At 42.7% G+C, this 72,089-nt stretch overlaps 2 protein-coding genes and 1 pseudogene across 2 annotated transcripts; 2 read left to right on the top strand and 1 right to left on the bottom strand.

The window, feature by feature from the left end:
* The first annotated feature begins 16,732 nt into the window (after nt 1–16,732).
* LOC103695633 (IMPACT family member in pol 5'region) lies at nt 16,733–39,216 on the top strand. Its single transcript, XM_008777005.3, has 6 exons — nt 16,733–17,020; nt 36,437–36,478; nt 36,565–36,680; nt 37,099–37,204; nt 37,378–37,431; nt 39,036–39,216. The coding sequence occupies exons 1-6, from the start codon at nt 16,772–16,774 to the stop codon at nt 39,177–39,179; spliced, it is 711 nt and encodes a 236-aa protein (XP_008775227.2). The 5' UTR covers nt 16,733–16,771; the 3' UTR covers nt 39,180–39,216.
* A 7,961-nt stretch (nt 39,217–47,177) lies between these two features.
* LOC108511930 (PE-PGRS family protein PE_PGRS61-like) lies at nt 47,178–47,991 on the top strand. The gene is made up of 3 exons (XM_039127734.1): nt 47,178–47,487; nt 47,724–47,791; nt 47,950–47,991. The coding sequence occupies exons 1-3, from the start codon at nt 47,178–47,180 to the stop codon at nt 47,989–47,991; spliced, it is 420 nt and encodes a 139-aa protein (XP_038983662.1).
* Nucleotides 47,992–69,912: 21,921 nt separating this feature from the next.
* LOC120111172 lies at nt 69,913–71,036 on the bottom strand (annotated as a pseudogene).
* Nucleotides 71,037–72,089: the final 1,053 nt, after the last annotated feature.

The raw sequence follows: 72,089 nt of genomic DNA, 5'->3' as shown, positions 1-72,089 counted from the left end.
CAGAGCTGAGTGTCCTTTGCTGAAGAAGGGGAGCAAGTACAAGAAGAAGAAAGTCCTCGTCTCCACCCTATCGGACTCCGACACATCATCATCATCATCGGATGAAGAACAAGAAGAAAAGGCCAATCTGTGTTTTATGGCTAACGACAATGAGGTAACATCCGGAACACATTTAGATTTTACTTTCGATGAATTATATGATGCCTTCAATGAATTAATGGATGAGTACAAGACAATAAACCTTAAAAACAAAGAATTAAAACTAACTAACCAAACTCACCTCCGTAAGTATGATACATTAGTTAAGGAAAAAGATATTATTATTAAAGAAAATTCAGAACTTAAGACAAGCAATCAAATCTTAATTTAAAAGACTAATACCTTCACTAAAGATAACGATAGGCTGAACAAAGAAATATTGGAACTTAAAAACAATAATCATATCATAAAAGAGAGTCTCACAAAAGACCTAAATAATCTAAAAACAGAAAAATAAAAATTGACACTAGATCTTGAAAAGTACAAACCTTTTGTAGAAAAATTTACATATAGCTCAGAAAAATTAGAGATGATACTTAATAGTCAACGAGCTGTATTCAATAGAACTGGTTTAGGGTATAAACCTAAAAATAAGCAAAAACTCCTTAGTAATTTCTTTGTTAAAGCTGGGGAAAGTAAATCTAAGAAAATAACATGTTTTTGCTGTGGAACATTAGGACATAAAGCAAATGTGTGTGATTATAGAAAAGGAAAAACTAAAAGAAGAAATAAAAGAATTTGGGTTCCAAAAGGAACCAACATTACTAACCATGAAGGACCCAAGAAAACTTGGGTACCTAAAGTTGTATGATTTGCTTGTGTAGGAGTGTCTTGCAGCCAAGGTCGACAAAAATTGTTGGTACTTAGATAGTGGCTGCTCAAGACACATGACGGGTGACAAGGATCAATTTTTCACCCTTGAAGCTAAGAAGGGAGGTGCTGTGACTTTTGGAGACAATAACCAAGATCACATCATTGGTATAGGTAAAGTACAAATTACCTCTTCAACCTTTATTGATAATGTTCGATATGTTGATGGTCTTAAGCATAATCTACTTAGCATTAGTCAATTATGTGATAGAGGTTTTGATGTTTTGTTCAAACCAACCTTATGCATCATAACCAACTCAAATGACAATAGTTTAGTTTTTAAAGGAATAAGACGTGGGAATGTGTATGTAGTAGACCTTGAGGATCTTGCCAAACATAACCCATGTTTAGTTGTTAATGAAACTAAGGATAATGATGCAAGTTGGTTATGGCACCGTAAGTTGGGTCATGCAAGCATGGACACAATATCAAAGCTAGTTAAAAGAGATTTCGTGATAGGTTTGCCAAAACTAAAGTTTGAAAAGAATAAAATATGTGAAGCTTGTCAATATGGCAAACAATCAAGGAACTCCTTTAAATCAATAAATTGTGTCTCTACCTCTAGACCTCTAGAACTACTACACATGGATCTATTCGGACCAACTAGAACCACAAGTCTAGGTGAAAATAAATATGGTCTAGTTATTGTAGATGATTATTCTAGATACACATGGGTCATGTTCTTAGCTCATAAAGATCAAGCATTTACAGTTTTTAAGAAATTTCATAAGAAAGTAACAAATGCTAGAGATATTTCAGTCATAGCTATTAGAAGTGACCATGGAACGGAATTTGAAAATCATTTATTTGATGAGTTTTATAGTAAAAAGGGGATAACTCATAATTTTTCTGCACTTAGGACACCACAACAAAATGGAGTTGTGGAAAGAAAAAATAGAACTCTAGAAGAAATTGCTAGAACCATGTTATGTGAAAGTAACCTCCCTAAGTACTTTTGGGGAGAAGCCATCAATACCTCATGTCATATATTAAATAGAGTTTTATTGAGACCCATTATAAAGAAAACACCTTATGAACTTTGGAAAAACAGAAAACCAAAAGTGAACTATTTTTATGTCTTTGGATGTAGGTGTTTTGTTCATAATAATGGAAAAGATAATCTAGGAAAATTTGACTCCAAATCTGATGAGGGTATATTCTTGGGGTACTCTACAACTAGTAAAATCTATAGAGTTTTTAATAAAAGAACCCTAATTATAGAAGAATCTATACATGTTGTTTTTGATGATTCTAGTGATATCTCTTCTAATAAGAGAGCTAATCTTGATGATGATGCTGAAATTCTTGAAGAAAAGATAGATGAGATGACATTACAAGATGATGAACAAAAATTAATTGGAAATGCATCATCAAGCCAAGAGGCTATTGTGGATCATGGGCTGACTAAGGCTTGGAGGTATGCTCACGGGCATCCTAAGAAATTAATTTTAGATGATCCATCTCAGCCTGTTAGGACTAGAGCATCTCTTAGGAACTTAAATAATCATCTAGCTTTTGTCTCACATTTTGAGCCCAAACACATAGAAGAAGCTAAAAAAGATGTAAATTGGATAAATGCAATGCAAGAAGAGTTAAACCAATTTACTAAAAACAAGGTATGGAATTTAGTTGAACGACCGTCTGAATATTCAATTATAGGTACCAAGTGGATATATAAAAACAAACTTGATGAAAATGGAATTGTAATAAGGAATAAGGCTAGACTAGTAGCAAAGGGGTATAATCAAGAAGAAGGTATAGATTTTGATGAAACCTTTGCTCCTGTGGCTAGACTCGAGGCAATTAGATTATTATTAGCATTTGCATGCTCTAAGAATTTCAAATTATTTCAAATGGATGTAAAAAGTGCATTTTTAAATGGGTATATTAATGAGGAGGTGTATGTAGAACAACCTCTTGGTTTTGAAAATCATCAATACCCTAATCATGTGTATAAACTGAACAAAGCACTTTATGGTTTGAAACAAGCACCTAGAGCATGGTATGAAAGACTTAGCAAATTTCTACTAGAACATGAGTTCTCTAGGGAAAATGTAGATACAACACTGTTTCTAAAGAAGAAAAACAAAGATATGTTAGTAGTGCAAATTTATGTTGATGATATTATTTTCGGTGCTACTAACAATCGCCTCTGCGAGGAATTTGCTGATTTGATGCAGAGTGAATTTGAGATGAGCATGATGGGAGAGCTGAACTTTTTCCTCGGGCTTCAAATCAAACAATCTGAAGAAGGGATCTTCATCAATCAAGCTAAATACATCAAGGAGATGCTTAAGAAGTTTGATATGGAGGAAAACAAGTCAATCAGCACATCCATGAGCTCATCATGCAAATTAGACCAAGATGAATCAGGTAAATCTGTAGATCAAAAGATGTATAGAGGTATGATAGGATCTTTATTGTATCTCACTGCAAGTAGACCTGATATCATGTTTAGTGTATGCATGTGTGCTAGATATCAGTCTAATCCTAAGGAATCTCATCTAATTGCAGTCAAGAGAATCTTTAAATACCTAATAGGAACAAAAAATATAGGTTTATGGTATTCTAAAGAATCTAGCCTGAACTTAATAGGATACACAGATTCAGACTTTGCTGGTTGTAAACTTGATAGAAAAAGCACCAGCGGTTCGTGTCAATTCTTAGGAGAAAATCTAATCTCATGGTTTAGCAAGAAACAAAACTCGGTTGCATTATCTACTGCTGAAGCTGAATATGTTGCAGCCGGGAGTTGTTGTGCTCAAATCATGTGGATCAAACAACAATTGGAAGATTATGAAATTAAACAAGATAAAATTCTTATTAATTGTGATAACACTAGTGCTATTAATCTAACTAAAAATCCAATTCAGCATTCAAGAACTAAACATATTGAGATAAGACATCACTTCATAAAAGATCATGTACTGAATGGTGATGTGACACTTCAATTTGTTTGCACTGATGATCAATTAGCTGATATCTTCACAAAACCCTTGTGTGAAGAGAGATTTAGTGTGCTTAGGAGAGGATTAGGAGTGATTGATCCATCCTAGTGATATTCTCTTCTAGTTCATTGATTTTGATGATTATCTTGTGTTAAATATGGAGTTTCTCATCAAATCAGATCATAACTTAGTGATTGTCCCTTGGTTGGTACGAAAATAGCATGATTTTTAGGTGCATGCCAGAGTTCGAGTCAACTCGAGTAAGTTTCAGAGTCGGCTCACACGGGGGAGTCGACTCGCACATAGACGGGAGTCGACTCGAGATCGATGGCAGCATAAGGGGAGTCGACTCGCCCATAGACGGGAGTCGACTCGAGGTCGATGACAGCATTAGGAGAGTCGACTCGCGCATATTTTGGAGTCGACTCGAAGTCGAGTCGGCTCGAGACTTACAGGAGTTGACTCGCGGTCGGGATCCGAGTTTTTAACCCTAATCCAAGCGTTTAATCAAAACTTCTATTCACCACCGCCACTGTTCACAAACCCTAGAGCCGTCTCCTACATCGTCTCCGACCGTCCTTAGGGTTTTTTCCGTCGATCTTCTTCCATCCATTAGGGTTTTACCCCATCTCTAGGTCAACCATGCCCCGTAAGTCGGTTGTCTTAGAGTTGGGCATCGGGCCGTGCCGGGCTAGCCCGGCCCAGGCCCACCGGGCCCAAGGTCTAAACGGGCCGTGCCTGGCCCGGCCCGCTTATGAAGCGGGCCGTGCCGGCACGGCCCGTCTCGGGCGCAAAAGGAAGCCCGGCCCGGCCCCAGGCCCGTCTATTGGCGGGCCGGGCCGGGCACGGCACGAAACGGGCCGTGCCAGGCACGGCCCGTCTGGAGAGGGGGGAGAAAAATAGCCGTTTCCAACGGCTATTTTGGGAAATTTCCAATTTTGCCCCTCCCAACAGTCCAAAAACGGCTAAATTGAGGGGTATTTTGGAAAAAAAAATTTTAGGCTTCTATAAATAGCCCTTTCCTCCCTCATTCTCACCACACCAAACCAACTATTCTCTCCTTCTCTACTGCTATTATTTCTCTCTTCTAAAGTGCTCTTCTAGCAATTTAATTTTTAGTTTGCATTTAGCAAGTGTTCAAGTGCTACACAAGAGGAGGTTCCTGTTGAGAAGAGAAGGTCACTCCTGTTGAGAGCACAAGAGGAAGCTCAGCATCTCGGCTCTGCCTCTGCCCTCCGACCCTCTACTCAATTCCTCCTTGTGGTTAGTTTTTATTTTTTGAATTCATCAATTTAGATATGTCATCTTTTGAGGAAAGTCAGTTTGGCATTCCTCCTGTTTCTGAGGGAGAAGAAACTGATCCCCAACCCCATGTTCCTAGTTCCTCTAGAACTAGTGAACCGAGTGAAGATCAAACCTCTTCTCGTAAGAGGACTAGTGCTGTATGGAATGAATTTGATAGAGTTATGGTTGATGGAGTCTGGAAAGCTAAATGTAAAAAATGTGCCAAACTTTATAGTTGTAGTAGTAGTGGGGGAACAGGGCATTTAAAAAGACATCCAGAGAGTCATAGGATGCATGATTCTCATGCTCAAACTCAAAGTACCCTTAATATACAAGGGGGATTATTTGTAGGTAATTTTGCATATAATCATGAAAATCAAAGAAAAGCACTTGTAAAATGGATAGTTAAGGATGAATTACCTTTTAGTTTATGTGAATCTTTTAATTTTGAAGAATATGTTCAATTAAACCTACAACCTGCTTACAAAAGAACTAGTAGGCGTACATTTAGAAGAGTAGCTATGACTAACTTTTTAGCAATGAAACAAAGTTTAATTGAAACACTTTTTACTTTAAATGTAAAAATTTCATTAACTTCTGATATTTGGTCAGCATCTGTAGGTAGTAATTGTTTTATTGCCATTACTGCTCATTATATTGATAATGATTGGCAATTAAATAAACATATTCTTGCTTTTCGTGCTTTTGATTTTCCACATTCTGGGCAACAAATTTCAAATATCATTTATCAAACTGCATGTTCATATAATATTAATGATAAAATTATGTCTATTACTTTTGATAATGCATCTAATAATAATTCTGCTGTTGCATTATTAAAAAACTCATTGCATCCCATGTTAGATGGAAATTTATTGCATATTAGATGTGCATGTCATATCTTAAATCTTTCTGTTCAAGCTGGCATGGGTATGATTCAAGATGTGATTGGTAAAATTAGAAATGCAGTTTCTTTTATTCATGCTTCAAGATCAAGACTTTAAGAATTTAAGGAACTATGTATAAATCATGGTAAACATTTTAAAAAATTTAAACTTGATGTAATTACTCGTTGGAACTCAACATATAGCATGATACATGATGCATACCCATATAAAAACTTATTAAGTGCATATATTAATGATCGTGGATTAGGCTTTACATTGACTGAAACTGATTGGAATAAAGGAAAAATTTTGGAAGATTTTTTGCTTAGTTTTTATAATGCTACCAATGTTCTTTCTGGTATTTATTATCCAACTTCATGTTCATTTTTACAACAAGCATATATAATTAGTCAAAAATTTGCAGAACATAGATATGATGATGTTTTAATGCTTATTATTGACCTAATGGAATCTAAATGGAATGAGTATTGGGACAAAATATGTCCTATGCATAACTTAGCTGCTGTATTTGATCCTAGAGTTAAATTAAATGGCGTGCTAATTTTACTTGATGCATACTGTGAAAATATGAATCAAGATCCTGAACCTGCTAAAAATGAGGTAAAACAACTTCTTTATGATATTTATGCTATATATGATGAAAAAATTCGTGGATCTAGAACACAAATACAAACCTCTATTTCTTCTTCTAGTAGTTCCCATTCGTCATCTATTTTTTCATTCATTGCGCAGAGAAGACACACACATGCTTCAAGTTTATCTTCATCTTCTTCATCTTTAAGTAGTGAACTAGAATTTTATTTACGAAATGATCTTCAGTCTGCATATGATGAAAATCAAATAGAGAATCTAGATGTATTATCTTGGTGGAAGAGTGTTAGAAATCAATATCCTGTTATGTCTGCAATTGCACGCGATATTTTAGCTGTGCCGATGTCCATGGTAGCATCGGAATCCGCTTTTAGTGCAGGTCGGCGTGTTCTTGACGAAAAGAGAAGTAGGATGACGGGCGAAACGGTGGAGATGCTTCTCTGCTTCAAAGATTGGTTGGATGCTGAGGCAAGACTTCAAGATAAAGGTGGACATAATACAACATCCTCTGATGATGATGATACAAACACTACTGAAGACTGAAGAGTGAATACTGATTCACTGAATCACTGATGATTAGTAAGATTTCTTAATTTTTTATAATTGTACATTTTTATTGTATTCTGGAGGTCAGACCAAGGTCCAAACCTCGGCCCTTTCTTATTGTATTCTGGAGGTCAGACCAAGGTCCAAACCTCCCTTCATGTACCATTTTGATTTAAATTAATAAACTGGTAGGGGTCTATGCCAAACCCCCCACCATTAAGGTGGCTTTATATTCATAAATCCTTAGTTTTCAATATTTATTAATTTATTTAAAAAATTTATGAAGCATTAATTTTTATCGGGCCGGGCCGGGCCCAGGCCCGGACCGTGCCAGGCCCGCGGGCCAGCCCGGCCCAGGCCCTTATGGGCCGTGCCGGGCTGGCCCGCGGGCCGTGCCATGCTTGGCCCGCGGGCCTAGAGCGGGCCGTGCCGGCCCAGGCCCGAAGCGGGCCGTGCCGGGCTCGGCCCGCGGGCCAGTAACCTGTGACCCAGCACGGCCCCCTTAAATGGGCCGTGCCAGGCACGGCCCGGCACTGTAGCTATCGGGCCGTGCTAGGCACGGCCCGCTTCGTGCCGGGCCGTGGGCGGCCCGGCCTAGTGCCCAACTCTAGGTTGTCTCAAGCCGAAAGAGGCCCCAACCCGCGACCGGTGCCGAGCGACGGTCCAAAGCTCGGAACGATCCCGTGAGGCCACAACCTCCGGCTCGTTCCCCGCCGAGGCCGGTTCCCTCGCGTCCGTGCGCCGGGAAGGCGGTCTGCACCGGGAGATACGTCAACTTCGACTATCTCTCCCGGGAGGGCTTCACCGTAGGAGATAGGTTGAGGGCCCAGGGACTCGAGTTCTTGTGTTCCCTAGATCTCCCCGCATACCCAGGTCTAGTTAGGGAGTTCTATGGAACAGTACATAGGGAAAATGGTGGGATAGAGGGGACCGTAGCGGGTGTCCCATTATTTATTTCGGAGGATATCATTGCTCAAATCCTCCATCTTCCCCAAGTAGGGGTATCTCCTACTCATCCTGAGGATAGGACTGAGGCCCTTACGGCTATTTTAGGGAGTCCACCCCAGTCCCCACTCGATGAGGTGTCCGCTAGTTCACTGTCAGTTGAAATGCGGTTCCTCTTGAGTATCATCTCTAGGACCCTTTTCTCTAAGACCGGCCGCTTTGATTTTGTATCTGAGAGGGACCTAGCCCTTATGTTCTACATCCTTCAGGATACTCCAATTAACTTCCCCAAACTCATTTACAGATACTTATGTGAGCCACTAGACAGACCTAGGCTCACCCTTCCTTATGGGATGCTATACACTCTTATCTTTAGGGAGTCTGAGATCCCCATTCCTGAGGGGGAACCCTCTCGCGCACTGCGATGGACAGATCGCATGGGTGAGGGAACCCTACACAGGATGAGATTTCATAAGGTAGAGGGAACCTGGGTCAGGAAACCATCCTCCTCCACACCTACCACTAGACGCTCCCCCAGTCCTGATCCAGATTCAGACTTTCCTACCTTTCCCTCCACCTCAGCACCCTCCACCTCAGCCGGACCCTCCTCCTCAGCTCCACCCACTCAGCCGATGGAGGTCCGGATTTCTCCTGAGCAGCTCCGGGAGTTGCGGCAGGAGATTGTACGGGATCTTCGGGACGACCTGCTGAGGGAGCTCCGAGGTCCAGCCACTGCCCCTTTTTCTGCGTTGGTTCCCTCACTTTCAGCCGTGACCGAGATGACAGCTCATCTGAGGGAGGAGATCTTCAATGTCAGAAGCCTGATACAAGCCCAATTCTCCAACATGAGCGATGTCACAAGCAACACACGGAAGATGCGAGATGACATCCGACATGACTTTGGCACTCAGAGTCGGGGGGCCGAGCGCTTGGCGAATGTGGTGATCGCCAAGTTGGATACACTTCAGGAGACTCTGACTGAGCTATCCACGACGCACAGTAGGGCCACCTCGGCCATCATCACCCAGCTAGGGAATGTCATTGACGGGGTCAGTCTCCTAATGGAACAATCCAGACTGAGGGGAGGAGCCACATCCTCGAGGAAGCCCTAGCTTATTTTGTTTACTTTGACATGTATTTACTGCTTTACTTATTGTATTCACAAATGTACTTACATATACATCAATACAATGAGTAGACAATTTTCTTCAATATTGTGCACATTGATCTCTACTTGCTTGTGTGTTCTGCTTTCTTCCTTTTTGATACGATGACAAAAAGGGGGAGAAATATTTAATAGATATGTAAAAAGAATCAAAATGAAAATCACTTAAAAAAAAACTCTTAAAACACACAATAATTTGTTCTTAGTGGATTCGATACCTCGAGGCTCATTATCTCTCTGTTGGGGCTCCTAATGGAGTAATCTCCAGAATTTATTCAAGGAATATTCGGAGATTAGTTGAATCCTACTCAAGAACAAATTGGCAGATTTTCCCTCTAAAAACCAAAAATTTAAGTTCAAAAGCTTCAATGCATTAAAAGAAAATTCAGAGAATCAAAACAAAGTTGAATGCATATGTTGAGGGGGAGAATCTGAATTTTTAAGAAAGCCAAATCATTAAATATATATAAGCCAAACAATTGATTGCATCACATGAAGGCTTATATAATTCCAAATGAAAGGGGGAGCTTTAACTTCGAAATTTATTGTTTCACACCTTTCAAGTTTGGATAAATTAAATAACCAGACATTTGAATTCATTTTAAAATTTTATTATAAATTTTCTTGTTTGTTGAGCAATTCACTTTACATATACTCAATGTTTTGTCATCATTAAAAAGGGGGAGATTGTGGAGTGATTGATTATAACCCTATTTGATTTTGATGAGCTCAAAGCATTTGAGTATATCTTTTGCTTACTAATGAATTCAATCTAGTGTTTCAGTGAAAATCTTGTAAATTTATAGTTAACTGTCTCTAGATTTGGTTCAAGACATTTTGGATAAGTTAAGAAGTCAACTTGAACCAAAGTCTGAGACTCGAGTCGACTCCGGGATATGACGAGTCGACTCCAAGTGTATCAGAAGCATTGGCACAGGCTCGAGTCGACTCCGGAACATTACGAGTCGACTCCGACTGAGGACAGACAGATGAACAGAAAGACTCAACTCAAAACCTGTCAGCTAGTCGACTCCTGAAGAGCGCGAGTCAACTCCGATGCTTGCCGAGTCGACTCCAGAGTAGTATGAGACGATTCCAGGGAGTTACAGACAGAAAGACAGAGAAGTCATTTTGGACCCTGAGAGCCGAGTCGACTCCTGAGGAACGCGAGTCGACTCCGATGGTTGGCAGGTCGACTCCAAAGGAAACGAGAGTCGACTCTCAGTGTTATACAAGGCAAAAGTCAGAGAGCAACTTTCGGGCACTGAGAGCCGAGTCGACTCCCGCAAAGCCCGAGTCAACTCCGAGACAGCGCGACCCCAAAAAGACAGAAGACAGTATTGTTGTCTCTGAGACGCGAGTCGACTCCAAGACAGTTCGAGTCGACTCCAAGGCAGCGCTACTCCAAAAAGACAGAAGACTGTTTTTCGGATACTGAGAGCCGAGCCGACTCCGAAACAGTCCGAGTCGACTCCAAGACTGCACGAGCCAAAAGACAGAAGATCGGGAGTTTGGGCTCTGAGCGCCGAGTCGACTCGAGTGAGTGAAGTTGAAGAATATCTCTATGAATTCTTTGGAATGAGCCGACTCCAAAAGTGCAAGGTCAGCTCTAGATTTTGGCGAGTCGACTCCGGATTAAGTCGAGTCGACTCCCAGTCGAGAAGACCACTTTAATTCAAATCCGGAACAGTTGCCGAGCCGACTCCAGAAAAGCATGAGTCGACTCCTGCTACAGCCGAGTCGACTCCAGATCGCGCGAGTCGACTCCGATCCCAACGGACACATTGTCAGGATGTGCAGAATGTGCAGAACGGCTAGTAAAGTGTGTCTAACGGCTAGTTTCCGTGGGGAATGGCTTAAATAGCCACAGAGAACTGTAGCAAGGTAGAGAAGTAACATTCCTTTCAAAGAAAACACAATAACTTCATCTGCCAAAGGGATTTCAACGGAAAAGAAGGAAGAGAGCCATTAACTCCATTCAACCAACTCTTCCCAGCATTAAAGAAGTCTCCTTCTGCTTTCAAGTCTTCAAGACGTTCAAGAGGAGACCCAAAGTTCGAGAAGCCCTCCTCTACATCGTCATAAAATAGTTTGAGGGCTCTTAACTTCTCTATTGTTTATATTGCTGAATATCTGCTTTCTTAGAAGCTGTATTTTTCTCTTTGTTCCTTCTTTCCATTTGGTCCTTACTTGATTCAATCAGGGGATTGAATCAAGGGTGTATAGGTTTGTTGGTGAGCCTAGGTTGAAACCAACGTGTAAGGGTTCGATTGTGATCCCGGAAAAACAATCGGGTGGTTCTAGTCGGTGAGCCTGGGAAAACCGACCGAGTTCGTTGTGACCTCGTAAAACAACAAGTTGGGTTGTGAGCTTGTAAAACAACCGGCTGTAATCCGAGGGGTTATAGTGAATTCCCAAGTGAGGCTTGGGGAGTGGACGTAGGAGCAAGGGTTAGCTCCGAACCACTATAAAATCATTGTGTTTGTGATTGCAGTTGTCTCTCTTACTTTCATTTCATTCACTGCACATAGCATCTAATTAATCAACTTGCAAAAAGTATTAATTAGTATCTCACAAACCATTTAATTGTAATAATTATTTTAAAACCCAATTCACCCCCCCTCTTGGGTTGTCTATCTGGGCAACATCTATGTCTCTCTGAAGTCTCTACAAGAAATTTGGAAAGCATTAGAGAAGTATACAACTGAATAGCAAGGTATGGATAAATTTCTGGTTATGAAATATTTTGAATTTTAGATGATTGATAACATACTAATCATGGATCAAGTGCATGAATTGCAAGTTTTGGTTAGTAGACTCCATGATCTTAAAATTATTATTCCTGAGTCACTTCAAGTGGGGGCAAATATTGCAAACTTTCTCCCACTGGAATGATTATAGGAAGAAACTTCTGCATGTGACAGAAGATTTCAACATAGAACGGATACAAAGGTATCTACGGATTGCAGAAAAAACTAGAAAATATGATGTCATGTATCTAAATTCTAACGTGAATTACGTTAGTGAAAACGGGTCTAACAAAAACCAAAAAAGTCAAATTTTTCTAAGTGCAAAAGAAAGGTTCTGGCTTCAAGAAGAATAGCAAATCCAATAAAAGAAATAAAATTTGTTATCATTACGGAAAAAAAGGCCACTATATTTGTGAGTGCAAGCATCATCACAATGAAAAGAAAGTCGGTCCAAGTTCAGCCAACAATGAAAACAATGCAAACATGGTGGAAGAAGAGATCAAAGATCCTATTGCTATGGTTTTTGTAATACAAATTAGTATGATTACAGAAATACATATGGAAATGACCATTAAGTCATCTGAGTGGTGGCTTGACTCTAGTGCTACAGTTCATGTTTACAACAATAGAGATCAATTCAAGAGTTATGAAGGTGCTGCTATTGGTCAAGAAGTACCAATAGAAAATTACAACCCTTCAAAAGTCCTTGAAAAAGGAGCCATTGAACTTCAATTTACATCTGCAAAGAAACTAACTTTGTTAAATGTCCCGCATGTCCCAGAAATTAGGAAAAATCTTGTATCTGCTAGTCTGTTATGTAAGAAAGGCTTTAAAGCTATTCTAGAATTTGATAAGGTGGTCCTTTCTAAGAATGGGATTTTTGTTGGGAAGGGTTATTCTTGTAATGGTATGTTTAAACTCAGTCCCGATAATATTAATAAAGTATCTTCACATTCTGCTTATATTGTTGATTCTCGCTTTTTATGGCATGCTAGACTAGCACATTTAAATTTTAAGTCATTACATTTTATGTATAAGCATGGATACATTTCTTATATGCATAAAGACAATAATAAGTGTGAAATATACATTCAAACAAAAATCACTAAGAAGCCTTTTCCCAAGGTGGAAAGAAACACTCAAATATTGGAATTGGTACATTCTGATATTTGTGAATCGAATGGAATTCTATCAAGAGGTGACAAACGGTACTTTATAACATATATAGATGATTGCTCAAGATACATATATGTGTATTTAATGAGAAGCAAAGATGAAGCATTTGACTTCTTATATGTTATATAGCGGAAGTAGAAAATCAAAAGAAAAAGAAAATTAAAATTCTTCTCAATGATAGAGGTAGAGAATATTTTCCTAATGAATGTTCTGCTTATTGTGAAGGGCATGGTGTTATCCACCAAAAATCAGCACTGTATACACCTCAACAAAATGGTTTGGCTGAAAGAAAGAATATGACTTTAATTGACATAGTTAATGCAATAATTTTAAATACTAAGTTATCTTTAAATTTGTAGGGTGAAGCATTGCTCACTACATGTCATGTTCACAGTAGAATTCCATCTAGAACAATGCAAATTTCACCATATGCATTGTGGAAGGGAAGAAAACCAAATCTAGACTATTTTAAAGTGTGGGGGTGTTTGGCCTTTTATAGAGTTCCTGATCTAAGAGAACCAAATTAAGGCCAAGAGCAATTAAAAGTGTGTTTGTGGGATATGCTCAAAATTCTTGGGATCGCTTCAAAATTGTTATTTGCAGATTTTCCTAAGAGGCCCTGTCAATTGACATAGTTAATGCAATAATTTTAAATACTAAGTTATCTTTAAATTTGTAGGGTGAAGCATTGCTCACTACATGTCATGTTCACAATAGAATTCCATCTAGAACAATGCAAATTTCACCATATGCATTGTGGAAGGGAAGAGAACCAAATCTAGACTATTTTAAAGTGTGGGGGTGTTTGGCCTTTTATAGAGTTCCTGATCTAAAGAGAACCAAATTAAGGCCAAGAGCAATTAAAAGTGTGTTTGTGGGATATGCTCAAAATTCTTGGGATCGCTTCAAAATTGTTATTTGCAGATTTTCCTAAGAGGCCCTGTTATGTCCTGGGAGTGATTTGCTAGGAACCTGGTAGCAAACTCTTTTGAGTGGGAGCAAATATCACTCTAAAGAAAGCGATTTTAGGCGCCTCATAGCCTTGAATTGTTCTACATTTGTTTTTTTTGTTTTTTTTGTTAGAACCCACTTTCCTCAACAGAATCAGCATGTTTAGGAATTAGGAGTAGTCCCACATGAGATAGAAACTCTAGTTAGTCTCATACATCTGTTAGTTTGAGTTTCTGGATTGAACTTTGGCATAGAAACATAGCCTAAGTCCTGTCTGATAAAGTAGGAACATGCTTGAACCAGAGCTGACAAGGCCAATTCGGCCTTAAAATAGGAGTTAAAATATAACATAAATATAAAATAATAATAACAGTTTCACCACATCCGTGCTATAATACTCAAGAGCCATGAGCGATCGATTACAGATTTTGTGACATCAACAGAGATTGGCCGAGAAGCGGTGACTTCTGGGAATGATGAGAACTGCCAAGTACTTGGAGACCTTGTCCATATTGTGGAAAATGGAACGAGTGTTAAGATGCAGTCCAAAGGACAGGCCAAGCATGGTAGGCATATACCTAGCATAGACCAACTACTAGATGACAGACTGAGCGTAGATTAGGAGTTAGATACCATACATGAGACCGAATACTAAATAGAAAACTGTGAGGATTCGTGCGGGGCGTGTGTTTAGTCCCATATCGGCTATTCACTTAGTAGACTTTGAATATTTATACATGATCAAGAAATTCAAATAATACTTTTTGGCTAATCCAAATAATACTCGTGTGGGGCGTGTGTTTAGTCCCATATCGAGGGTAGATTTTAGGTACTTATACAGAATTAAATAACCCAAATAATATCTTCCGGCTAGCCTTTTTATGTGAGATCCTGGGTTGTGACAGAGACCGAGCTTAAATAAAGCACCATGCATCAGTATGTGAGGCAATCTTCAAAAGGACTTCAGTTACAAATTAAGAGGATGAGCCTTTGGCCTGGAACGAAGTATTTTGGTAGAATGGAGTAATTGATAAAGGGTTACCAAGATCTAGATCGTGAGGAATGAGGAGTAATGTCTAGAAAATGGAAGGGATGATAACTGTCCTAAGCAACCTAGCTATGAAATGGCGAGGACATATATCAGAATAGAAATGGACCATCTATCATAACAATTATAGAAAATTATATATGAATATAAGGTTGTAATTGTGAAGAGGATCATTTTCCAACCATTAAAATTAACGAAATTTTTATATTTATTTTTTGAGTAAATTTTATGCTTATCTTAAATTGCCTGTCGCCTAGTTTACAGTCTAATCTACCATCCTTGTTGCTCGGTTGGATAATATTTTAATAGTAAAAATCCTTGAAGATTCAAAGTGGTAGATTCCACGATTTCTCTATACTTTCTGATGAGAACCAACAGCACACCTGCATCCAGCCACCTAATTTGTTGCTTTCTCTCTTATATCAAAAAAGAGGCCAACGATAACATAATATAAAGTCATAAACTAAGAAATTTAAATTATATATTGGACTAGGTTAAAATTTTGTCAGCTTAGGAATACCTGGTTTTCAATCAGGCTTGAAAGTTTAGGCCTAATGCTCAGTCCATCGAGCTGAATCTGCCCAAAGTCATTCACTTCGGCCGGACCAGGACAAGGCGAAGGAGCCCGTTTTGCACAAGTCTAGCTTATATATATGTTGACTATAATTATCTATAAATTGCCAAAGATTATGCATCTCTCATGCTAGAAATGAAATAGATCAAAATCAAATAACTATCTGACCTGATATATTTCTATACCTGCTTCTAAGGAAAAGTATAAACATATAAATACACACATATACAAACATATATACACATATTTGAACTTATTTATATTAATATTTATAAATAATATATTTATTTTTAATAGAAAGGGTTCTAGACAATAAGCTACACAATGGGAGTAGATTCTCTCAAATACACATAACTCTCAGAGCATCGTTGAAGGTAGGATTCAATCTTATAGCATTTTGTAACATTTTAACGATTTGATAAGCTAGCACCTTCATAGATGATATATTTATTTTTAAAAATAAAAAAATATTAAAAATAATGCAAACTTAATGGAAAAATATTATAAAAATAATATATTATTTTTATAAATAACATTTATCTCTATATATCTATCTATCTATCCCAATATATATATATATATATATATATATATATATATATATATATATATATATTCCCTCTCTCTCTCTCTACACTTCTACTCATAATGTCAATGTTGGTTGACAAAAAATAAAAGATATAACATTTTGAACATTTGATGAATATCAATATATATTCATATTTTATCAAATAAAAATTGAGAAAATATAAGTCTATCAATTTGATCAGTATTGCTTTCTGTATATATACCAGTGCAATACGAGTACAGCGTGGTTTTGGGTACGTTCTAGTCTCGTTTTGCAAACACCAGTCTGATCCATCCCGAGCACCGGCATGCGTCGTGGACATGATCGCAGCCTTCGGTGCATTAGATATCGTGAACGGATGGACAAAAACGGACGGACCCAAGGCGGCTTTAAACGGCCCGATCCCAAATGGCGCTGAGAATATCGCCTTGGCTCTGCTCCCCTGCGCTCCTCCTCACCGCCTCGAGAGCGGACGCTGCTGCGACGCTGCTCGCCGGCGCCGGAAATCTTCGCCCGATGTCGTCGTCGTCGCCGCTGTCTCCGTACACCACGCTGAAGGAACGGGCGACCTGCAAGCGCGAGATAAAGAAGAGCAAGTTTATCGCCATCGCCGCCCCCATCTCCGACGAGCGCTCCGCCCACTCCTTCCTCTCCGAGGTTCCCTTCTTGCTCTTTTCTTTTGTTTTTCTAGTCTTGTCACGATATAATTCGAATATTATCATTTCCTTTCGATACTAGGGGTGGATTTTTCCTAAATGTCAAAGGTACCAAAAGGACAATTGTTTTACTCTTTAATTCAAATTTTTATCATTTTGTTTTGATATTTAGGTTGGATTTGTGTGGATTATATGTTCTCGTCTGGTAAATATCTCTTTGTTGTAATTGTATCGACCATCTAATGGTTATTTGAAATGATCATTCTTCTGATAGTTAATTATCCCGGTTGATTATAATTTTTTGTTAGATGTGTTGGAACCAAGTTGGCTATATTACATCTTGGTATTTATTATATATTGTAAATTCAATATTTGATGCTGCTTGACTGGTAGACTTAGGAACCATCACTTCTAAAAAATTTCTGTTGCTACAGAGAAATTGCATGATATGTTATCAAATAAATAATGGGCATCAGGTTAGATTATGAGTTGTTGCTTTCAGATAGTTTTGCAGCTAAAATGAACTCATGAAAGATTTGCTTGGATGGTTCAAGATATTAGTGAAGTTGTGACATTTAAAATAGATTCACCAACAGAAAAAAAATGCTCTAATTTATAGCATCCGAGATTGCAGAAGGAAGAATGCTGATTGCTGATAAAAAGTTCCAACATCTGACATTATAGTATTTGGCAAAGTCTGTCATGAAGACTAAGGCGAAATTTCACCATGCGTAACCATATACACAGAAACAAAGAAGAGAAAAGCTAAATTTAAAAGTTATTAGAAAATATGTAATTACTTAAAAATACTTAAAAGAATTTGATAAGTAACTTAAAAGGCATGCTGATTGTGAAAAGAATTGTCAAAACCTCTTCGTTCCACTAAATCATATATCAACTTAGTTTGTAAATATTATCTTTGGTCCATATCGATATGCTAGATCCTAAATTTATACTTATTTTAAATGTCTTATGTACTAGAGTAGTAGTCATAGTGCCCACTCACAACATCTATATACTCAAGGGATCAGTATTAACATCAGAGACCGTTGGTGTTGCTGCACCTATAAGTTCAGGCCATGTCTATATGTTGACATACAGTTGGCATTTAGTGGCTGAGGAATAGCTGTAGGTGTGATAACTTCAGGTAGTAGGCTCCTTGTTGACTTTTTAGAAGGTGAGGCATCTTCAGAGTAAATATAGGATGTCCGAGGCAATGTTTTGCCATTATTATGATAGATTTACGGAACTCTTTGCCTCATGTGAAGTCCATATGTCTTTCAATTTGAATTGTATTAAGCTCCACCAGCATAGCTTTCATGCATGATGGTGTCTTTCATAGGATCTAGTTCTGTGATCATCATGCTGAAACTTCTTGTTTCCTTTATCTTACCTCCCATTTAGTATCTGAATTATAAGTATAAATATTGTGTTAGCCATTTCCTTTGTCTTATCTCTCATTTAGCATCTGAATTATAAGCATAAATGTTGTGCTAGCCATATTACAGGTAAAACATCTCCTGCATTGGGAAACTTGAGATGAGTCACAGTATGAGGATAAGGCACTGAGAGATTCCTGATAGCTTAGTTTGATTAGGTTATGCCTAAGCATCATGACCAATATCCTCAGTGTGGATAGTCAAAGTTGGTCTATTAAGGAAATGTTCTACATGTCTTGTTGGACCTATGCATAAGCAACATCATCATCATTGTCATGTCTAGTGGCCCTATCGTTATCAATGTGAGGATGTGAGATTATCATTCTTATCATCACCTATTAGCATTCCACTCTTAGCAATTAGAATAGAAAGGCTTGGCCCTAGAACTACAGCAGCTCCATTCCGCCCATCTTAATAACAAAACATCATTCTATTGAAATTGATATAATTTTATTATCTTTGACATAAATGGAAGATTGGGACCATAAGTCCATGACCCTCAGACATTATTTCGTGGTTTTGAGGATTCCGTTTTTGATTGCATTATGTCTTGACCAATTGAATTCTCGTTTAGTTTATGTTGTGTTGCTGGAAATTGGACCCGGGGGCCGCCGCGAAGCTGGGGAAGGAGGAGCTCCGCCGCGGGGAGGGCGGACGGCGGTGCGCCGGCCGGCTGCGTCCTCCTGTGCCCTCCTGGGGTGTGTGAGAGAGCGGAGAGGAGAGTGCGTCCTGTCCTGTCCCGTCCTGCAAAAAAGAAGCCGGTGGCCGGGCTCCCCGGCGCCGGCCCTCCGATGCTTAAGTCAGAGGGGGCAAATATGTGGAGAGAGCAAGCCAGAGGGTGAAGAAGAATAAGAGGATATTGGTGCTTAATTATCTGTGCTGTTGTGTTTCGGTCCCTCCCCCTCTCTTTCCTCCCAGGCTCCCTTTTATAGAGGGATTTTATGTTGCCCAGGAGGTGACAGGGAGTTTGTCCTCTTTTGTAATAATTGGGCACGATTTGGCCCATTAATGGCATAGTGAAAAATAAGGCCGACTCAGACCGGAACTAGGGAGTTGTCACGGTCGATCGGTCCTGTTGGAGTGGTTGAACCGCCGGCCGTGGTAGGCCCGGGGTCCATGGATGGTAAGCGCATTTATTACCGAATTAACCGGCGGTCAGGGAGAGCCATACGCTTTGATGGTTCAGTGATCCGGAGATCGTCTTGAGCCGTATTCATTAAATGACTGAGCGCATCGAAGACTTGAGGAGGTCTCATGCATTAATGGCAGGTCGTGCCAAATACCTGCGGAGATCTTATGCCTTGACGGCTTGGAGATAGCGGCAGATTGTAGTGGAGTTGTCAAGTCTCTCAGGGGGTTAGGTAGGAGTTGAACATCTGGTCAAGGCAATCGGCTCGGCAGGGGTGCCGAGCCGAGCTGGTCGCCCAATGGGGCGCCCTGTGGCGGGGTCGCTTCTAATGCTCCTGGTCGGCGCCCTTTGGTCGGCTCTTTCTAGCCGAGCGCCCCTACTTCGTTGGTTGGTCCGAGCGCCTCTTGGCGCTCCGGTCGGCACTCTTGGGCCGAGCATCTTTTCAGATCGGCGCTCTCTAGCCGAGCACCCCTCTGGTTGGTGCTCTTTGGTCGGCACTCTTCGGCCGAGCGCCTTTCCGGTCGGCGCTTTTTGGCCGAGCGCCTCCGTGGCGGTATGACTTGGGGTTTTTCCCCCAACACTACCCCCCGACTTCCGAGTTCCAGTTGGCTACCAGCTGGAACGCGGGAAGTAGCTTTAGTTGGGGCGTTACGAATTCCGAAAATTTTAATTTATTGCGCATTTTGAATTATCGGACGCTTCGAAATGCCTTTAATAGGCGGCGTCTCTTCTTTCCCGAAAATCCTCATTATTGGGACACCTTTTGCGAGGCGTCCTCGCGCCGTGGGCTCATGATGGGGCCGCACGATCCGATGGGGCGCTTCGGCGTTCGAAGCGTTAGCCCTAATTAAATGCGTCGTTCTGTCTTTTGGACCGACACGTGTGGTCATCTCAACGGGGTGCGGCTTTTCTTTTGCCGATCGGGGCCGTTGGGGAGGTTTATATAAACTCCCCCCTGGCCCTCCGTCCCCTTCCTATTGCCTTCTGCTTCTAGCTTTTCTTCTCCCAGCTTTTCACAGTCCGAAGTTCTTTTCTCCGGCGTCTTCCCCAGGTCCCCCTTTTTCTTTTTAATCTCTCTTTCTCAATGGGTTCTCTTCCCAGTGAGGTTGCATCTACCATGAGCGTCCTGGAGGTCGAAATGACCGAAGAGTGGTTTTTTCCTCTTCAGGGGTTCCGTTTGGAGCCCGCCAGGCGAAGGGATCGGATAACCGATCCTCCGGTAGGCCGGATTGGAGTGCACCTGGAATCACTCTAGGCCGGCCTCCGATTTCCTCTTCACGGCTTTGTGAATGAGTTGCTGACGGTATGCCAGTTGGTTCCGGCGCAACTCACTCCGAATGCCTGGAGGACAGTGATGGGCTTTCTGTCACTGTGTTTACTGCAGGGGATTCCGACCTCTGTCAACGTTTTCCGGCGACTTTTTATCTTTAAGTCGAATCCGGGAGACGGGGAGTGGCTTTACATCGCCCTTCGGGCGGGTCGGCCACTCTTTCATGGTGCCCCCTCGTCCATTCATGGCTGGAAGGAGAAATTCTTCTTCCTTGGCTCTGAACGGTCCTGGGGGTTTGACCCCAGGTGGGGGCCGGCCCAGCTTAAGTCTATCAACAGGCCCCCCCAGCTTTCTCCGCGTGAGCAGGGGATCCTCGACGCCATCCGCATTCTCGGGGACGGCATCTTACTGAACGGCCTCATATGTGAGGACGCTTTGGTGAACGTGGGCTTGAGCTCGGCGCGTCTCCACGGTAAGTAATTACAAGATGTCTTTTTATTTCCTTACTGTTCTAATGTTCTAATCCTTTTTGCCTTTGCAGATATCGCAAAGATGGTGACGAAAAACGAAGTCCTCTACGCCCGCTTCCAGAAGAGGGCAGCCGAGCTCTCGGGCGAGCCCACCGAGCCGAGGAAGAAACAGAAGGTCTCGGCGACCCCAGCGCCCCCGGCGGCAGCGGTGGCCGAGGCGGGTCCTTCTCGCCCCGCGGCGGGCCCTTCTCAGCCCGTGCGCCCCGAAGCTGGTCGGAGGGAGGGCGCGGATTCCGGGGGCTCGGGCTCCAGAGAAGCCTCGGTGGCGCCCCCATGCCCAGCGCCTTTAGCGCAGATTCCTGGTCGGCAGGACGCTTCAGTTGCCGACCAGGGGAGGAGTTCCGCGGGTCCCGTGCTTGCACGCGCCGCTATAGTTGTGCGGCGGTCAAATCAGCCGCTCGTTCGACCCCAACCCCCTAGCTCCGAGCTGGGGAGCAATCAGGGATTCTTGGGGTCGGCTCCGCCTAGGCCAGCCGATGCTGGCCTTCCGGGCCCATCGGGCTTGGAAGAACGGGTGCCCCTCGCACTCACCTGGTCGGTATTCGAGGGTGATTCAGCCCTCGAAAACCCTCGAGTAGCGCGTGAGATATTCCGGGTCGCGCTGCTCCCAACCGACCGGGCCGCGATGCAGTCCATGAGTTACAATGCTTTCATGGACATTACCCGCTGTAACGCCATCCGGGTAAGTAAAATTTTCCACCTGTGTAATCTGTATAGGTTTTTTACTAGTGGCGCCTTATGTTTTTCTTTTCGTCTCTTTTACAGCATTTGCACGAGACGGAGATGCTGATGCACCTAGTCCAAGAATACCGGGAGAAGGCCCGGAGGTGCCAGCGCGGTTATGACGAGGCCCAGGCGAGGTACCTAGCCGCCGAGGCGAAGTACCAAGCCGCCGAGGCCGAACGTCAGGTGCTCCAGGAAAAAGTTGGAGCATCCGAGGAGGGGGTTCGAGCTCTTACCGCAGAGCTCGATGAGGAGAAGGGCGCGCATGCACTGGCGAGGTCCGAGCTGCGCGCCGCAGAGGCTCGGTTGGCCAAAACCGAGGAAGCGCTGGCCTCCCGTGAGCAGGAGGTGGGGAATGCCCGCGTTCGCCACTTAGAGCTCGAGCGGGAGCTAAGGGACCTCGAGCGGAAGGCCACCTATCATGAGGCTCGGGAGCTCGAGGCTCGGGAGCAAGCCCAGAGCGCGGTGGCGCTCTTTCGCGAGTCGGAGGAGTTCCGCGACCTCTTAGCAGAAGAGGGCGTGAATGGGCTAATCCAGGGCTTTCGGGACTTCCGCAACCAGCTGCGGCGGCTCCTCCCGGATTTTGATGTAAACCTGCTCCGACCGGGAGCAGGAGTCGAAAGGCCGGAGGCGGAGGCAGAAACTCCGGGGGCCGACCAGGGAGGTCTGGCCGAGGCGGCCGGAGCCGTCCCCGAAGTTGCCGAGGTCGCCTCCGAGGCTATTCCTATCGCTGTTGAGGCCGAGGAGGTCCCGGCTGTTGAGCCCGCCGCCCCCGACACTGCCGAAGCCGAAGTGGTCGAGCTCGAGCCTTAGAGTGTAATTTTGTTATTTTTGTAAAGTCGGGATGGTCCCCCATACTTGTAAGGGCCGAACCCGAATTTTGTACTCAGCCTACGGGCTTTTTGAAATGAATATACTTTTCTGGAAACTCGTCTGTTGTAGTCCAAGTTTCTCTGCTCGGATCCATTTTAGGTTCCGAGGACATGGGCCCTAGGGCCTCAGCTTTACCCGCCACAGGGTTTGGTTTTAGGTTTGGCTAGCCGAGCTCCATTGCTCGGCCCTTCGACCAGTGGTATAGCAATGCTTGTGCTTAAGGGATTTGGGCTCGGAGAGTCTTTCCGAGCCTAGCCCAGATTTCGACCAAGCCCTAAAGCGGTCACTGGGACAACTTTTTAGCAAAGTTAGTAAACTTTGGGTCCGAGCCCCACATTGCCGGGGCGGGTCGGATTCTTTTCCAGCGAATGGGTCGAATGCTCGTCAGCTCGTGACGGGGATTCAACACTGTTTATGCTAAGTTTGTTGGTATCGTGAGTGTTTCACGCCGAGGCGATTGAAAATGCTCCTCTGCTCGGTGTCCGTTCTTTGAGGACGTCGGCAGAGAGAAATCCAAAAGCAGAAATGTAAAAACATTAAATAAATGGGTACCTTGTACCGTGTGCGTCCTTGCGCCGAGGCGACTGGAGACGCTTCTCTGCTCGTACTCCGTTCTTTGGGGACGTCGGCAGAGAAATCCGGCGATGGAGAACGAGCCGAGCTCGTCGGCTGAAGCCGGCGGACAGCGAGCCGAGCTCGTCTTGGTCAATGAAGACCGCATCCCAACGCATCGGGGCATCCCGATAAACCGGGGCATCTCGACGTCTCGAGGCATCCCGGCCGAGGTCGGGGTAGGAGCACGAGCCGAGCTCGTCCGGTCAGAGGACCGCTACTCAATAGTCGATGGAGCACGAGCCGAGCTCGTCCGGTCAGAGAGGACCGCTACTCATAGTCGACGGAGCACGAGCCGAGCTCGTTCGGTCAGAGAGGACCGCTACTCAATAGTCGATGGAGCACGAGCCGAGCTCGTCCGGTCAGAGGACCGCTACTCAATGGTCGATGGAGCACGAGCCGAGCTCGTCCGGTCAGAGGACCGCTACTCAATAGTCGATGGAGCACGAGCCGAGCTCGTCCGGTCAGAGAGGACCGCTACTCATAGTCGACGGAGCACGAGCCGAGCTCGTCCGGTCAGAGAGGACCGCTACTCAATAGTCGATGGAGCACGAGCCGAGCTCGTCCGGTCAGAGAGGACCGCTACTCATAGTCGACGGAGCACGAGCCGAGCTCGTCCGGTCAGAGAGGACCGCTACTCAATAGTCGATGGAGCACGAGCCGAGCTCGTCCGGTCAGAGGACCGCTACTCAATGGTCGATGGAGCACGAGCCGAGCTCGTCCGGTCAGAGGACCGCTACTCAATAGTCGATGGAGCACGAGCCGAGCTCGTCCGGTCAGAGAGGACCGCTACTCATAGTCGACGGAGCACGAGCCGAGCTCGTCCGGTCAGAGAGGACCGCTACTCAATAGTCGATGGAGCATGAGCCGAGCTCGTCCGGTCAGAGAGGACTGCTACTCAATAGTCGATGGAGCACGAGCCGAGCTCGTCCGGTCAGAGAGGACCGCTACTCATAGTCGACGGAGCACGAGCCGAGCTCGTCCGGTCAGAGCTCGTCCGGTCAGAGGACCGCTACTCAATGGTCGATGGAGCTCGAGCCGAGCTCGTCCGGTCAGAGAGGACCGCTACTCAATAGTCGATGGAGCACGAGCCGAGCTCGTCCGGTCACTTAAGACCGCACCCCGACGTCTCGGGCCATCCCGACGAATCGGGGCATCTCGTTGTGGCGGGGCATCCTGACCGTGGTCAGGGTAGGAGAACGAGCCGAGCTCGTTGCCGGTGGAGAGCGCGCCACGAACTCACGAACATCTTCAGGGAGCCCGCGTAGGTACTCCATCATCCCGAGGCACCGGGGCATCCCAACCGTGGTCAGGGAAGAAGAATAAACCTGATGGCATGAGATAATCGGGAGAATTGGTGAGCTCGGAATAAGCACGCAAACCATCAGTTTATTGTGAAATGAAATTCATAGAATGAAATTCAATGGTTGAATAATGGGGAACCCCTTAGGGTTCTACTGGTGGTACATGCGGAGATTTTCAGAGTTCCAACTCCGCGGAATGGGAGTCCCATCTAGAGACTCCAATTTGTAAGTTCCGGGTCGGCGGATGCGCGTGACTCGGTATGGTCCTTCCCAGTTTGGGGCCAGCTTTCCTTGCTCAGTTGGTCGGGAGGCCTCAGCTCTTCTGAGGACAAGGTCCCCTGGTCTGAAAGATTTGACTTTGACCCTGGCGTTGTAGTACTGAGCTGTCTTTTGCTGGTACCTCGCCATACGAACTCGGGCGGCCTCCCTTGTTTCCTCGACTAGGTCAAGGTTGCTTCTGAGCTGCAAAGAGTTGGAGCTGGCGTCGTGATGCTCGACTCTTGGAGAAGGAATCCCAATCTCCAGTGGGATGACAGCCTCCGTCCCGTATGTCAGGTTGAAGGGAGTCTCGCCGGTGGGGACGTGGAACGTGGTCCGGTAAGCCCACAGGACATTGTATAGGTCTTCGACCCATTGTCCTTTGGATTTGTCGAGCCTGGCTTTGAGACCCTGCAAAATAGTACGGTTAGTTACCTCGGTTTCTCCGTTCGTCTGAGAGTGCGCGACCGAGGTGAAGCGATGGTCAATGCCAAGCTCGGAGCAGAACTCTCTGAAGTGAATGTTGTCGAACTGGCGACCGTTGTCAGAGATAAGGATGCGGGGAAGCCCGAATCTGCAGATAATGGACTTCCAGACGAAATCCCGCATCTTCTACTCGGTGATCCGGGCGAGGGGCTCAGCTTCCACCCACTTTGTGAAATAGTCGATGGAGACGACCAGGAACTTCCTTTGCCCGGTGGCCAGTGGAAATGGCCCTAGAATGTCAATTCCCCACTGGGCAAAGGGCCAAGGGGAGCTGATAGAAGTCAAAGGAGCCGAGGGCCGGCGCTGAACATTGGCGTTCCTTTGGCACCAGTCACATCTTTTGACGAAGCCCATAGCATCCTTCTGGAGTGTCGGCCAATAGTATCCTTGGCGTAGAATTTTGTGGGCCAATGCTCGCCCTCCCAGATGATTTCCACAGATTCCTTCATGGACTTCGCGCATGGCGTAATCAGCCTCCGTTAGGCGGAGGCATCTGAGGAGGGGAGACGTGAAAGATCTCCGATAGAGCCTTCCCTCATATAGTATGTATCGGGTGGCGGAGCGCTTGATTCGGCGAGCCTCTCGTTCATCGGTGGGGAGGACTTCGTCTTGCAGGTAGCTGGTGAGCTCATCCATCCAGCTTGGCTCGAACTCAGTGCAGAGGGTCTGCTCGGGCTCGTCTGTGCTGGGCTTTTGGAGATATTCCAGTACTGCCTCTTTGGGAAGCTCGCTCATGCGAGAGGACGCCAGCTTTGATAGCTGGTCGGCCCTTAGGTTCTCCGACCTGGCAACATGTTGAATATGAAAGGATTCCAAGGTCGAGACGAGATCCCGTACCTTCTGAAGATACTTCTGCATGGTCGGGTCTCTGGCTTCGAAGCCGCCCACAATTTGGTTGACGACGAGCTGAGAATCACTGAAGGCCTTCAAGTCCTTCACTCCTAGCTCTTTGGCTAGCTTAAGCCCGGCGACAAGTGCCTCATACTCCGCCATGTTATTTGAAGCAGGAAATTCGAGGCGCAAGGCTTGCTCGGCAACCACCCCCTCTGGGCTGGTGAGGATAAGTCCCGCTCCGCTACCCCCCGAGTTTGAAGAGCCATCGACATGCAAAGTCCATGTCAAACTCGGGGTCTGCTCCACCGGTGGCTCAGGTTCAGGCTCGACCTCATCCGGTATGGTGCACTCGACTATAAAGTCTGCGAGTGCTTGTGCTTTGATCGCCGGTCTGGGCCGGTACTCGATGTCGAATTCCCCGAGCTCAATGGCCCATTTAGTGATCCGACCCGCACGATCTGATCTCTGCAGGATCTGCTTGACCGGCTGGTCAGTCAGCACAGCCACTGTATGAGCTTGGAAGTAGGGTCGGAGCCTCCGAGCCGAGATGACCAAAGCATAGGCGGTCTTCTCAAGCTTGGAGTATCGGGTCTCGGCGTCCCTCAAGACCCGACTGGTATAATATACTGGCTTCTGGAGTTTGCACTGCTCTCGGACCAGGACCGAGCTTACTGCTACAGGGGAGACAGCTAGATACAAGTAGAGGAGCTCACCCTGTTGAGGCTTCATGAGCAGGGGAGGGGAAGCCAGTAGGTGCTTGAGCTCTTCAAAAGATTGCTGGCACTCGTCCGACCACAAAAAGTTCTTCGGCTTCTTGAGGGCTGCAAAGAATGGAAGGCAGCGCTCGGCCGAGCGGGAGATGAATCTCCCGAGGGCTGCCACTCGGCCCGTGAGCCGCTGTACCTCTTTGACCGTCCTGGGAGGCGTCATCTCTTGGAGAGCTCGGATCTTCTCTGGATTGGCCTCAATTCCTCGTTGTGTAATGATGAAGCCGAGGAATTTGCCGGAGGTGACCCCGAATGCACATTTAGCTGGGTTGAGCTTCATCTGGTACTTTCGGAGTGTGGAGAATGCTTCATTGAGGTCGGCTATGTGGTCTTGCGCCACCTTGCTTTTCACCAGCATGTCATCCACGTAGACCTCCATGTTTCGGCCTATTTGGTCTTTGAAGATCCGGCTGACCAGCCTTTGATAAGTTGCCCCGGCGTTTTTCAAGCCGAATGGCATCACTTTGTAGCAGTAGGTTCCCCCGTCGGTGATGAAGGCTGTCTTTTCCTCATCTTCTGGCGCCATGCGGATCTGGTTGTATCCGGAAAAGGCGTCCATGAATGCCAGCAGCTCGTGACCCGAGGTGGAGTCCACGAGCTGGTCGATGCTGGGAAGTGGAAAGCTGTCCTTCGGGCAGGCTTTATTCAGGTCGGTGTAGTCCACGCACATACGCCACTTCCTGTTGGCTTTCTTGACGAGGACCACATTAGCAAGCCATTCCGGGTAGGATATCTCCCGGATGAAGCCGGCTTCAAGGAGCTTGCCGACCTCCTCGGCTGCTGCTCGTTGTCGTTCCGGGGCGGCGCCTCATTTCTTTTGTCGCACGGGCTTGCAGGTCGGCTTCACCTGAAGCCGGTGGACCATGACCTCCGGATCTATCCCTGGCATGTCTGCAGGCGACCATGCGAAGACATTCATATTGTTCCGTAGGAAGTTGACGAGGCGACTCCTTTCGTGTTCGCCAAGGCCAGAGCCGACCTGCACGGTTAGCTCGGAAAAGTTCTCTCGTAAGGGAACTTGAATTAACAACTCACCAGGCTCTACCCGCTCTTTCTGGGGGTTGACCCGTGCCTCCATAACTTCGGTTGAGGGCTGGTCAGTCGTTGGGGCAGGCACCTCGGCTGGTTGTCTTGCTTCGTGGGTCGCTAGGTAGCATCGTCTTGCCACCATTTGGTCCCCTCGAACTTCACCGACTCCCTGGCTGGTAGGGAATCGCATCAGCAGGTGGTGAGTTGAGACTACTGCTCGGAGGGCGTTGAGTCCTGGCCTTCCGAGGATGGCGTTGTAAACCGAGGGCAGGCGTATTACAAGGAAGCTCATACCCACGGTACTTTCACGAGGGGCGAGCCCGGCTGTGACCAGAAGGTCGATCTCGCCCTCTACTGGGACTGAATCCCCAGTGAATCCAACTAGCGGAGCATTCATCCTCCGTAGCTGTTCTTTTGTCATCCCCATTTTACAATAAGCACCAAAATACAAAACATTCGCCGAGCTTCCATTATCAACCAGGATGCGTTTTACATCAAATTTATTTATGATCATGGAGATGACCACGGCATCATCATGGGGAGTTTCGACTCCCTCTAGATCATCATCTGAAAAGGAGATGGCTTCAGAGGTGCGCGGGCGCTTCGAGGAGGCTTCTTCCCCTGAGGCTTCCCCAGCCGAGGTCCCGCCTCGGATAGTGTTGATGACGCCGGCGATGGGCCTGTTGGCATTTGAACCTTCAGGCTGTGCTGCTCCTTCGGCTGGCTTCTTCCCTTCACGCCGGCCTTGCACAAACCGATCGAGCACCCCTCGGCGAATGAGTGCTTCGATCTCATTTCGGAGCTGATAACAATCCTCGGTATCATGGCCGTGATCCCGGTGGAAACGGCAATACTTCCGGAGATCACGCCGGATTCTGGTGTCTGGCTTCGGAGGTGGGAGCCGGATGCAATCCCGACTCTCAATCTCCATGAGGATTTCAGCCCGAGGAGCATTGAGGGGAGTATACTTTTCATACCTCCCTTCGGGTGCACGGGCCTGCAGTGGGAACCTCGGGCGGAGTGGTGACTTCTGCTGTGGCGGTCCTCTCAACCGGGGTGGACTCTTCGGGCGGGGCGGATTTTTAGCTCGTCGCGGAGACGGGCTTCTGGGCTGGCCGCGCTCCTCGCGACGTCTCTTCTTGGGGTTCTGCTCGGTCCCGCCCCGCCTAACCGCCACGGCTTCTTCTGCCTTGGCATACTTTCGCGCCCGAGCGAACATTTCGGTGAGGTCCGTGGGGAAATTCTTCTCGATCGAGAAGAGGAATCTGTAGGACCGCGCTCCAGTCTTCAACGCCGACATGGCGATTGACTTGTCAAGCTCCCGGACCTCCCATGTTGCGGCGGTGAACCGGTCCAAGTACTTCTTGAAGAATTCTCCCTCCTTTTGTTTGATATCAAGGAGGGAGTCGGATGTCCGCCGCTGGGGCTGGCTGGCGGCAAAGTTGCCAACAAATTGTCTGCCGAGCTGCTTAAAGAAAGAGACAGTACTCGGCTTCAGCCCGGTGAACCAAAGCCGGGCTGGCCCTCGGAGTGTCGCCGGAAAAGCTTTGCACATCATGGCCTCCGAGGCTCCTTGTAGGGCCATTAAGACCCGGTAACTCTCCAGGTGGTCAAGGGGATCAGCCTTGCCGTTGTAGGGCTCCACCTGGGGCATCTTGAACCGTAGTGGGACCGGTTCATCTTCGATCTCCGGGGAGAAGGGTGACTTCGTAGTGAACTCGAAGTCGTTATCACGTCCTGATTTTCTCCCGTGGAGTGCCTGGATTTGGCGCTCCAGCTTCTCGACCTTCTTGTCGAGTTCATCATTCTGGAGGATTGCTGCAGCGGTTCGTTCGAGCGCAGGTTGCCCTGGAACCGACTCAGCTTCTGAAGGCTGTGGCCAGCCTCCGTAGCCTCTGGCTGGGCGCTCTCTCCAGAGGGAGGCCTGGACTTGAGAGTCCTGACCTCGAAGGGGAAGTCCGCTTGTAGGAGGCTCCGGTTGAGCTGGAGCCGGAGGAGGCGGTGCCGTTGGGACGCCCCTGGGTTGCAAGCTTTGGACAGCGGTAGCCAAGGCTTGCACTTGTTGCACCAGGGCATCAAACTGCTCCGGCCGAACTTGAGGGGTTGACTCGGCCGGAGGTGGTGAGTTCCGGACGGAATGCTCAGGACTGGATGGAGGACGTCGAGAGGCATTGGAAGCCCCTTTGCTTCTTAGCTTCATGGCAGCGAACTCGGGCCCTTCCTCTAGCGCCAACTGTTGCTGGAAATTGGACCCGGGGGCCGCCGCGAAGCTGGGGAAGGAGGAGCTCCGCCGCGGGGAGGGCGGACGGCGGTGCGCCGGCCGGCTGCGTCCTCCTGTGCCCTCCTGGGGTGTGTGAGAGAGCGGAGAGGAGAGTGCGTCCTGTCCTGTCCCGTCCTGCAAAAAAGAAGCCGGTGGCCGGGCTCCCCGGCGCCGGCCCTCCGATGCTTAAGTCAGAGGGGGCAAATATGTGGAGAGAGCAAGCCAGAGGGTGAAGAAGAATAAGAGGATATTGGTGCTTAATTATCTGTGCTGTTGTGTTTCGGTCCCTCCCCCTCTCTTTCCTCCCAGGCTCCCTTTTATAGAGGGATTTTATGTTGCCCAGGAGGTGACAGGGAGTTTGTCCTCTTTTGTAATAATTGGGCACGATTTGGCCCATTAATGGCATAGTGAAAAATAAGGCCGACTCAGACCGGAACCAGAGAGTTGTCACGGTCGATCAGTCCTGTTGGAGTGGTTGAACCGCCGACCGTGGTAGGCCCGGGGTCCATGGATGGTAAGCGCATTTATTACCGAATTAACCGGCGGTCAGGGAGAGCCATACGCTTTGATGGTTCAGTAATCCGGAGATCGTCTTGAGCCGTGTTCATTAAATGACTGAGCGCATCGGAGACTTGAGGAGGTCTCATGCATTAATGGCAGGTCGTGCCAAATACCTGCGGAGATCTTATGCCTTGACGGCTTGGAGATAGCGGCAGGTTGTAGTGGAGTTGTCAAGTCCCTCAGGGGGTTAGGTAGGAGTTGAACATCTGGTCAAGGCAATCGGCTCGGCAGGGGTGCCGAGCCGAGCTGGTCGCCCAATGGGGCGCCCTGTGGCGGGGTCGCTTCTAATGCTCCTGGTCGGCGCCCTTTGGTCGGCTCTTTCTAGCCGAGCGCCCCTACTTCGTTGGTTGGTCCGAGCGCCTCTTGGCGCTCCGGTCGGCACTCTTGGGCCGAGCATCTTTTCAGATCGGCGCTCTCTAGCCGAGCACCCCTCTGGTTGGTGCTCTTTGGTCGGCACTCTTCGGCCGAGCGCCTTTCCGGTCGACGCTTTTTGGCCGAGCGCCTCCGTGGCGGTATGACTTGGGGTTTTTCCCCCAACATGTTGCATTAATGTTTTATTAGTAGCTGTCCATGGATTTTGGTGATGAGCAAATGATAAATTTTATGGATGTTGGTTCTATTGTATAAAGTATAAATTATGCTATTTTAAAATTTGTCATATTATGGTATGTGTATCAAGTTGTATTTGTATCTTGTAACCATGCACATGTTTCATAAGTAGGCTGCTTTCATTGATTTTAAAAGAATTTTCTAATTAAGCTTCCTCAAGTCTTTTTGTAAAAGTTCCACATGTATGTAGTGTAATGTGACTTAAGACATGTAGTCACACTAGACTGTGACGAACCTTCATTATTTGCTTCAGAATTAGTACAAGCATCCAGCAACTGTTATGTATAAACATCGAGGTTCTTAAGTTTTGTAATTTGGTTTCATTCCAATCCAAAGACAAAAATGGAACAATCAGGTTACTCTTATCCTAATAGTAAATAAAAGTGCTTATATTTTCCAACTTTGAGCTCTCATAATAACCCTAATTAGATTTCTCTTTTAGAGGTTTAAACAATTCTGAACTTCTTTATGAAAGGATCCTAACATGCTGGACCTTGAGGAATCCATGGGTGAAATTCTGCTTGAGTTGGGATTTCCATGATTTTATGCATACTAAGAGCTCCACATCCTTCAAAATCTAAGTTCACATTGATTTGTTGGTCATAGTAAAACTTAAGCTTATCTAGATTGAGAATGTAAATACCAAAAAGATTTCATGAGGAAGGCATACAAGCACCTAATCGGTGCTAAAACTTTTTAAAATTTAGGATTTTTTGCGTACATACTCTCCTAAATATTGAAATTTGCGTGAATACCCTCCTAAAATAAATATTTGTATGTGTACTATCATAAGACACTCGTTTTGCATGTATATCATTCCTTTTTTTTTCTTTTGCATATACACCCATGCCATCTAATGCTGTTAAGTTAGCGGTTTAAATTTAAAATGACTGAAAACTTCTTAATGGGTAAGCATGCAAAAAAAAATAAAATATTTATACGGGTATACATGCAAATAGTAATTTTGCGAGGGTATTCATGTAATTTTTTATATTTAGGAGGATATACACACAAAAAAATTCCTGAATTTTTGCATAAATATCTCTCTAAATTTTGAAATTTGCATGAATACCCTCCTATATTAATATTTGCGTGCATGCTTTCACAAAACACTATGTTTATATGGATATCTTTGACATAGCGATTCAACTAACGTGATCGGCCAAAATCATATTTATTTAAATTAAAAATTAATGAAAATTATGAAATTATCTTTTTATTTGTAAAGCAGGTAACAGATTAACTGTTCTTGCTGGAAAGTAATATTTTTACCTTCTTTGAGAATTTTTTGATCTCTTTAAATCTTTCTCTTTCGCTCCTCCGTCTGAAATCAAAATTATTCCGTCGACTCTCTTTTTCACTATAGGCAGCTTTTCTCCCTCTCTTCCATCCGTCGGAGTTTTGCCATCGGAATCTAAGATCCTCTTGTTGCCGCCGAAGTTCTCCCTTCATTGTATCCTTTTAACATGAAAATAGTTAGATCCTGCTTTTAGTTTTATGGATTGTTTAAAGAGAAGTTTTGTGCGAGATTTGCAACATCTATATTTTAGTGTATGAGATTTGTTATGTTTATCTTTTAGAGCTAGAAAATTTCTCATGTGCAGGTTGATGGCTGATTTAAAATTGCTGTGACAAAATGGACCCCGTACACTAAATCTTTTTTTCTTCCAGAAATCGAAGCTCCAAAAAAAGTGGCTTAAGGTACACAACATAAGGGATGATTTTCTATCATATGGCCACAAAGATTGTTAGTAAGTCTAAAGGATTTTGAAGCCCTCAATGATTTTGCTTGGGGATGTCTGATGTTGTTCTTCCACTCATGAGCACAGTAGTAGCAAAGAAGCTTGCAATCTATTGTGCGCCTTTAAGATATTCTAATCTCGTTCTATATTTTGATATATACCCTCATATATGCATTTATAACAATAAACATTACAAGCTAGTTTTTGATGGAATAAGATATAATGGTTGTCATAAATGAAGAAGAATAAAATAGAATAATCTCATGATTAGTGAAAGAATTTTCATAACTCCTTTTGTTATCTAATTGTTGAATCTATCTTGTTCTTGAGTAATATTTTGTAGAAAATATTAAGGAGCAGGCACGACTAATCCAGGTACTAATACAAGTTGAAATAGACAAAAATAAAATTAGAACTTTTTGCATGTGAACTAATTTCTAACGATGTTACATGATGTGGGTACGTATGCAAGAAAAAAAAGGGTATATATGCAAAACAAGTGTTTTTGAGGATATATATGCAAATATCAATTTTAGGAGGGTATTCATATCAATTTCAATATTTAGGAGGGTATATATGCAAAAAACCCTAAAATTTATCCTATATATGAAATACTTTAGTAACCACATACATTTGCACATTCTTTTAAACTAGTTGTTGTAGAAGCATGAATTACTTAAGCACAAACTATCAGGTATTAGTAATATTGATTATGAAATGTACTTCCATTGCTGTTAGATCAGTTTGCTTATTTTCCAAATGTGTATATCATATTGGAAGGTGCTAATTTTGATTTCTCATACCCATTAACCATAAAAAGAAAGAAAATTTCCTTGTTAAAATAAAATGTTTTTGAAGCATAGGAATGTCATCCAACATCATGTTTCTTGCTCACATGTTGTAAGGGAAGAATTCCATATTTATCAGTACCTATCCTTGAAAAACAATAGGAAACCAGCATTCAGTCTTCTTAACCTTTTTTAAAAAATATTCTAAATCTTTCAGTTGAATAAAAAATAAAAAATAAGATCGCGATATGATTATTTTTGTTTTTTCTTTCTTATTAGTTAGTTAAGCCACGTGATGCAAATACAGAAATGTAAAAATTGATTTAAAGAGGTTTGGTGGTAGTATAATTTAGGATACTTATGTTCCTATTTTTGTGGAACAGGAAATATGAGGTTGTAGTGTTGGGATGAGCCCCAAGTCTGATCGTGTTGTGACTTACTCTGGAAACTGTTGTATATGATAAATTTGGATGTGAGATACTTTACAAAAGTGGTATATTGAAACAAATCAACACACAAAAACAGGAAATTATAAAATATTGAAATGATAAATAGAGTGTACAATTTATTTATAAATTGATTAGCAAATACATATATACTAATATGACTCTTCTTAGGCTCTTAATTCTTCTCCTTAAACCTTTGGCCCTATCCAAGTAGTCCTTCTCAAAGAAACTTTTTGCTCTCTATCATGTCACCTCACCAAGATTTTCTTTACCAAGGGATAAAACAAATACTATAGGCAAGGTTTTAAATCCCATGGGATGTGGTCATCTTGGTTTTTCTTGATACTTGGGATAGGAATGTTTTACATTGCACCGACCAGGATGTTGCGACAATGGTGGGACAGTTCCATCGTGACACATGGGATGGCCCCCCATCCCAATATCCTGCTGGTCATGCCATAGGGATTGGGAACTATGATTATAGGTACATTTTGTAGTTTCTGTTTCCTTGTAATTACGATCATGCCATTGAAGGAATGCTTTTATGGCGTCTACTCCTTGATGTGTGTTACATGAAGCTTCTAAACTATATGGTTTCAAACATCAGATATACTTGAAACTACTCCATCATGGTTGAAATATAGAAGTTTTGTGCAATTTCAAAACACCTCCCCCTCTTCTTTCTTTTTTTTTTGGTTCATGTATCAATGTGTTTATCTTCTTCTACGGCATAACTCATCAATTTCTTGCAAGAAATTATATATGTAAAATCTAAACCTGGATTGTCTCCATACCCATGCTTATTTTTATGCATTGTAAATCGATGTTCAACTTGAGAGTTTGATGTTTCCTCTCTGCTTTCATGTGCAAGATGTGAGCTTAGATTTGATTGGAAATAGGGTATAGAGTTGAAATAGTTTTTGGGTTCTTACATGACCATGTACATGATAGATAGGCCTTAGGATGTCTAGCAGATCCTTGCCTTGACCATGATGCTTGCAAATGTGCATATGCGTGTGTGTGGTGTGCATGCACACATATGTTTGTGTATGAGAGAGAGAGAGAGAGAGAGAGAGTTGGACTACATGATTTTCACTTTTCTCTAGACTTTTAAGTCAATGATTGGACATTCAAATTTAAAGATCTTTACCATTGATTGTGTTCTGCAGCACAAAATGTCTGTAGAAAAATAAGATTATATGCTTCCTTTGCATGCTTTGATTAGGCACAAAAATGGATATTGGTAGTAGTTCTTGTGTGCTATAATGCATGATAGGACGTGTAAATTAAGGATCCATACTATTAGTCGTGATTTATATGCCTTAAAACTTGTAAGAACCAAACTTCAATATGTCTGGACTCTGGATGCTTCATATGGAATCAAGCCACAAATTGGTGAAAATTAGCTACTAGTATACTTTTCCAGAAGTGGAGAAATACTTATCTTCCCCTTGGGATATCTGAGCCTCTACGCTTGTCCTCTCCTCAAGAGCCTATTGCATTCTTCTTCTTTCTTGATGTAACATCTACAATTATTTATCCAATAAGTAAATATTTATTCCTAGAATCTTAAAAAAATTGGGTGGTAGACATCTATCCCTTTGTTTGACTTGATGAAATATCAGAAATTATTGGAGCTTAGTTATGGTGGTTGCGTTTTATGAGTGCATTGTTGTCTCTTATGAATTCTACAGATATCAAGGGAATAGTTATTGTATAATTTTTTGATTGGCTTTGTTTTAATTTTATGAACTTAGGTCCAAGATCCTCGAGCTACTCATAATTGCTGGGCCTACAAGGTGACCGTTCCCCCTTCTCTAATGGTCCACAGAAGTTTATGTGCTTCAACAATTTCTTATGATAATTAACATGCTTATTCATATAGCTTGGAGAGCAATACCGGTATAATGATGATGGAGAACCATCAGGTACAGCTGGAAAACCAATATATTCAGCCATTGTCTCTTCTGGAATTGATAAGGTGATGGTTGTTGTGATCAGGTGATCATTTTTCTCTAATGTATATTGCTCTGTAGATAATGTTTTCTTTTCTCTTGAAACCTAACAATCTATCAACGATTTTGTTTAATCCAATAGGAATGCTTAAGCTGTTACTTGTTGATGCTACAATCTAGAAATATATGTTTTTAGAGTTCAAATATGGATACATTGTGATGATTATCAATATTAAATTAGATCTATACTTTTTGCATCTGGTAGGTTCTTTCAGTGTAATGACTTCTTATATGGTAAATTGTGCATGGTATCCTTATACCTTCAAGTATTATCAAACTAATTGTCTTGCACTCTTGTGATGATATTTAGAAATCATGTGTTATTTTCTTCCATGCCTACTATTATATGTACCCATGAACTGAAATCTTGCTTTTAGTTGGTAACCTCTAACACTTACTTGTAGGTATTTCGGGGGTATAGAGCTGGGAACTGGAGGATTGGTCAGGGCCTATGCTGGTGTTGCTTCAGAATGCCTAAAAGGTGCTGCAACTTGTGTTGTGAAACCCAAAGTAAGGTGCTATGCCCTCAAAGTTTAGCTTCTTATCTCTGTTTTGTTTATTTGGTTTTATAAGCAAAAAAGGAAACTAGAAGAGACTAGTTTGACTGATCAACTTATCATTTTTCTTGTTACAACTCCTTATAATATCCGGACATATATCTAAACCCTAAACCCTAATTTCAGGCTCCAATTGGTATGGAGATTCCATTTGATTTGTTGGGTGTAGTGTATCATCAGGTATGTATTTAACCACTGAAGCATGTTAATTTGTCATCGTATTTCGTGAAACTGACCTAATTGAGATTCCTGAATGTATCTAATTTAACATATTAAGACATCAAATAGCTTTTCTATTCGATCAGATACTGTGCTCCCTTAAATGCACTGTTTTATCACTGCATTATTTATTTTTTCACATGCAACATGGCAAAGGTTTAATACTATCTATATCTTTAGTCATACGTAGACCTTTGTCATAAAGTCTGTCATTCCTGAGTATGTTGATTTTGGGATGAACATACTACTCTAATCTCCATAGCAGTTTCCATGCTCCATAAATTGAGAATTTTTCACTGTTCTTAGAACAACCTATTATTCTGAACATACCCGCCAAGAAAGCCATGAATTGAAGAGCTTCTGTGCTATCCCAGGTCATGTTTTGGAGACATCAGGCAGCAGCGGGCATTGGAAATTTTTTGAAAAATTAATTATTTTACTGAAAATGTTATCTCAGACCTTTTTTTTTTTTTTATGATTTTGCTGTTTTGATGTGTAATAATAGAAAAGAAAACAATATGTGTCAGTTAACTAGTAATTAGCTAGTAATATTAGCTAAAGATAGTTTGGAAGCTTAAAAGTAGGTATGAGGTAGGACAAAGGGATTTTGAACCTGAAGTTGGTGCAATACCCAATATAGAAGGTTCTCAGTTCTCACAACAAATCATTAGCTTGTGTTTTTGGTTTCAATTTTGCAAGATAGTCTGGCTCTTAAAACCAAGTATTCTATTTTGGGCTTATCAAGATACAGCAAGTTAATGAATCGGCTAATTAATAGGCCTTGCATATGCACTGTCTCTATATTGTTGTCTCTCTGTTTGTTGTTTCATTATTACAAAACAATTAAAACTTTAATATGAGGTAGCTTATATTGGACTCACTAAAATAAGGTAAGTTCTATATGGAGGCTTCCTTGATCAATGGAATGTTGCATATTACCCCTATCTTTATAACATTATGTGATGAGAATTTTATCAACTTATGATTGACATTATTTTTAAGGGTATGTGATCTTTATAATCAAATAGTGCATGCCAATTGTAAAATGTTGACCATCATTGGACTTTGTAATAATTACTTTAGGGGCAAAAATCTAGTACTGTGTGCTAAGAAAATAATGATAACTGTCTTGTATACATTAGTGGCTAAGTGCACTTTGCCATACAGACTAGACATGAAGTGGTTAGATTAAATGGGGCAGAAATAGAAGACTGAATGGAAATTCACTCTTACTGTTGTACTCTTCCCTAACTTTGCGTAAATTACTGTTGAGAATCTTTTTAGGTGAAGTTTTATCTGTTTTCGTTGCTTGAGCTCTTCCTTCAATGTAAGTGACCGGTAAATGTTTGTATCTATCATATACTTATGGCTTAAGTTTATGTGCCAATATTGATACAGTTGGTGTATGTATTTGGATTACTTTGTACAGAAAACAATCATATAATCCATCAGTATAATGTGACATTTATTGTTATTGGATTTTTTTTTTTATTTAAAGTTTCTTATATACTGACAGGGCCCAAAAAGTCTCTTACAATTTCTTTGAACTGCATGGTTTGTAACAGCTGAAGCATTTCGAAGTTGAGGACATCAAGCAGGACTATGATACTGGTAAAGATGGTATCACTATGGTCACCTTTAAAGTAGAACATGACAAAATTGAGAGCCTGGAGAATGCAATTAACTCCATTTGTAGCAGAAAAAATTGAGTTCTATAAACGTTAACACGGATTTTGTTTTTTTTTGTTTTGGGGGGGGGGGTGTTGGGGGATGGGGAGGGGGGTAAAATGACGATGAGTGCTTTGGAGCAACCATGTTTGGTTGACCAAGCAAAGCAGTTTATGTGAGTAGCCTGAATGATTCATTCACCTCTGGTAGTAGTACCATCCTCTCCTATCAGACTCATCTTCATCTTCAGCAGACATATGTTCCTTTTTTTTTATTAAAAAAAATAATGATCTTCAGTGGATATGTATACAGATTATGATATGGGGCTCAGAGAAATAGTTCATATTATTTTACATGAAGTCATAAGAATCTGATCAATTTGATCTATAATCCTATTTTTTTTATATATTGAATGTTAATAAAACATAATATCATAGCTTTAATCTGGATATTATTGAAGTAGTTTTTAATCTATGTTAATTTGCATGTTTGTTGTCACCTTGCTTCTGAATGATTAGTCAGGTTAGTTTTGATCCATACTTCTCTTTAACAATGGATATATTGATTTAAGCTGATCTTTTCTAGTTGTTTTTTTTCAATTACATATCCTAGAACAGAAGATGTTCACTTGCATGGTAAAGAGCTTATAAAAATATAGATTTACTTACGAAGGCCTTTTCCTGAATTGACTATGAAGACAAATGATGGAGAACAGGTGTGTTGCATAAAGCAGTTGTGGAAAGTATATGAGCATAATTTTCCTTGGATCAAAATATATAGTTTTCCTTGATTTGCCGAGATTTACGGTGGACTTTTCTGCGGTCTGTATTTCTGTGATGGATATAACAAGGTGTCTGAAATCCATTTACTAACAGAGCATCCATATGGTATTTAGATTACTCTCCAAATGAGCATTTGGGACACCTATTTCTTCGATTGCTAAATGTCTTCTCTTACCATGCTTCGAGCTTCTAATTGCTCCACTAAATATGACAATCTATAATGTTAATAAATATATGATGTTCTTGCAGTACCTGATCTAGATCACGATGTTGCATCATTCACATTTCATTTCGGATAATCAATTTTAGGTGATCTTTGCCCCTTCATCTTGAGCAGACTTGAACACCACCTTTTTTCAGAAAATATGAACCAAATAGTTTAGGTCCTGCCTATCAATTAAGCATTAACCCTTGCAGGCACTTGTTGTGGGTTCGTCTTGATTTAGCAAATACAACTCCATTTCTAGTTTTTCATGTCAAGTGCACCAGAATCCACATTTTAGGTGATGCCTAAAATGTTAATTTTAGGTGATACCTCTTATTGTTTGTCCAAGGATTCTAAGATTAGCTTTGGATTTTACTCTTTGAAGCTCTTGGATTCAGAATAGATATGAACACCCATGGATGAGCCCAACCATATCTTTTTTCAGACTAATGAGTCAGACCAAATGAACGGTCTAAGCTGATAATAAAAAATAGATGATCAGAAATCTTTCCATTTGGTTGGTGCCCTCAGTTGTACCTTCCAAAATTTGAGCGTCCCAATTCCTTAGCAGTACAGATCATGGCTGAAGACAACAATTGCTTGCCAAGGCCTTCTCCTGGGAGCATGCTTGAAGGTGGCGGAGACAATGCCCGAGTCTTGATTCAACGGCAAGATTCGAATGCTTTGGTTTTTTCCCCACAAAGGCTGCAGTGGTTGCATGTTTGGGCATAAGCCAGTGGGTAATTAGTGAAACATTGCACTCAATGGTGGTAGATTTTGGAGGCAAGGTAATCTAAGAAAGATGGTTAGTTGCAAAACTGATTATGTCACCTGGTGGCTTAAAAGGTGATGCATGGTAATTAGGAAGCAGTATATGGAGCTTATTGTGACACAGGTATTACTCTACAAATGATGTTCAAAATGTAGATGTCATTTGTTAGTTTACCTGTTCATCATGCATCAGCTTTCATATGTGGAACGGGACGTGATGATACAACCAAAAGTGCAGAGTGATATAGGTGGCCAATTTGGACCCTAGCTCGATAACCCGATCCGATCCAACATGTTTAATTCAAATGGTTGGGTCCGTAAAAATGGCGCAGGTCCTGCGAACCCAACTTGCTAGTTGGTTGGGTTGGATGGGGTTAGGTTCAAATTAGAGGATTTTGTTTCGTTGGACATTAGTCAGTGTTGTTAATCATACAAATATATTAATGATTATCCATCCTAAAGACTACATAATAGCGAGACCAATTTCTAATTTTCACATTTTGTTTCAGGAAACCCCAATTGTGACAATAACCCCTCTTCTCATATGCATAACAGGACGTGAAGAATTAGGCTTTGGGATTGAGTAATAACTAGGAACTCAAACGTCTCCAAGGCCAGCAGCTGTGGGTCATAGACAAGTTTTTCGGCTGCGAGGCTTGAGCACAACTAAGGAGTAGAGATGAAAGGAGCAAGGAACACATTTAACAGTTGGAAAATTCGAAAAATTGTGACTCGACTCGAAAAACTAAAAGATATCACCATCTGAGTATCATTAAAGGGACAATCAACTCTTGTTCCTCTGATTCAACTGAGCTCTCCCAGCTCTGAAACCAAGAAAACAAGTTGATCAAAAATTAATTGGTCGTAATCATTGGTCACAAGAACGAGTCGTTGAGCTTAGGAGGATGAAATACAAAGGCGTACTTTTAGATATATGTTATGGATTTTTGTATGCCTGGGAATCCTATAAACTTGATTTGCATGTGGTCTTCTAAGTAGTTGTTTAGGCAAATAGTATGCATAAAAGAGCAATGGTTAATATAGGCTATGCACATCTCAATTTTTTTGTCACACGCAAATATCAGAAGGTTTCAACTCTCTATTTTGAGAGATTTAATGGTTTTCTTTTCAGAGTAACACATCTGAAAAGTTCTAATCATGAAACAATATTCTTAATATTTAAAATTTGATATACGTTGCGTCGGAGATTGGCTCATTCAAGATTCAGTTTCATTTGATTGTAATCCTTTATGCTGTATATCTCATTAAGATTATATTCTATTAGTTTAGTTATTAACAGGCAAAGACAAAAAGCATATAATTTGTACCATAATGCGTGCTATGCAAGAAATATTCTAGTCACTGAAATGATCAATACATGACAAAAGAACCATCAATGCACTGACCTCTCACCAACCAAACAATACATATATAAACATACTCAAACCTCTCCATACCAACAACTGCAAGTCCCCTCTCTTCATACTACTGATGCCACTGACCCTCAAATGACTCCCAATGTTTCTTCACAATCTTGAGGCGCTCACGGGCTAGAGGGTGGGGAGAGGAAAGGGATGGGTGGCAGCTGGAGGCCGGGATCGACGGCATGTTCGTGGGAACGGATGGCATTGGAGGAATGCTTGTAGGGATGGACAGGAATGATTGACAATGGAGTTTTAGGCATCGGAGGCAATGCATTAATGGTGGGAATTGTGGGGATAACGGCACGTTGGTTGGAATTGCGGGCCGAGGAAGGGAAGGCATTGGGCCAGCCGGCATGGGTGGTGCCGCGAGCTTAGGCAGCGGCACCGTCGGCATCGGTGGCAACGATGGCTTCGGAAGTGTCGGCATTGGATGGCAGCGGAGGCAGCTGGGTGGTCGGCAGCGACGGTACCGTTGGTTTTGGCAGTGTAGGAATTGGAGGCAAAGTCGGCAATGCCGGTGCAGCCTCTGGAAGCTGAAGTGTCTAAAAGATGGCGAGCCGCAAAGCTTGCATCACTGCTAAATAATGTCACCAAGCAAAACTAGGAGTAGGCAACTGGGAGAAGCCATGGATGAAGAAAACTATAGGCGAAGAAAGGAGCTTGTAGGGTTTTCTTTTTATTTTGTGAAGATTAGGAGCTGCAGCTAGGCTTTTATGTAGGTGAAGGGCTTTAAGAGAGTAATCTTCGGTTGGTGATCTGACGGGATTGGAGCTTGTGGTCGCTCACCTTCTCATCCTCCTGATTCTAAATGTCATAGATTAGCCTGCGTTTTTGGAAATTTGGTTGTTTTGTTGTTAAAGGAGTGTAGGATCGGGTGCAGGTGACGACTAAACACAAGCTATTTGGTTTTTATTATAATGGGAGACTTTTAAAAGTTTTTGTGGAGCTAGGGACTAACGATATTCCAGGCATAACTCTAATCGGAATATTTTTCTATTGCAGCGGAATAGGGTGTTTGATATGGTCACACCGGGTTGGCCATCTCCTCACTCCTAAGGACTCCAAAGGACAGGGATGTACGAGCTCATGGAAGAGATTCTGTCTGTTCAAAGACTGGATTATCAAGCGGATCTCTTTTACTCCGTTTTGGTAAAGGCATTGACTTGGCAAGTGAAGGAAAAAAATCCCTGTTTGGATTTAAAGATGCAAGTGAATTGAAAAACAAAAGAAATCTTGCTTAGGGATAACTTTGTGTGACATCTTCTGGCATCAGATTTCTGTGTTATTTTTTGTACTGCTTCATTTATTTTTTTATCCGAGTAACTAACTCCTTTCCCTAGAAATATTTTATCATTTTTTTAACTAATTGAGAGGAGGAGAGCTGCAGGCAGCATTCAAACCTAAATAAATTGGCATCAAATTCTAGTGATTTTGTCAAGTATGGATCGAGGTTGTATTTTTCGTGCGAAATAACAAAGGATTCATCTTCCTTCGCATGAATCCACTATTGGATCACTTACTGCATAGATCACAAATTGCTCTGAATTATGTCATTCATATGCCTGTGCAGATCTCAAAGAAGCTATTGGATAATCCAATGGTTGATTCGCTCGAAGAAAGGTTAATCATTCTTTTGTGCGAATCATACACCCCCCCCCCCCCCCCCCAGCCTATCAACTACACCCATCAGTATCTATTTTACAAATTCTTTATGATTGAAGACTATTCGAGAACGAAAATAGTGCTATGTGTCCTCCAATCTCCATAGAAGCCGTGCGAGGATTAGTTGAAAGGTGATCAAACTCTAACTAACAATCATATTGCACCAGATTAGGATTGGGCTCGGATTGTATCTTTCGTGCAAAAAAAATGATTGATCCTTTTTGCGACATCAACTGTGGATCACATCTGCACAAAACTCAAAACATTCTAAACTTCATTTATCTATTTATATAGATCTTGAAGCTGCCATTATACGATCGAATGGTAGACTCTTTCGAAGAAAGATAAAAAAGATACAATCCCTTTCAATTTGGATCCTCATAAGTTCACGCATTGAACTAAAAAGACTACCCGGCTCACATGACCGTGATTTTGCGCTCTCGCGAGCGGACGGCTAGGAGCACTCAAACAAATTCTTACAATAAATGAAGGCTCATATGACACGAGACTTAAGGCTTAAGAGATGACACACAGTGTTAAATTCTCGAGATAGAGCAGAAAGCTTTAAGAGAAAAAGGGTAAGGTTAAGTTCGCCAGATGTCCCCGATTGGACCGATGAAGACATTTCTAGCTACATCTAAGTCCTGCAGTTGATACTGGCCACCAAAAATGCACTCTACTGATCATGCGAGGCTTGACGATGTGTTTCTTGATACCAGGCCATGCAAGAGAGAGAGATATATTTTTTTTAATCATTAATTTAGTTAGTACTGATCTCTCTAAATTCAAATTTAACAACTATATTCTAAAAAATAAAATGGAAAAAACGCTTTCTCAAAGTAATAGAAATAAAAGATCTAAAATTCTAAAACCTATAGAGAAACTTCATTATTCTTAAAAATGAATAAATAAATAAAAATAAAATAAAATAAACGTGAGCAACTTAGTGGCATTAAGACGTTGGTTCCCATACGGCACACTGCCTAAACATATGACAAAGGGTTTTTTTCCTCTCTTTTGGAATCCGCAGTGAGTTGTTACATGTTGTTGTTCCAAGATATGTGACGAGGTTTCAAGACCTCACGTACGATTAACTTTGCTATCGAAACCAATGAATGCAGGTAATTCTATAAAATTAATTATGTGTTACATTTCAAAATAACATAATTTAAAATGTGTATCCTTGTGCGAAGCTAACCAATCCATCCTTTACTAAAATACATTGCACAGTGCACCTCAACCAAATTTGTCCTGGGAGTTCTTTTGTTGATGTTTTACAAACGCAAGTGTAGACAAAATCAAAAATCCTATCATTTTGTGACAAGATTTTGATCGTCAAAAGGTCTTTACATATATTTTTTTTCATGATGATAAAAATAATGTCTTCACTAAAGCTCAAAGGCTTTCGTGACAATATTTCATTAACACTAATTAAACATGCTTGTTTCTATGATAAGAAAAGTTTGTCCCTAGAAGATATATACTTTATCACTCGCTACCAACAATGATGATAAAATTCAAATGTTTGGCGACAACAAAGGTCATTATAAAGGCCTTTATTCGGTGATAACATACATTATCGCAAAAAGTATTATCATAATTTTATTAAATCGAGACCCACTTGATATTAATGTCAAAATCTATAGTCTAAAGGCAGCTTATAACAATTCTCTGAGACTGCAAAAATACTTGCATAAATGTATAATAAATAATATGGGAATCATTTGAGCTTTCTTCATTTTTAGAACAAAAACTAATTAAACTATCTAGATCAAATATTTCCTAATAATATAGGACTCTAGATATCATCTTATAGATGACCTCTTCATCCATGAAATCTGGTTATTGTTAAAAATATCCAATTTTAGTATTTAAATGAATAATTTATTACTACCTATGCATATTAATGAAATCATATTTATTTTAGTATTTTTGAAATTTTTAAATATATTTCAATATAAAGCTGGTGTAACCAATTGACCCAACCTCACCGACTACATTGATCTCCTGTTTGGATTTAGTAGCTATTAAGTACTATTGTATTCATTTTAAGATAATTAATTTTATTTTACATAATCGAATATCTACTAGAATATGATAACTTATCATAATTATATAATAGCTTAAACTCTTCAATTGGATGCTAAAGGTGCTCTAAATTAAAATCAACAGTTAGAAGTGTCTGGAAACATAAATTTATAATCCTTCCTTCTGTCTATGTTCAAGAAGGAGAGTTTCTTAAAATAATGAATCAGGTCAACTTAATAAACTAGTTTGGGTCTTAATTCAGATGATCTTATACATATATATTTGCATAAACAATGGAAAAACTTGTCACAAAGAAACATTCATAGCGATGAAAGAATTGCTTGTCACAAGAGAAACTATGGCTTTTGTGATGACTTTTCCTTTCCCTCTATAACTTTTGTTTGGTGCCAGGATTCAAATATATATAGTGGCAGCCAGTTGTGACGACTGTTGAAATTAATACTGTCACCTAAAATAATTATTTTGTGATGACATTTCCATTGTCACAAAAGATGACCTAAAACTTCTATCTGTGACTAATATGAGCTGTCATCACAGTTAGATATTTGTCGGGCAAAAATATGTAATTGTCACAATAAAATAATTTTCTTATAAGGAGATGGTAAGTGAACAAGTCATGTGGGTGAATTCCTTGTTTGATTTCGCATTTTTTCGGTTTTCTTTGTTTTTCCTTTCCCAATTAACTTTTGACGTTTTCCTTCTTTTTCTAAAAACATTATTGCAGCATTGATCTCCTAGATTCATGGGCCTTCTTTAATTTTTGAAAGAATATTACTCATAGTTTGAACCAGAGAACATACGATACTTGGACAAAGGGCCACTATTTACATCCTTATATTATGGATCGGAAAATCACGGAGAAAAGAAAAGAAAAAACTATAAAAGCAAAGGTGACTAACAGGCTTGAAACCAAGAGATTAAATCCAATATGTGAATAATACATTAAAAAACCAACCAACAAAAGCACTTACAAACAAACAAATAAAGGTGCTAAACACTCAGGATTCATGGCACAAACAGCATACATAGCCAGCAGTACATAACCGAAATAAACCTCACACGTCTCGCTCAAAAGAACTCCACATCTTCCTGCAGTTTAAATAGTTTGCAGCATTCACGGGGCTTGGGGGTGGAGAGAGGAAAGGGATGGGTGGCAGCTGGACACCAGGTATGGACGGCATGGTGATTGGAATCGAAGGCAATGGAGGAATGCTCTTTGGAATGGAAGGAATGGTGGGCAATGGGATAGCTGGCATCGGAGGCAACGTTGCAGTGGGCATGGTTGGTATAACAGGCACTGTAGGGATTGCAGGCTTAGGCACAGAAGGCATCGGGCCGGCCGGTATGGGCGGTATCGCAAGCTTTGGCAAAGGCATGGTTGGCATTGGAGGCAAAGATGGCTTTGGCAGTGTCGGCATGGATGGTATGACGGGCTTTGGCAGCGCAGGGATCGAAGGTAGGGATTGGCGTAGCTGGTGCAGTAGTCTCCGGCGCTGCAGTATCTAAAAGATGGCGTGCTGCATGGCTTCCATCGGTGCCCACCAACGTCACAAGCAAAGCTAGGAGGCACCAAGTTTGAGAAGCCATACGTAAGCGGGAGCGTAGAGCTTATCTCTACGTATGAGTGGAAGAAAGAGCTGCGGCTTGTATCTTTTCTGTGATGATTAAGTTGCGATGCTGGTCTTTTTATAGCTAGATATGTTGAAGGGAGTTCAGAAAACAATCTTTTGGTTGGTGATCAGCGGGGAAGGGGAGCTTTGGTTTGTTCACCTTCTCAACATTCGGCCACAAATGTCAAAAAGAGGTGGCATGGTTGGGGATTTCATTTAATTATGATGTTGCTGGTACCAGATTTCACCAATACTTGAAGCAATGAGTGAACAACCTATCTTAGTTGGCTTTATTTTAACTCTGGCAGTGTCCAAATGGAGATTCCAGTCCTTCAGATGCTCCACTATAACATTTTTCCTGCTAGCCCACTTGACAGGTTCTGGTTTTTCAGTAGACAAACGATGGCCTTTCGCTAGTCACTGACGATCCTGCCATACTCAGAATTAAAAATAATATAATAATAAAGATTTCTGATTAGATCTGGTGAGCTTTAGATGCAGCATAGCATTGCCACTATCCAGCTATTCCCCGGGAATTGCCGAGTTACAGGCTGCCGACTGCTACGTACTCTAAAACAGCGTCGGCAATAGACACCAAGATATGCCTACTTTAGGATAAAATTTAAAAATATTTACCGACCCTGTGGTTCATTGAGTATTGACTCAAATGCTGTCAGTAGACTTTCATTTATATTCGTGAAGCTAATTGATGGGAGCCAAAATGGATCGTCCTGCTCAGGACAAGGGATCATCCCACTCCGGCCAGGCAGGCTTCAGCACCGATCAGGCCAGACCTCGATCCTGCTAAGAGACAGTTTGATCTCGGACTTCGCCAAAGACCCAGCTGACCTTGGTCGGATCTCTCCGCTGCTACGACCTACAACAACCTCTTCTGATGCTTATAGTGAGTCCGGCCAAGCTCGGGGCACCCTGCTGCGTCGACTGCGAGCCAAAAACTTCCACCGCAAGACTATACGATGACGTGCCCCGGTCAAGCTCAAGGCGCCTTTATATTCACCGACATGCTCTGACCCGAGCCCGAGGTGCCCTTATACTCGACAACGCGCCCCAGCCGAGCTCAGGGTGCCCTTGATATTCGACGATGCGCCCCAGCCAACCTATCTAACAACGTGTCCGACCCTCAAGCTTGGGGCACTCTACCAAGCCAACCTCAGAATCGAGGAGGCTAGGCAGACCTCAGCACCCGCCAAGCCGACCTCACTAAACATATATCGCGGCCCCGAGCGAGCCCGACCTCAACGCCCACTGGGCTGACCTCGCTGAGTATATGATGACCTCTCATCGAGCTCAACCTCACCCCGTCGCATCCATGTGCGCGCCATCCACGTGCCCACACCCGCATACGTGGTTGTACATGACAACGTCACGTGCCATGCTTTGCTTACTGGCTAACGACAACTAAGGACGATGCTATGCTGCCCCAGCCATACCCTGCCACATCTACCAACGCCTTACCGTTCATAAGAACGGCCTACACCGTGTGCCTCAAGCAAGCTCTAGCTGCGCGCCATTTAGCTAAAAGTCATCTCCTCCCATGATGAGACGGCCATACCTCCACCACCTGGACACCTTTGCGGAGACTATAAATAGCCCATCAGATAACGGCTAGAAAACTTTTGGACTAACTAAGATCCACTCTAACTTGAGCGTCGAGGACCCTCACTGGAACCATCGGTGAAGCTTGTACAGCTACGCCGTCGCACGGGAGTGGCTCTTATTTCTCTGCTCTAGTCGGAGCTCCTCGACTCCTCCGGCATGTCACCCTCGGGCCAAATTTGAACCAAACACTAACCATACTCATTTTTAAAGATGGAACAGGATGCCCTAATGTTGGAACTAAGCATCTTAGGCTACTTCTCGCATTATGCGAGAAGTTAATCATATCATACTAAAAAGTGGGTTACCGACGCATTTTTGCGACGCTTTCCCAAGCATCGCAATTTTTAGTCTACACCCCAATTTTCGATGGTTTTAAAAGCGTCGGCAATAGACGACGTTCTTGCTAAGACGACGCTATTTAGCCGTCGAAAAATTAAAAAAGGCCGACGCTTTTCAAAGCGTCGTCGGAACCATCTTCTCATCGGAGCCGCAGCCCCTCCCCTCCTCTCTTCATTGATCTTCTCGATCTCAGTTACATAAATCAGTTGAACGATTTAGCCCCACATCGGGATCAAACAAGTTGTGGGGAATTAGGAGGGAGGAGGTGGAGATGCGATGATGGACACATCGAGTGGTGCGAGATGGCTGCTTGGCGTCCAAGTGCCTGATGCGCCGCGTCTTCGCCATCATCCCCACCACCCCTGCATCGCCTAATGTCCACCCAGCTCGTGTGCGTTGGGTTGGCCTTGACTCCTCCACCACCCCGGCGGCCTTCTCCTCCCAGCCGTGCCTTGTTGTGAAGAAAGGAACGGTCATGATCGGCACATCTTGCGCCAATGCTCGCCGTAGACGGTGAGACCATGTCGGTAAGATGTCGAAACGACGTTGCGGTGCGGGAGCCAAACTCGACGCCCTGGGGTTGCAGGACACGCGGGGCCATCTCGGGGACCAGACCTGACGAGTTCTGCTGGCCCATGCGGAGGGTGGAAGAGGTCATCGCCGAAGCGGAGGAGAAGATTTCGATAGGAGAGAGAGAGACGGGAGCCGGTGGGTGCGAGGATTGGATGGAGTGGATGAGGTGGGTGACAGGGCCGTTAGGGGGACGGACTAAGTGAGACCGGGTGGGGTGGTTGACATTTATGTACAGTTAAACGCCGACGCTTTAAAGCGCCGCTAACTGCGCGACGTTCTGGGCTTCTACCGACGCTTAAAAACGTCGCTAAAGGTTAGCAACGCTTTGCAAAGCGTCGGCAAATATTTTTCCACTCTGACATGGCCGATGCTTGGCGACGCTTTGAAAGCGTCAAGGAGAACTGTACGATGCTTATAACATCGGTAAAGACCTTAAAAAGCGTCGCCAAAGCTTTCTTGTAGTGTATTCTATCTTCTGACTCCCACAAAGAGATTTGCAAGTGATTGATGAGTCTATCATTATTTCCCTCTGTACTGATGTCACGTCCGAGCCCGGAGCGCGACAGACATACACGCCTGCATGCAAGACCACAGGCATTCAAGGCTACAGATCAACTCAAAACAATAATAAATTCTGATTTTTTTTTCAATAATTTACTCAAAGCAATCTTCCAAAATTTCAAAATAACATATGAACAAATCAATTACTTTAACTAGTCTATCTAAAAATGTCAATAACTGAAAGAATCTTTAGAATCTAGCGCACTCCCTAGTCTTATGTATCACGTATCTGAATCTGAAAAATAGAAAAACAGGATGATGAGCTACACTAGCTTAGTAAGCAACATAATATCCCAAATAGCCAAAGCATATCATATATTTAATCAAACACAAAATAATGACTGAAAAATAAATTATAAATACTATATTTTTTTTTGAAATTTACTAAGCATTTTTATAAAACTCTGATATCAGAATTCAACACAAATAGGTTATGGCCACGTAACCCAGTAGCATGGTTTGCACAACAGTGCCAACACTACTATTGTTAACTACCGGAGTACGTTATCCAATACTACTATTTTAATCATCGATGGTACGATATCTAAACACCACTATTCTAATCATCGATGTATGTATCGAAACCAGTTTCTCACAGATACAAGTCAACAGAACCAACGAAAATCCTCATTAGCAGGGCCAGAAGAATTATAGCTATGCCGAGAAACAATATATATATATATAATAGATTCATAATTTGCCCAGTCATATTTTACAAATTTCATAGCATAAACATAATTTTCAAATGATATTTAACATGCCTGGCCCATTTTTACTAAGTACAAAACATATCTCAAATTTAATCCACAAATAATTAATTTATTAAATAATTTAGAAAATATCTTTGAAGATTAAGTTAACTTACTTTTATTTTCGCTTTAAATCCCACTTCACGCAAACATGTCAGATACCTTGTTTTAATATCATTAAAATATTATTAATTCTAACATAATTTCAGAAGTCAAAATAAAATACTACAATTCATCCCCTAGAACGTTTGGTCTGAGCAAGGAGGATTCAATGATCAGAGTGCAAGATCGAAAAGAACCAAATCTAGCTAAGGCTGAAGTAATGACTGTCAACCGCCCAGATACGGGGTGGTTTGGAATTTTCAAACGGTCAACTTAAATTGAGCAACAGAAGACATGGCTTGCACTAGGATCCAGCTTGTCTAGAGAAAAAACAAGGAGGAAGATGTCACGACCCCGCCCCGTTCCCGGCGGGCCGCCGCGACGTCCTAGGGTGCGGGTAGGCATAAGGCCACCAGCCACCGTAGAACCCTACTACCTATCAATCATCAATAGATCTTGAAAAATTGCATATACATGCACAAAATGATCACTTTTCCTATAGTGACCTGTCAGATTATCTCAATAAAACAACACTACCTGTCAGAGCAGCAATCACATAATCCGTCACATAATGAACCTGGACAATATATATCAATACATACTCAGGCATATAACTCATCTGTATAAAAATCTGGTCCCATCCATCCATGGTAAACCCATATCCACAACAGGATCTATGACTGTAACTATGCACTATATACAATAGAAGGTTATAAACACCCAAAAGGTATAAACCTATTACATTATACTATACTTACTATGAGCGCACAGCTAGCAGGCAACCACTAACTGCTCTTCTCTATACAAACTGCCCTGCAATCAAAAACACCAAACTGGAGAGTGAGTATATAAATACTCAGTAAGTGGATAGAGATACTATGCACATGAACAAGAATAATCATGGTCGAGGTAAAATCTCAAGATCAATAACAAGAGAACATGAACTCAACATAAAGAATATGGAGTAAATCATCAATATCACCACAATCAATATCAACTCATCTGAAGCAATATGGAATAATCAAGTCAACATATATGCTACTCATGAATATGTCAACAGGTCATAGTACTGAATCAATAAATCATGTGTCAATAGCTGAATCATCAACAAGACAGCTATCGGGAGGTGGGTTTACGCCCCAGCGAACCAGCAACAACTCCCTACTGCCATATGCATACATCGAATATGACACCACACCAATATGTAAATCATCATAGACAGCTGTCGGAAGGTGGGTTTTACGCCCCAGGCGAACCACAACAACTCCCTACTGTCACATGCATATGCAGGATAAGACACCATACCGATAACATAAATGCTAGACAGCTATCGGGAGGTGGGTTTACGCCCCAGGCGAACCAGCAACAACTCCCACGTCAATGCATATGCAGGATAAGACACCATACCGATAACATAAATGCTAGACAGCTATCGGGAGGTGGGTTTACGCCCCCAGGCGAACCAGCAACAACTCCCTACTGTCACATGCATATGCAGGATAAGACACCACACTGATCATATAAATGCTGGCCAGTATCCAGAACAGAAATCCATCTCACATCTACATACTAAACGGCACCTCGCGGGATTCTACATCCGCGGAAAGCCATACTGCACTCGGGGTCTTACTATGCCCGGCGCAAGCAGAATTAAGTCGTAGGACCGGCCGATCCTACGCTAGGGCCGTGTCCCCCCTAAGAAGGGACTGGGCTCCGCCCACCCAGAGGCTACTATGTGCCAAAGCCGTGTTCAACCCCATCGACTATAGGTGTCCTGCAGTACTGCCAAGCCATGCATAAATGCCATAATGCACCCTCCCATACTCTACTAAAAGGAGTATATCAAGATTACCACTCACTCGATCATGACCCAATCATAAACTAACATCAGGGTAGGAGTGAGGGTCAAGGAAGTGCAATACAACTCAATATACCACTAAAAAGGCTCTACAAATCTTTGAAATGGAGGAAATGAAATCAATTTACAAAAGAAGTTATTTCACAATTTGGAACCAATTATTACTCATAAAAGAGTATAATCAAGCTACGACTCACAAGTCTTTAAAATAGAGGAAATGAAATCAATTTACAAAAGAATCATTTCACAATTCGGAATCAATTTGATTACTCATCAACCCCTCGTAATTCTCTCAATGTTCCTCAAATGCATGTACAGAATAATCAGGCATGGAGAATCAGATTATAGAGGAATCTACTACAATATCAATCAATATGCTCAAGTGGAATCAATTCACACTTGGCGACATTCATGAAAATGAATTAAGGATGCTCATGGTGCAAAGTACATGACTCCCACTCACCTGTCAATCCGGCCGGCCTCGATACGCCTCTAGAATTTACAGTAGGCAGCAGGGGACTTCTTCTCTTTCCCTAGCTTCTTGCCCAACTGTGACATGCATTACAATACATTTAGTTTGATTCAAGGCTATAATCTACGTGCCAATTATAATATAGGGAACTTTAATTGATTCAACTCCCCTGTTCCCTAAATCTTTTCTTTTCTTTCTCTTTTCCTTTTAATTAATTAACTCACCATTTATGTGTATTAGGGACTCCTTGCATGAGTACAAGGTCCTTTTAGCTTGATCTAGGCTTAATACCATTATAGCATGAATCCCTATTTCACCCGGATGAACAGTAACCGAACTGACAGTGGGTTACTTCATCCCAGTTTTGATCCACTTTCAGGACTCCAAATTTGATGAAATTTTACTAACATTCTACACTCACAGAGGATTCCAAAGAGATAACATGCGTCATCATGAGCCGTTTGCCCCCTAAATAATTGCCGAAGTTGGGACTTCGACACAGTTTTTCCGTAGTGCCGGAAAAATTGTCAAATCCGATTCTTCTTCTTTTAACCACCTCTACAACCCTTATCCGACCCCTCTAGACTATATCCACCCTTGTATAGCCTAATGTCATCAAAAGACTAGATAGGGATGGATATTTACTTTTTCTTTTTGGAAATCGAGGTCCTTGCGTAGAGGGAAGGAGATCTACGTTTTTCCTTCAGCTAGAAGTGCAACCGGGATCTCCTTCCTCTTCCTTTTTCCTTTCCTTTCCTCTTCTTTCTTCCTTCCTTTCCTCTCTTCTTTTTCTCTCTGTCCGTCTGAGACTCCCCTTGACTCTCTCTCGTTTCCATCCAAAGCCAAGCCAAACCCCTAATTAAATCACATCAAAACACTATTCACCCTTTGTTTAATATTATTAAATTCCCATTTTGCCCTAACACTTCAACATATCTACCGTTATGCCATTAACTTTTGATTTCTTCCAATTTACCCTTACCACTTCAATGCATCTACAACTATGCCATTATCTTTGATTCCTTCCAATTTTACCCCTTATATCAATTTAAAGGACTATTCTATCCCTTTTTATATTAAAAAAAAAATTTGGGGTTATTACATCCCCCTCCTTATATAAAATTCGTCCTCGAATTAAAAGAGTAAATTACCTGATTACTCAAAGGGTGAGTGTATCTTCTCTTCATTTCTGCTCGGTGTGGTATTGGAAATCAAATGAATTGGGAGTGTTTTACCTTCTATCTCTACCACACAGGTAGGATATACATACTTCGCTTCTATACTATCCCCTACAGTTACTAATAGCTAAGGATATGCATTAAATCTATCCTTAGCTAACTTTTTAGCAAAAAAGGGGACACAATGAATGGGTAGCTCCAGAATCAAATAACACTCTAGCTTTAACTTATCAATGAGGAGTATACCTGTCACAGCTGCATTTGATGCCGTGCTCTGTGGATTTACCGTGAACACCCTTCCTTGCCCTCTGCCTACTGGAGCTGACAGTTGAGATGGTCCAGCACTCTAGCTGTGAGTTTGTGCTGACCTCTACCTCTGCCTACAGGCTCCCTACTACTAGGCCTGTCCATCTGCACAGAAGGATAGGATGCAAAGGCACAAACTGTTGGGTGGCACCCTGGGCATTCTCTGACAAAAGACCCGCTGTCCACATCTGTAGCACACTCCCTGACCCATTCTGCATCTGCCAGGGTGCTGCTTCCCACATATGCACATACTGGCCATGATTGGAACCTAGATTCAGTTCTGGCCATAGTGACTGGAGGACGAGGTACTGATGGTAGAAAAGTATCTTGTGATTGACCTCTTCCTCCATTTCCTCTTACGTGGGCAGGTGGAGCTGAGCTACAGACTGCTCCGTCGGGCCTCGAGAGATCTACTCCCTCAGATCTATCTCTACTGCTTTGCCCTTTTTCCATACTCATTTTCCTCTGTTCTCTTTCAGCTCTTTCCTCTTGTTTCTGGTCTCCCACTGTTTTGCTTTATCAATCAGCCTAGACAAGTGGGACCTCTACTGCCAGTACTGCATTATAAAGCGGGGAAATCAGACCCCGCCTGAATCTTTCTATCCTGGCAGCTTCAGTGGGATGATGTAAGGAGCATACTTCCCCAATCTAGTGAACTCACGAGCGTACTCAGATACGCTCACTCCGGGCATCTGCTTCAGCCTCTCAAACTGAAGAGCCCGATTCTGCCTCTTAGCCGGAGACAAAAACTCATCCATCACTGCTTGCCTGAACTCTTCCCAGGTTGGAGGATTCCTACTGTACAATCTGTCCTCCACGTGCTCTGGTACCAGTCCAGGCATCTTCCTTCATTGTAAGCCCTACAAGTTCTATAGCTCTTGCATCAGAACAGGGCAGTCTCCGTATCATCTTTTCAGTCTCCTCCAGGAATCTTTGAGGATCTTCACCTTCTTCCCCCTTAAACTCCGGGTTCTAAGCCTCAGAATTCTTGTACAGTAATCCCCTCATCATTTAGAGCCCGCCTGGCCAAACTTCTTGGCACAGGTACAGGAGGTGGGATGGATACTACTGACGGGGCAGGAGATTTCCCCGAGCAATCTGCTCCCTCAGAGCCTGATTCTCCGCCAGTAACTGTTCCATCAATGCATCTCTACTTCCTACATCTCCTTGATCATCAACCCTCCGTCTATCAGTAGGAGGAGGTTTTTCTCTTTGGGGCTCGACATGTGCAGAACCCCATCCAATGCTATATCTGGCTCCATCCTCCTTCCAGGACGAGCAGGTCCTCTCTTGGAGGTATTCTTTATATCTCTCTAAAAAAGTCAAAAAGAGAGGATGGTCGTACACACTGAGTCATGATATATTTTACTGAGTTGTAAATGACTCATAAAATAACATACAGAAAAATCCTATGCTCCATAGTATAATCCTATACTTAATCCTGACTCATCCTATTGCTCTGACAGGACTCTTCTTAACCTTTGCTCTGATACCAAGCTTGTCACGACCCCGCCCCGTTCCCGGCGGGCCGCCCGACGGTCCTAGGGTGCGGGTAGGCATAAGGCCACCAGCCACCGCGTAGAACCCTACTACTATCAATCATCAATAGATCTTGAAAAATTTGGCATGATACATGCACAAAATGATCACTTTCCTATAGTGACCTGTCAGGATTATCTCAATACATACAACACACTACCTGTCAGAGCAGCAATCACATAATCCGTCACATAATGAACCTGGACAATATATATCAATACATTATCTCAGGCATATAACTCATCTGTATATAAAAATCTGGTTTCCCATTCCATCCATGGTCAAACCCATATCCACAACAGGATCTATGACTGTAACTATGCACTATATACAATAGAAGGTTTATAATACACCAAAAGGTATAAACCTCTATTACATTATACTATACTATACTATGGAGCGGCACAGCTAGCAGGCAACCACTAATCTTGCTCTTCTCTATCATACCTGCCCTGCAATCAAAAACACCAAACTGGGGAGTGAGTATATAAATACTCAGTAAGTGGAGTAGAGAGTACTATGCACATGAGACAAGATATAAATCATGGCTCGAGGTAAAATCTCAAGATCAATAACAAATGAACATGAACTCAACATAAAGAATATGGAGTAAATCATCAATATCACCACAATCAATATCAACTCATCTGAAGCATATATGGAATAATCAAGTCAACATATATGCTACTCATGAATATGTTCAACAGGTCATAGTACTGAATCATATAAATCAGGTGTCAATAGCTGAATCATCACAAGACAGCTATCGGGAGGTGGGTTTTACGCCCAGGCGAACCAGCAACAACTCCCTACTGCATATGCATACATCGAATATGACACCACACCAATATGTAAATCATCACTAGACAGCTGTCGGAAGGTGGGTTTTACGCCCCAGGCGAACCAGCAACAACTCCCTACTGTCACATGCATATGCAGGATAAGACACCATACCGATAACATAAATGCTAGACAGCTATCGGGAGGTGGGTTTTACGCCCAGGCGACCAGCAACAATCCCTACTGTCACATGATATGCAGGATAAGACACCATACCGATAACATAAATGCTAGACAGCTATCGGAAGGTGGGTTTTACGCCCCAGGCGAACCAGCAACAACTCCCTACTGTCACATGCATATGCAGGATAAGACACCACACTGATCATATAAATGCTGGCCAGTATCCAGAACAGAAATCCATCTCACATCTACATACTAAACGGCACCTCGCGGGAATTCTACATCCGCGGAAAGCCATACTGCACCTCGCGGGGTCTTACTATGCCCGCGGCAAGCAGAATATAAGTCGTAGGACCGGCCGATCCTACGCCTAGGGCCGTGTCCCCCCTAAGAAGGACTGGGCTCCGCCCACCCAAAAGGCTACTATGTGCACAAAGGCCGATGTTCAACCCCATCGACTATAGGTGTCTGCAGATACTGCAAGCCATGCATAAATGCCATAATCACCCTCCCAATACTCTACAAAAAGGAGTATAATCAAGATTACCACTCACTCGATCATGACCCAATCATAAACTAACATCAGGGTTAGGAGTGAGGGTCAAGGAAGTGCAATACAACTCAATATACCACTAAAAAGGCTCTACAAATCTTTGAAATGGAGGAAATGAAATCAATTTACAAAAGAAGTTATTTCACAATTTGGAACCAATTTAATTACTCATAAAAGAGTATAATCAAGCTACGACTCACAAGTCTTTAAAATAGAGGAAATGAAATCAATTTACAAAGAAATCATTCACAATTCGGAATCAATTTGATACTCATCAACCCCTCGTAATTCTCTCAATGTTCCCTCAAATGCATGTACAGAATAATCAGCATGGAGAATCAAGATTATAAGAGAATCTACTACAATATCAATCAATATGCTCAAGTGGAATCAATTCACACTTGGCGACATTCATGAAAATGAATTAAGGATGCTCATGGTGCAAAGTACATGACTCCCACTCACCTGTCAATCCGCACGGCTGATACGCCTCTAGAATTTTACAGTAGGCAGCAGGGGACTTCTTCCTCTTGTTCCCTAGCTTCTTGCCCAACTGTGACATGCATTTACAATACATTTAGTTTGTATCAAGGGCTATAATCTACGTGCCAATTATAATATGGGAACTTTAATTGATTCAACTCCCCTGTTCCTAAATCTTTTCTTTCTTTCTTCTTTTCCTTTTTATTAATTAACTCACCATTTATGTGTATTAGGGACTCCTTGCATGAGTAAAGGTCCTTTTAGCTTGATCTAGGCTTAATACTCTATTATAGCATGAAATCCCCTATTTCCACCCGGATGAACAGTAACCCGAACTGACAGTGGTTACTTCATCCCGGTTTGATCCACTTTCAGGACTCCAAATTTGATGAAATTTTTACTAACATTCTACACTCAAGAGGATTCCAAAGAGATACATGCTCATCATCGGAGGCCGTTTGCCCCCTAAATAATTGCCGAATTGGGACTTCGACACAGTTTTTTCCGTAGTGCGGAAAAATTTGTCAAAATCCGATTCTTCTTCTTTTAACCACCTCTACAACCCTTATCCGACCCTCTAGACTATATCCACCCTTTGTATAGGCCTAATGTCATCAAAAGACTAGATAGGGATGGATATTTACCTTTTCTTTTTGGAAATCGAGGTCCTTGGTAGAGGGGAAGGAGACTACGTTTTTCCCTTCAGCTAGAAGTGCAACCGGGATCTCCTTCCTCTTCCTTTTTCCTTTCCTTCCTCTCCTTTCTTCCTTTCCTTTCCTCTCCTTCTTTTTCTTCCTCTCTGTCCGTCTGAGACTCCCCTGTACTCTCTCTCGGTTTCCATCCAAAACCACAGCAAACCCCCTAATTAAATCACATCAAAACACTATTCACCCTTTGTTAATTTATTAAATTCCCATTTTGCCCCTAACACTTCAACATATCTACCGTTATGCCATTAACTTTTGATTCCTTCCAATTTTACCCTTACACTTCAATGCATCTACAACTATGCCATTATCTTTTGATTCCTTCCAATTTTACTTCTTATATCAATTTTAAGGATATTCTATCCCTTTATATTAAAAAAAAAAAATTGGGTTATTACATCCCCCCTCCTTATATAAAATTCGTCCCGAATTTAAAAGGGTAAATTACCTGATACTCAAGGGGTGGTGATCTTCTCTTCATTTTCTGCTCGTGGTATTGAAATCAAATGAATTGGAGTGTTTTACCTTCTATCTCTACCACACAGGTAGGATATACATACTTCGCTTCTATACTATCCCCTACAGTTACTAATAGCTAAGGGATATGATTAATATTTATCCTTAGTAACTTTTAGCAAATAAGGGGACACAAATGAATGGGTAGTCCAGAATCAAATAACACTCTAGCTTTAACTTATCAATGAGGATATACCTGTCACAGTGCATTTGATGCCGTGCTCTTGTGGATTTACCGTGAACACCCTTCCTTGCCTCTGCCTACTGGAGCTGACAGTTGAGATGGTCCAGCACTCTGCTGTGATGTTTGTGCTTGACCTCTACCTCTGCCTACAGGCTCCTACTACTAGGCCTGTCCATCTGCACAGAAGGATAGGATGCCAAGGACAAACTGTTGGGTGGCACCCTGCGGGCATTCTCTGACAAAATGACCCGGCTGTCCACATCTGTAGCACACTCCCTGACCCATTCTGCATCTGCCAGGGTGCTGCTTCCCACATATGCTACATACTGGCCATGATTGGAACCTAGATTCAGTTCTGGCCATAGTGACTGAGGACGAGGTACTGATGGTAGAAAAGTATCTTGTGATTGACCTCTTTCCCTCCATTCCTCTTACGTGGGGCAGGTGGAGCTGAGCGTACAGACTGCTCCGTCGGGCCCTCCGAGAGATCTACTCCCTCAGATCTATCTCTACTGCTTTGCCCTTTTCCCATACTCATTTCCTCTGTTCTCTTTCAGTCTTTCCTCTTTGTTCTGGTCTCCCACTGTTTTGCTTTATCAATCAGCTAGACAAGGTGGGACCTCTACTGCCAGTACTGCATTATAAAGCGGGGAAATCAGACCCGCCTGAATCTTCTATCCTGGCAGCTTCAGTGGGGATGATGTAAGGAGCATACTTCCCCAATCTAGTGAACTCACGAGCGTACTCAGATACGCTCACTCCGGGCATCTGCTTCAGCCTCTCAAACTGAAGAGCCCGATTCTGCCTCTTAGCCGGAGACAAAAACTCATCCATCACTGCTTGCCTGAACTCTTCCCAGGTTGGAGGATTCCTACTGTACAATCTGTCCTCCACGTGCCTCTGGTACCAGTCCCAGCATCTTCCTTCATTGTAAGCCCTACAAGTTCTATAGCTCTTGCATCAGAACAGGGCAGTCTCCGTATCATCTTTCAGTCTCCTCCAGGAATCTTTGAGGATCTTCACCTTCTTCCCCCTTAAACTCCGGGTTCTAGCCTCAGAAATTCTTGTACAGTAATCCCCTCATCATTTAGAGCCGCCTGGCCAACTTCTGGCACAGTACAGGAGGTGGATGGATACTACTGACGGGGCAGGAGATTTCCCCGAGCAATCTGCCCTCAGAGCCTGATTCTCCGCCAGTAACTGTTCCATCAATGCATCTCTACTTCCTACATCTCCTTGATCATCAACCCTCGGTCTACAGTAGGAGGAGGTTTTTCTCTTTGGGGCTCGACATGTGCGAACCCACATCCAATGCTATATCTGGCTCCATCCTCCTTCCAGGACGAGCAGGTCTCTCCTTGGAGGTATTCTTTATATCTCTCTAAAAAAGTCAAAAAGAGAGGATGGTCGTTACACACTGATCATGATATATTTTACTGAGTTGTAAAGACTCATAAAATAACATACAGAAAAATCCTATGCTCCATAGTATAATCCTATACTTAATCCTACTCATCTATTGCTCTGACAGGACTCTTCTTAACCTTTGCTCTGATACCAAGCTTTGTCACGACCCCGCCCCGTTCCCGGCGGGCCGCCGCGACGGTCCTAGGGTCGGGTAGGATAAGGCCACCAGCCACGCGTAGAACCCTACTACCTATCAATCATCAATAGATCTTGAAAAATTTGGCATGATACATGCACAAAATGATCACTTTCCTATAGTGACCTGTCAGGATTATTCAATACATACACACACTACCTGTCAGAGCAGCAATCACATATCCGTCACATATGAACCTGGACAATATATATCAATACATTATCTCAGGCATATAACTCATCTGTATAAAATCTGGTTCCCATTCCATCCATGGTCAACCCATATCCACAACAGGATCTATGACTGTAACTATCACTATATACAATAGAAGGTTTATAATACACCAAAAGGTATAAACCTCTATTTACATTATACTATACTATACTATGGGCGGCACAGCTAGCAGGCAACCACTAATCTTGCTCTTCTCTATACAATACCTGCCCTGCAATCAAAAACACCAAACTGGGGAGTGAGTATATAATACTCAGTAAGTGGAGTAGAGAGTACTATGCACATGAGACAAGATATAATCATGGCTCGAGGTAAAATCTCAAGATCAATAACAAGATGAACATGAACTCACATAAAGAATATGGAGTAAATCATCAATATCACCACAATCAATATCAACTCATCTGAAGCATATATGGAATAATCAAGTCAACATATATGCTACTCATGAATATGTTCAACAGGTCATAGTACTGAATCATATAAATCATGTGTCAATAGGCTGAATCATCAACAAGACAGCTATCGGGAGGTGGTTTTACGCCCAGGCGAACCAGCAACAACTCCTACTGCCATATGCATACATCGAATATGACACCACACCAATATGTAAATCATCACTAGACAGCTGTCGGAAGGGGGTTTTACGCCCCAGGCGAACCAGCAACAACTCCCTACTGTCACATGCATATGCAGGATAAGACACCATACCGATAACATAAATGCTAGACACTATCGGGAGGTGGTTTTACGCCCCAGGCGAACCAGCAACAACTCCCTACTGTCACATGCATATGCAGGATAAGACACCATACCGATAACATAAATGCTAGACAGCTATCGGGAGGTGGGTTTTACGCCCCAGGCGACCAGCAACAACTCCCTACTGTCACTGCATATGCAGGATAAGACACCACACTGATCATATAAATGCTGGCCAGTATCCAGAACAGAAATCCATCTCACATCTACATACTAAACGGCACCTCCGGGAATTCTACATCCGCGGAAGCCATACTGCACCTCGCGGGGTCTTACTATGCCCGGCGGCAAGCAGAATATAAGTCGTAGGACCGGCCGATCCTACGCCTAGGGCCGTGTCCCCCCTAGGAAGGGACTGGGCTCGCCCACCCAGAAGGCTACTATGTGCACAAAGGCCGATGTTCAACCCCATCGACTATAGGTATCCTGCAGATACTGCCAAGCCATGCATAAATGCCATAATGCACCCTCCCAATACTCTACTAAAAAGGAGTATAATCAAGATTACCACTCACTCGATCATACCCAATCATAAACTAACATCAGGTTAGGAGTGAGGTCAAGGAAGTGCAATACAACTCAATATACCACTAAAAAGGCTCTACAAATCTTGAAATGGAGGAAATGAAATCAATTTATAAAAGAAGTTATTTCACAATTTGGAACCAATTTAATTACTCATAAAGAGTATAATCAAGCACGACTCACAGTCTTTAAAATAGAGGAAAGAAATCAATTTACAAAAGAAATCATTTCACAATTCAGAATCAATTTGATTACTCATCAACCCCTCGTAATTTCTCTCAATTTCCCTCAAATGCATGTACAGAATAATCAAGCATGGAGAATCAAGATTATAGAGGAATCTACTACAATATCAATCAATATGCTCAGTGGAATCAATTCACACTTGGCGACATTCATGAAAATGAATTAAGGATGCTCATGGTGCAAAGTACATGACTCCCACTCACCTGTCAATCCGGCACGCCTCGATACGCCTCTAGAATTTACAGTAGGCAGCAGGGGACTTCTTCCTCTTGTTCCCTAGCTTCTTGCCCAACTGTGACATGCATTTACAATACATTTAGTTTTGTATCAAGGGCTATAATCTACGTGCCAATTATAATATAGGAACTTTAATTGATTCAACTCCCCTGTTCCCTAAATCTTTTCTTTTCTTTCTTCTTTCCTTTTTAATTAATTAACTCACCATTTATGTGTATTAGGGACTCCTTTGCATGAGTACAAGGTCCCTTTTAGCTTGATCTAGGCTTAATACTCTATTATAGCATGAAATCCCCTATTTTCCACCCGGATGAACAGTAACCCGAACTGACAGTGGGTTACTTCATCCCGGTTTTGATCCACTTTCAGGACTCCAAATTTGATGAAATTTTTACCTAACATTCTACACTCACAGAGGATTCCAAAGAGATAACATGCATCATCATCGGAGGCCGTTTGACCCCTTAAATAATTTGCCGAAGTTGGAACTTCGACACAGTTTTCCGTAGTGCCGGAAAAATTTGTCAAAATCCGATTCTTCTTCTTTAACCACCTCTACAACCCTTATCTGACCCCTCTAGACTATATCCACCCTTTGTATAGCCTAATGTCATCAAAAGACTAGATAGGGATGGATATTTACCTTTTTCTTTTTGGAAATCGAGGTCCTTGCGTAGAGGGGAAGGAGATCTACGTTTTTTCCTTCAGCTAGAAGTGCAACCGGGATTCCTTCCTCTTCCTTTTTCCTTTCCTTCCTCTTCCTTTCTTCCTTTCCTTTCCTCTCCTCTCCTTCTTTTCTTCCTCTCTGTCCGTCTGAGACTCCCCTGTGACTCTCTCTCGGTTTCCATCCAAAAACCACAGCAAACCCCCTAATTAAATCACATCAAAACACTATTCACCCTTTGTTAATATTATTAAATTCCCATTTTGCCCCTAACACTTCAACATATCTACCGTTATGCCATAACTTTTGATTCCTTCCAATTTTACCCTTACCACTTCAATGCATCTACAACTATGCCATTATCTTTTGATTCCTTCCAATTTTACCCCTTATATCAATTTTAAAGGACTATTCTATCCCTTTTTATATTAAAAAAAAAAATTGGGGTTATTACAAGAGAGAATCTCATCATCTCGGGTCTGGATTTGGTCTGATCCTGGTCTTGGGCTTGGTCCGAATGTTTCAAATTGACCATCAGAGGAAATGTCAAGATCTTGTTAGAACGTGGGCTTGCTTAGAGAGAGAAAGAGATACACAATCTAAGGCTATTTGAGCTTTTGGGTTTGATCCACTTAGCTAGGTCCAATCAGAGGCTTGACCTATTTACTCCGCTTTGACCAGAATCGGAAAAGAGATATTTGGCCTAGGTCGACCTGAATTAATTAATGTTCTGGTCCATAATGAACGGACTCGGCTCACAATGGATGAAGAGGGCCCAATAAGGCCCAAAAAAATACGACCAACAATAGATAAGAAGGGCCCAAAATAAATGATCACGACCCAAAATGAACATGGCCCACAATGGACGAACAAGACCCAAAATGAATACAACCCATAATAGATGAACAAGCCCACAATGGGTGAATGGGCCACAAAGGATGAATAGGCCCACAACGGATGAACGGACCCACAACAGATGAACGGGCACCCCACAATGGGTGAACGGGTCCACAATGGGTGAATGGGCCCATAATAGATAAGCGGACCCACAACGGTTGAATAGGCCCACAATGGGCGAATAGGGCCCAACAAGGCCCACAATGGAGATGGCCCAACACAGTGAACAGGATGGGTCCACAATGAGCACGGCCTAATAGGGCCCGAAATGTTTGAACTGGTCCTATGTTTGGCCATAACGGGCATGGCCTAACAGGCCCAAAATGACTGAACTGGGCCCATTGTTGGCCCACAATGGCACAACCCAATAAAGTGAACAAGGCCCAATAGGGCCCAAAATTGGCATGGCCCAAAGAGTGGATAGGGCCCAAATGGGCACAACCCAACAAAGTGAATAAGGCTAATAGGGCCAAAAATGGGCACGACCAACAAGGCCAAAATGAATGAACTGGCCCAAATTCAAACAGGCCTAGATGAATAATCACGGCCCAATGATGACCCAAAAGAGGGTTCTTCATCCCGTTGAGAACACAAGGAAGAAGGAGGAGAAGAGAGGAAGGAGAGGGAAGAGAGGAGAGGAGAGGTTCTGGCAGCAGTCGGCCTAGGGATGACAGTCAGCCATCGACGGCAGCAGTAGCTGACGGCTACTGCGGTGGCCGACGAGGAGAGGAAAAAATCGAGTCCTCAATTTGGATCCAGAACATGGAAAATGAAAAGAAAACTTGATTCGGCTACAGATCGAAGAGTAGAGGGAAGGAGGCTTACCAGCGATCGACGGAGGCGGGGGGGTCTCAGCCAAGGAAGGCTCGGTCCAACGGCTAGTGCGACGACACTCGAAACGGAGAGAAGGAGCCTCGGAGCAGAGGAAATGGAGAGAGAAAAGGGAGGAAAGGGCTCGACGCATCACAGTTGCAGGGAGGAGAGGGAGGAGGTCCTCGGTAGAGGATCCAGAGGAAGGGAAGAGGAGGCTTTATAGAAAGCTTTCAAATGGCTCATCGCCACGATTTCCACAGCGGTTGAGCGTGATCGGCAGCCGCTCAAGCAATCGCAGAGCAACTGCAGAACGGCCACAGTGCCTCCACTCCGCCGCGCCCAAAAAAGGCAGAGCAGGGGGTCACGACCGTGATCCCCTATTCCACCACTATCCAAATTGCCCTACTAACTTGCCCGCGACTTCAGTCCAATATGGCCCTTCTTGGGCCTGGTCTTACTTCTTCCCTCCTTAAAAGAATTTTGTCCTCAAAATTTGAAGAATCTAGGCCTCCCAAATTTAGAGATGCTCAGCCCATTGAGTAACATAAACTTAAGATCTTATTATCCTCGATCAAATCAGTGTGATAGATAACTTCGGATCAATTGTAAAAATTTCATATAAACTAGTAAGATTGCACTAGAGAAGTGACTAACTAAAATCTAAGATTGAAATCATCATCTTAATGCAAGTCACTCTAGATCAGATTGGAATTATCTCACAACAGGATCGATAAAATTAATTGTATTTGGGGTAGAATTTGAAATGAAATAGATCTCATACACTTATCATGGTAGTGTGTTGATCCCTTAATGGATAATTACCAACCTTAGAGTCAAATCTTATATGGCTAGGAATGTAATTCACAAAATGAGCATGTAATGATGGTCATTAGTCACAATGGTCTATCTCAAAATGATGGGTATCAAATCACAAGAGTAAGTCCGAGAGAGCTAAATATTGATCCCGTGATTCGATATGTTAGAAGGCTTTAAATTTAGCATAAACTTATAAATCATAAAGAGGGAACAATTACAAATGACTTATTTGGATACTTAAAATTTAGATCCTGATCAACTCACCCTATCATGTAATGCTTATTTTTTTTTTTAACATATCAATAATAAAGAATCTATCAGAGAGATAACAAAGTCTTATCACGATTAACCTAACCTTTTCTTGTTAATAAAAACCTTCTTTATTGAACTATCTAGTTACCAAAACATAGTCAATATTTTGCTCAGTTTAAAATGACTCAGTCCACCATACTTTTGCTGCGCAACTCTGATCAATATTCTCCAAAATTTCTTAATAATCCCAGATCATCAACAAATTTTTTTTTAATAATATCCAAGCAAAATTTTATCCTTACTTTCCAAATACACTAGATCATGATTAATACTCAAGATAATTACCATATTTGTACCATCGTATGATCAAGTAATCATATACTAGATCCCATTTGAGCTGAGCCAACTCTAGATTTCCTTGACAATTCCATACTACAATTTGATATTGATCTCTCTTTTAAGAAAATTAATTTGATGCTCCAATAATGGATTAACTCACTCATAAGCATATTTAACCTTCCTGAATCTTATCTCTAGATTAAACTCATTGAGGCTTTTCCTGAAATTCCACTAGCATTTCTCATATGGTGATACAAAATCCATAATCATATATTTTTTTTAAAAAAACTAATTTTAGGAATCATATGATAACTTGTATCAGTCAGTAATATTTCTATTATTACTGTAATACTATATCAGCCTATATTATTTTCGTTATATGGAGTCTATACACGAGTGTATATAATTCTTGAAATATACCGAATATGACAGAACATAGATATAAAATTATTTGTTTTTCTTTTATTTTTTTTTCTCCTTCTTCTACAATTATTTTATTAGATTGTTTTGCTTTAAGCACATGTCTGGTCTTGATTTTGTCTGACCATTTAACTGTTGGGTGGGAATGCTGTAGTCACAAAATTCTCTCTCCTTTGTTTTTTTCTTTTTTCTTTTCTTCTTTGTCCCTTTTTTTCCCTCCCAATCTTTCTGGGTCATGAATATTTGCAGTATTCAAAGTGCAACCCCCTTTATTTCCTTGTTGAGCAGATCAAGGTAATCATCAACCTTATTTCAGCTAAGGGTGCGCCAATTACAATGCCTGTTATATATGTATGAATCTGTGCGAGCATTATATGCAGTTTGAACATGAGATTATATCCATTATATGCATTTGTACTCATGCAAAATGCAGTCATCGAATAGGTTAAAATGCAGCATTGCATCTAGGCTAGGGGTACTATATTACGAGCGATATCGAGCAAAGATTGGATGTGCAACGAAAAATAATCTGAAAACTGCATACCCCCTTATGAAGGGAATTACAGGTATAATTCAGGGCATCCGAAAAGAAACATGAGAGGAATCATAAAAAAAGACTAATGCATCCCCAAATAAGTCTTCTAGCGTGCAATAGAATCTACATAGAAAGTTGATCTATTTTTGGTATACCAAAAGTTTTGGATTGCAAAGTCCAGGGTTTTCTGATCTCTTAAGGACCTGATTAATTCTATAAAATTTTTAGCCTAAATCTGTTCGAATAAATCTGTTCATTATTCTTCCTTGCCTCTCGATCACTTTCCACTCACATGATCAAATAATGGCCAAAATGCAGGAACAACTCACAGCTCGCAGTTTTTGTGAATATATATCTGGATTATTGACTGGCCCATGGTTGATGACTATTGAGCTGACTCATAATAAATGGGCTAATGGAAAATAGAAAAGCACTTAATGTTCGTGCAGTGCAAGCAATCATAGAGCCTTTCCAACAAAATTACAATCTTTCATATTTTTCTGACAAAGAACAAAACATGTCCCCATAAACATGTCTCCATAACGCATCTCATACATTCGTGTGTGGATTTTGAGCAGTGATCTTGTGTACTTAAAAATTGTATTGCCTTCACCATTCAATCAGCCATGGCTTAATTTTCATGACATATTATGAAATGTCGAACACCAAAATTTTACTTTCTGAATGGACCTCTTATTTTCTCGGAGCATGGATCCTCTGCAGTGCACCCGCCACACCGCAGAGCATATAGCCATCATTGCAAGATGGACAACCATCAAACAAGACAGCCTACAAGCATCTGCCATCCCATATATAGTGCATGTTTTTTTTGATAACCATCTATCTTCTAATGACTAGCTGTCATTGGGAGCTTCGTAACACTCTTATAGGGTCAAGTTCAGCTTACTCAAAGTTCTCATCAACTTGCATGCCACAGAAAGGCTGCTTTGCAGTCACAGAAATGAGGAGTTAGTTTGGTGCAAATCCAAAATCTACAAATATTTTCCTTGCGAAGACATTACATCTGTTTGGGTACTGCATCATGCACCAAACTACGTGCAAGAGAGGTAAAAACCGAACCGAACATACTCTAGTATTCATACGCCAACAAGCAGAAGTATCGCTACACTACCTAGGACTTAATACATTTTTAGAATAAAATAAAACGAAAGAAAAGAAAAGAGTTAATCTACGTGGTGTTGAACCGGGATGCAAGGCGGGCCGCTTAAAAACTCTCGGCGGTCCTCCCATCCGAACCGGGTCCCTTGGCCAGCAGCACCGCCCGGAGCGCGGCCTGAAGCGCCACCGCCGGCCGCCCCTCATTCCCTCCTCCTGCTTTCACCTCCATCATCTCCACCTCCAGCACGCTCCTCGTCCTCCCTCCGACCGTCGTCATCTCCGCCCGGACCGCCCTGGCCCGCACCGACCCGACCGCCCGGCTCAGCTCCCCCATCAGCCCCGGCCGGTCTGCGCAGCACACCCACGCCCTCACCCTCCCTTCCTCCCCCTCCCCTTTCTCCTCCACACCGACCTCATCCCCTCCCCGGGGACCACCACCGCCACGTCATCCGCCATCCCCTTCAGCTCCCTCACGTGCCTCACCACCTCCCCCAGCAGCGTCGCCTTGTCCATCTGAGCAGCACCAATCAAATTAATCTCAGCCGTCTGATATGATCTGGACGCTAGAAGAGGGGGTGGGGAGGGCGTGGTACAATAATTACGTACTCTGGCGGTCGATGGGAGGAGGCTCCGGAGGGTGGCGAGGTGGCCGTTGATCCGCTGCCGGCCGCTTCCTCTCCGCCTCGCTGTGGCTCCGGTGAGCCTTCGTCTCCGCAGCTGATCTCGGCGCCGCTCCTCCGCCGTCCATCCCCTTCGCCGCCACCCCGCCGGCTCCAATAGCTAACATATTTCAATCCTCTATGCACAAGTACGAGAAGACGAAACACAGCAAACGATTATAAATGGAAAATTAAATGAAATAACAATTTTGATTCAAGGAATCAAGAACTAACCAAAGATGGAAGGCAGGAGTAAAACCCCAAATATAATGCGAATCGGATAATATCTTACCTTATTCTTCCTGTTTCTCCACCTTTCCTCTTAATTTTGTGGGATAATCAGGGATAACGGGAAAGACACCGCCCGGGTTTGAAAAGAGGAGGGAAGCCACGACCTCCTACTTATAAGAGAAAATAACCTCGCGGTTAAAAAAAAGGGGGAGGTATTTATTTGGTTAAATTACCTGGGGAAGGGTAAAAGACTAGGAGAAAAGGAAAGGGTTGGGGAGTAAAGTGTTCCCGAGGAGGAGGAGAAGACGAGGTAAAAAGAGGGCATCGGGACGGCGCGTGACGGCGGAGGGACGGGGCTTTTGGGGGACACGGGGGGCAGGGGGATCCCGACCAACGCCGTCGTGTTTCGTGCGGGAGCCGGCGAGGGGGTTCCGTTTGGCTCTGGAAAAGAAGAGAGAAAAGAGGCATGGCTTTTGGTCTCCTTACCTTCTTCTTTGACTGGGACGGGTGGACCGGTGGAACATTGTACCGGGTTCAAGTTGGAGGCTGGATTTTGCCTGTTGGCGGGACAACGAGCCTGGAGACTGACAAAGCTTCTGGGCTAACCGGCTATGCTTGTTTGCAGGCATAGTGAGGGATTGATGGAACTATTGGAAAATCTTATGAACTATTCATGATTTTACATTGACTCGATGATTCTCTGATACATTTCTTGGTAGATGTTAATGAAAGGAGGAGAATTTGTCGAGGAATTGACGGTCTTGTCCGGTAGCTTGGGTGAACTAATCCATGTTCATTTTTAGATGAAATAGATTTATACAGACAGCAGTACTTCTTTTTTTTTTTTGATTGAAGAGTGCAGTACATTTTTGCTATTCATTTTCCATATTTTAGTCTCCTTGTTACTTGAATTTTCTTTGAACTTTTGGTGAATTCTTTGTTATTTTTTGAACTTATTGCTGGCAAAGTTGAAGTAGCCACAATATAGCCCATGAGGGAATTGTGTTTTATTGCATTGTGATTATGCTGCTTCACAGATAGATATTAGTGGTTACTGGTTAGAGAAATGCAACGATATCAGCTGAGTTGCAATGTAGAGTCATCGGAATTCTTGGCAAGACAAAAAAAATTACGAACATTAATATGTATGTACGGAACAACAATTGAAGAGCGACAAGAGAGGGCAAAAGATAACTAGTAAAATGATCACAGATATAGAAGAAACTAGTTATAACATCAAAACTTTATGATAACCGGCAGCAATAGGAATGTCTCATATTTGATTGAAGTTTTCAAAGAAGAAAAATGGAAAGGTAACTTTCTATGAGAATAAGATTTTCACACTTAATGAAAAAGAAGAACCCATATGAGATATAGAAAAGTCCAATTTTGA

This window comes from Phoenix dactylifera, chromosome 6 (assembly GCF_009389715.1).
Source record: "Phoenix dactylifera cultivar Barhee BC4 chromosome 6, palm_55x_up_171113_PBpolish2nd_filt_p, whole genome shotgun sequence".
Classification (NCBI taxonomy): Eukaryota; Viridiplantae; Streptophyta; class Magnoliopsida; order Arecales; family Arecaceae; genus Phoenix; species Phoenix dactylifera.
The sequence above is the reverse complement of the archived record's forward strand: the minus strand, read 5'-3'. Positions and strand labels throughout refer to the sequence as shown.

Excerpts from the sequence above, each read along its gene's own strand:
- LOC103695633 (XM_008777005.3), top strand. The coding sequence starts at position 16,772 with ATGGCGCTGAGAATATCGCCTTGGCTCTGCTCCCCTGCGCTCCTCCTC. Across the intron at positions 36,479-36,564 it reads ATAATTGCTGGGCCTACAAG|CTTGGAGAGCAATACCGGTA; the intron begins GTGACCGTTCCC and ends TTATTCATATAG. Across the intron at positions 37,205-37,377 it reads CTTGTGTTGTGAAACCCAAA|GCTCCAATTGGTATGGAGAT; the intron begins GTAAGGTGCTAT and ends CCCTAATTTCAG.
- LOC108511930 (XM_039127734.1), top strand. The coding sequence starts at position 47,178 with ATGGGTGGCAGCTGGACACCAGGTATGGACGGCATGGTGATTGGAATC. Across the intron at positions 47,488-47,723 it reads TGGCAGCGCAGGGATCGAAG|CTAGATATGTTGAAGGGAGT; the intron begins GTAGGGATTGGC and ends GTCTTTTTATAG. Across the intron at positions 47,792-47,949 it reads AGCGGGGAAGGGGAGCTTTG|TGTCCAAATGGAGATTCCAG; the intron begins GTTTGTTCACCT and ends TAACTCTGGCAG.